At 49.8% G+C, this 70,563-nt stretch overlaps 1 protein-coding gene and 1 long non-coding RNA gene across 3 annotated transcripts in view; both read right to left on the bottom strand.

The window, feature by feature from the left end:
- LOC131925283 (uncharacterized) overlaps nt 1–1,505 on the bottom strand; it is a 10,669-nt gene extending 9,164 nt beyond the window's left edge. Inside the window, exons 1-2 of one of the 2 annotated variants that reach the window (XR_009383208.1) lie at nt 701–1,505; nt 1–244 (exon numbers count right to left, since the gene is read on the bottom strand). The exon at nt 1–244 is cut by the window's left edge and continues 74 nt beyond it. This is a non-coding gene — a long non-coding RNA (uncharacterized LOC131925283). The other variant, XR_009383207.1, reaches the window with a different exon arrangement.
- A 9,880-nt stretch (nt 1,506–11,385) lies between these two features.
- On the bottom strand, nt 11,386–42,129 carry Igfn1 (immunoglobulin like and fibronectin type III domain containing 1). Its single transcript, XM_059280194.1, has 24 exons — nt 42,012–42,129; nt 39,958–40,008; nt 39,424–39,546; nt 37,324–37,463; nt 35,731–35,830; nt 34,407–34,451; nt 34,176–34,221; nt 33,421–33,598; nt 32,422–32,535; nt 30,963–31,131; nt 29,493–29,765; nt 24,122–28,768; nt 23,538–23,662; nt 22,784–22,925; nt 22,153–22,452; nt 21,233–21,532; nt 20,916–21,089; nt 19,603–19,731; nt 17,401–17,703; nt 16,512–16,600; nt 14,417–14,612; nt 13,353–13,652; nt 12,384–12,710; nt 11,386–11,844 (listed from the first exon to the last, which is right to left on the bottom strand). The coding sequence occupies exons 1-24, from the start codon at nt 42,127–42,129 to the stop codon at nt 11,831–11,833; spliced, it is 8,403 nt and encodes a 2,800-aa protein (XP_059136177.1). The 3' UTR covers nt 11,386–11,830.
- Between the last annotated feature and the right edge of the window lie 28,434 nt (nt 42,130–70,563).

Genomic DNA, 70,563 nt, shown 5'->3' with positions numbered 1-70,563 from the left:
TATGTACCCCATATGTCTGTCATGGAGCTGAAACAGCATAGTGTGGTAAGGTGCACCGGAGGCCCCTTTTCTGATTATTGCATTTGCTGATTCTTCCCCATTCCTGGCCCTCTTCAGACTGGGTGCATCTGGGGGCCTGGCACAGCCAGCCTTGCTCCCTGGGCTCCGTTCTTCACTGGCTTTGACGGGCTGTGACTAGCTCCAAGTCCAGCCCAACTTCTTGACCTCTGGTTGTCTGATCATGCTTGCAGGAAATCCAAAAGAAACGGAATGTGAACCATGCATGCAACTTGAAAATTTTCAGTAACTGCATGCAAAAAAAAATTAGCCGGTAAACTTAAACTTAATAATTTATTTAAGTCAATATATCAAAATAATATTTGATAATATTTCAATGTGTGCTTAATTTAAATTACTGTAATATTTTATGTCATTTTCCTCCTATACCGTGTTTGAAATCCAGGCTCTTTGGTTATGTCTGGTACTGTGCAGCACAGATTTTTAATGCAAAGGAACCACGGGTACCATCCCAGGAGGTTGGTGTGGACCAAAGAAGCACAATGAAACATTCATTCATTCGTTCGTTCGTTCGTTTGTTCATTCATAACCATGGGCTCCCCTTGCTTTCTTCCACAGTGGCAGGAGGACACTTGCTCTCTATTTTCCACTTCTTCTGGTCCCCCAAATCAACCATTCTTACCTTCCTCTCCACCCTCTGCTCTTTGGTTCTGCCTGTCCCAATAAGGTGCAGCTGTAGGCCACATAGTGGAAGGAAAGCCAATCACAGGCCTCCTTCCCAACAGCTGTGCTTTCAGCTGGTCCCCTTCCTGGGCCAGGAAGTGGTTAAGAAGGTCAGAGACAAGGCCCGCAGACCTCTGTCTCTGGAAGATTGGGGCACAGGAACAAGCAAAATGCTCTCCCTATGACTCCACTTAACAGGTATGTAGAGTGGTACCCAGTGAAGGGCCCGAGAAGAAAGGCAAGTGGGCCGTAAAATCCCTGGCCTCCCAAGCTTGCTTTTCAGAGGGAACCAACTTTGTTGATGTGCATGAGACCTCACCTGAGTCTAGAAGAGCCTGAGGTCTAGAGACCCCAGAGAACTCAAGGAGTACTTTATCTTTCCTTGTCCAAGAACCTTAAAATATAAACAGATGAGAGTAGGACCCACCCACGTAGAATAAAGCATGTGAAGCCCAGACTCCAGTACCAGGAGCATCGCCTTTTGCCCCCAGTAGCTCCAGGTGGCTTCTATGAGGCCCTTGGATCCCACCCAGGAATCTAGCCACCCACCAATCTTGTGCCATAGGATCCTCACAGGGCTAGGCCTCCATCTTCCCGCCCCTGGACCGCAAGCCAGTCTGCCTCGCCATAGCCTTCCTAAAGGAAGGTTAGTCCCTACAGGCTCCTGTCCTGGGGAGGGGAAAACACAGTAGTTAGGTTTCCTGGCGGTAACAGTCACTGGTCATCGTCTACTCCATGTCGCCATGACACTGCCATCCCACTTCATGTCTGGAATGCTTGCTGAGTGACTGTTCAGTGATGTCACAGTCATTCCGAGCTGAAGCAGCTTCTCCCTCACTGTTAGATCCCTCATCATGAGCACACACTCCTGGGGAGAGCTGGGTTTCTGTTGCTAGCAGCCCTGTCATGCAGGATACATTCTTCTCTGTCCTCTGAGACACTTCATCATCTGTGAAGCATTGTGGGAACACCTGCTCGCAGAGGGTCATGAGAATTGATGAGCGCATGAAGCCAAAGACCTCCGAGACCTTGTGGGCACTCACTGCAGACTTGGTCCCTTTCCCCTTAGCTGCCATTCAAGGGAGAGCGTGTTCCACGCTTTCAGCAAGAGTGGTGTCCAATGTGTGTGTCTTGGAGCTCAAGGGTCCCACTGAAGCCATCACAGGGGCATTCTGGAGAATGAGACCAGGAGCTCCTTGAGGCCAATTCCACCCGAGTGGCCCCACCTTTATGTGCTTTGTTTTAGGTATGAAGATTGTTCGGGGGAAAAAAAGGGAGCCACTTCATTTTTCTCTGCAGGGAGGGGGCAGTGTTTAGAGTCACTCAGAATGCTCCAGCGTTTGACGACTGTCGTACGCTTCCCTACAGGGCAGCCGCTACCAAATCCAGGCTGCCCTGAACCCCTGGCAGGAGAATTGTTTACTGTTACACAAAGAAGGTTGAGGTGCATGTGGTGTATGCCCAGGCAGACTTCGAGGGGTTCTTATGGAGACCTAAAGTCATATGAGATTGTTGAAAACAAAAAAAGCCACACGGGCAGGATCCAGGATAGGCCCATGTGTGTTAAATGTGTTTGTGACAGGATCATACGTGCTTTCCTTTTTGAGGATCAGAAGAAAAAAAAATCATTGTGAATTTGTCAAAGGCACAAACACGGGATCAGAAAGCAAAATAAACACTAAGTTTTAAAATAATAAAAATCAAGGTTTCTTAAAAAAAAAAAAAAAAGACGGAAGCCATTTCTTTTCAACTCTCTCATCCTCTGATTGGAGAAGAAGTGAACGTCTTGCTCCAAACCCTGGTGAGACTGAGATTCGGAACATAACAATGAAGCTAGCCTGTGTGCTGACTGTAGCCCAGGAAGCAAGGACTGCTCACACTCGGGTGTCAGAGCCTCCCGGCTCCCTGGGATGGGCTCAGGCTTGAGCCTGGGCTGTCAGCATCCAGGGCAGGCAGAACCCTCAGCTCCCCACCCTCCTGGATTCTGTGCACTCAGCAGGGCATCTAGGAGGAAGGAAGCAGGAAGCCATGGGACCCCAAAGGAAGGGAGCACCGAGGCCATAGCAGTGGTCCAGCCTAGGCCCTGGGAGCTCAGTGGAGTGGTCAAGCCTGGGCACCCAAAGCCCCTTCTCAGAGTGTGAGGGGCCCCTGTGTACAAGGAAGGCAAGTCAGCTGAGGAAAGCTCTTCCATGCTGATACCCTGTGCTAGATGTTGGAAGGACACAAATGTGGCCACTTCACATGCCTTGGCTACAAGTTACTACCCTGGGGAGACATGTGGTGGGGATATGCCTTGCCTTGGTTTTTGTACGTTTACCAAAACTCATCAGCATGTACACTTCAGGCCTGTGCGTTCTGCTGTAGGAAGAATGTATCTCAATGGCTTTAAGAAGTTATCGGAAGGAGGCAGACTCAGCAGGAGGGAAGTTACGAATGGGGCCACCGGCATGTACGTGCCTCTTTACAAAAGCCTAAGGAGCCAGGATGGCAGCGGCATCGAGAGATGGGTGTGGCTCCCTGGGAGGGACAAGATGGATGCCCCATCTGGAAGGCGAGGCCAGTCACACCCATCCGCGTGTGCACATTTTTGTCAGAATCTCTGCTCGCGCCTCCATACCAATGCCTGCCTCTTAGCTGGTCCTGTCTAATTTTACTCTTGGGTCTTGTCCCTTTCTGTCCTCATTCTTGCCCCACTCAGGGAGACTGAGAGAGAGAGAGAGAGAGAGAGGAGAGAGAGAGATGCCTCTGCCTTCAGCTTCATCTCCCAGTATTTCACCACGACCCTCCCTTCTACAGAGGAACAGGACCTGGAGACGTTGCCCACGGGGGAAGTTGGGAGCAGTCATGGGCCAGTTGTAGAGAGGGGATCTGTGAACACAAAGGGAGGTATAGCCACCCAGATGACAGGGTGTAAGCCGCCAGAGGCTTGGGGAGGCAGGCCGGGAGCCGTGTCTCATCGCTTGGGAAGCCCAGTGCAAGCGGGGACAGCTCCCCTGACGCAGGCAGTGTGTGTGTGTGTGTGTGTATGTGTGTGTGTGTGTGTGTGTGTGTGTGCGCACTCAGGGCGGGGGGGGGGGAGTGTAATGTGGGTGCTGCCAGAGGAACAGCACGCATACCTGGGAACCTGTACCAGCCCCCACTGTGGAACTTCCCCAGGACAGGGGAAGTGGGGTTCTGACAGTGCGTGTGCCATGCACCTGGTACATTTTTCCTGGAGGAGTCCAGGCCCTGTTAGACTCTGGCCTGGCCTCCTTCTGGGCAAGGGGGTAGTCCTTCCTGGCTGTGCCATAGGAGGGTTCCTGGGTGACAACTTCCTGGCAGATGCCAAGTTTCAGGTGGGAGGTCTAGATATAGCCAATAGGAAACAGCCACACCACACCTGCGTTAGCTGGAATGGGCGAGATCTCCCCTACTTTGTCCTCCTGGGCCAAACTCATCTTCTGCCCTCCCTAACCTCTCATAACTGCTGTGATGGGGCATAGCTGGCCCTGCCATCTACCCCCCCCCCTATGAGTCGTCCTGTAACAGTATGGGGCCCAGCCTTCCCAGATCCCGGAAGGAGGCCTCCTTTGCCCGCCTACATGATACAGACCACTAGTAAGGAACCAAAGAGCTCATGGGCCCCCAGCTCTTAGATGGAGGCCAACACTACCCACTTCCACGGTAAGACCCACCAGGGAAGGTACCGAAGGACCCAGAGGGGTTCCCAGCTCCTGGGCTGCCCAGTGAATTAGGCAGTGAATTGGGCAGGGTCTGCGATGCTGCCAACATGAGCAATGGGGACCAGATCCTTGATTACTAAAAGGCAAACACACAGTTCCCAGCAGAGAGCTGAAAAGTGTCAGCTCAGCAGACCTGGGGCTTTTCCTTTGCTGTCACCAGGAAGAACACAATAAGAAATGGAGAGAGACTAGACTGGCCCTCCAGGAGCCATCCTTGTGGGTACACATGCCACCCTCTCCTCTACGGCAGCCTGCCTCTGTCCATCACTGTCCCACATCTCTTTGCCCACAGTCCCCAGCTCAACACACTTTCCTCCAGTTTGGGGACTGTGACTGAGCTGCACCAACTGATGCTGGCACCAGAGGTGGCACAGGACACTGGTGTGAGGGGCACCTGATTACTCTGTGGCTGGGGATCTGCTCCTCAGCCAGAACACACATTGATTTTTCTGTGCTGTAATACAGCTTGGTAATGGCGCTCACATCCTAGAGCATGAAGCATGCCTGTGCCCATGAGAGCTGAAAACTGGAGGCAGGACCTGGCTATTTGTTCCTGGGACTGGGAGCAGAAGACGAGGGACCAGGGGGATGGGGATGGGTTTCCTGGGTTGGGGGAATGGTCCACACAGTCAATAGTGCTCCATTGAGAACTTCCAGGGTGAGGGGTGGGGGCCGCACACTGGATGGTTGGACTTAGCCCTGACTAATGGAGTCTGGGACATTGCCAAGGGAAGACACAGGATGGTAGGCCCAGCTGGAGGGTCTGAGAAGACCACCCTGAGTTGGCATCAGCCTAGCCTATCAGCTGTGGGCCTGCAGCTCCCAGCTCAGCTGCTCCACAAGGACAACTGTAGCAGAGCTGCTCCTGGCCTCTCCCTCAGGCCCCTCCCTCACCAACCTGTGCCCCACATCGCGGGCACCTCACCCAGGACATCGCGTCCTCGGAGTATGACGGAGCTGCCAGCAGCAGAGGCCGCACCCTGAGACATCTCTCTCTGCTCCCGGCCAGCCCCACCAGGTTCCCCAGGCTGAGACGGGCAAGGAGGGAAGGACGAACCTGACTCCATCTTCCAGGGAGAATGTCTTTCCTGGGAGCCCCATGCCAGCTCCTAGCCAGAGCCCCCGGTGAGGCCTGATTTCCCTGTCGCTGTCACCAGCCATGTCCCTTGATTGGACTCTGTGGTCTTGTCCAGGTCATCTGAGCTGAGGTTCTGAGGGAACTCCACTCTTACTGGGCCCCAGGAGGGCCTCTCCCTGGCCCCCAGAGAGACACCCCCCTCCGGCTCTGGGCCTCAAGCAGAGGAGAGGGAGATTACGTGAAAGACGGTCCTCTGTTCTGCTCTCTTCCCACACCCCCAGTGTCCAGCTCGGGCAGAGAAGGAAGTGTGAAATCTGCCTAGGATCCCTGAGGGAAGGGAGCAGAGAGGGGGATTTCAGGGGAGACTTTGGAGGGCCAAGCAGGTGTAGGGGGTGGGAGTGGAGGGACACCAGGAAGAAGGGGCACCAGGCTGTTCAAAGAGCTTGTCCTCTGCCCTGCAGTCAGTCTTATCCAGTGGACGGACATTCAGAACCGAGCTCCAACCTCCAGAAGACCCCAGAATGAGGGGCTGCTCAGGTAGAGGACTCCAGAAGGCAGACAGGAGGGAGACATCTCTTTCCAGGCCAGAAGCAGCCCTCCCGGAGAGCTTGCAGTCCCCCACCCCCACCCCCACCCCCACCCCAGAGAGAGAATTGCCTGTAGAGAATGAGCAGCAGTCCTCTGGCACCCACAGCCCCAGCCTTCCTTCCTCTCCGCTCACCTGCTCCCCTGTCTTCAAGCTGTCCCTGCATCTTTTTTCCCCCACCATAGGCATCAAGGACCTCTCTAGCCCAACTGCAAGGCCTATAGCACCCCCTGGTGGAATATCTGGAACAGCCTGTGGCCGACACCAAGGCACTGGTCCCTCCCCGCTCTGCCCACAGCCCCTGCCCTGCCGCACCCTCCCTCTGTCTGCATGGACCTCATGGTACTGGTGTCCTGGTCTGGCAACCTTACACCAGCTCCAGCTCCGGAAGCTCCTCCGTGGTGGTAGAGAGCAGGGCCGCACTGGCCTCCCCCACCTTCGGGAGTTGGGAGGGCGGGTGGTGTAGGAGATTTAGAAGTAACAATAGTACCTTGACAGAAAGGTGGCATTGATCCTCACGAAACTCTGACAAGGATCTGACAAGGACTTTAATTTCGCAGATGAGGAACTGGGCTCAACAACGTTAACTAACTTATCCAAGGCCATGAGTCCAGTAATGGTGGAGCCAGACTTAGCCAAGGCATCCAGGGAGCCCTGAGCTAGAGATGCCTGTGGAATGCATAACTGCAAATCCAGAACTAGATGGGTGGGTGTGCTCCACCACTAACTCACTGTGGGACCCCAGACAAGGCCCTTTCCCTCTCTGGACTTTCTTTGTTCTCTGAGGGAATCATACTGTTGTTTCCATGAGTGTCCTGAGCTCATGCCTAGATGTGGACTTGGCAGGGTTAGGGACCCCCCAACTGCTGCCCCAGCAACAGGCTAGCTGCATCCCCCATCCTCAGAACCCACAGAGGACTGAATGGACCCCTAAGGTCTTAAGGGGTGATGTTTAAAGTGGGCCATCAGACTCTAGGTCAGTGCTCAGGAAATCAATCTTGTTCCAGCTTCCCCTTCCAGGAAGGACCCATGCCATTTCCCTTAAAGCCTTGACTCTGCTGGAAGCCTTTTCTCGCTCCTGTGGAGCTACAGTTCTTCCTTGGTCACCAGAGGGTGCTCTCACCTATTGCCTCAAGGCTGCCCTCCAGATTTTGGCCAGGACCTGCTTTGCTTCCTGTGTTCCTTGGCCTCATAGCACCAGTCCCTACAGAAGACTTTGGAACTGTCCCCTGCACCCCAGGTGAAGACATTCCTAAGGTAACATAGCCAGATATGGTACCCAACCCACTGAAAGACATCAATCCTTTGAAATCGCCAGATGTCTGCCCTACTGAGAGTTGGCATTCTTCATCCACCATGTCGTTTCATTGACCCAACTGTGGCAAGCGGTGAGGGAGGGAGAGGCTGTCCATTCTTACTTAACAGGAGAAGGCAACTGGGACCCGGAGAGCAGAGACAACTTGGTCATTCATCAGAGTCCATGGGGAACAAGGACAAGAGCAGAACTGTGTTCTCTGAGAACTTGGCTTCCTCCTGGGTCTGGGCTCCTCTGTCTACTTCTCCAGCCCTGACTTTGGGTGGCCCCTTAGCCAGAGACATTCTCCCTCCAGGATGTCTGTCCTCTAAAGAGTCGGGAGACGGGAGCGGAGGAAGCAGGAAGAAATGGGCTGACTCCTCTTGTTTCCAGGGTGGTGAGTCACCCCCACTCAGAAGTGTTCCTCTTCCCCACCAGTGTCCCCTATTTAGAAGGCTCCAGTGGGCTTTGGGGAAAGGTGCCACAGTCAAATGTCAGAGTAGGGAAGCTCTTGGGGGAAGACAGCCCCTTGTAGGGTACAGCAGCAGCAAAAGGGAGGTGACCCACTGTGGAGGCCGGGAGCCACAGAGCACAACAGCCCGAATGTCACTGCGGTACAGAGACTCCCTTTTCGGGATCTTGATCTCCCTGATTAAAGAACCTAAAGCAGCAGTAGAGAAGGGATTTGGGATGGTGCAGGCTTCTGAGAAGACTGGAGGAGTTTGTCTCATGTGTAGGTGGTGGCAGGGGACTGGCAGATCCTTAGACTCAATAACAAGAAGAGACCCAGTCGCCAGTGTGAGGGAGTGTGAGGAATCCCAGAAAGATTGGATATGGGACTAGATATGAAACAGTCATAGGAGGGTGACTTTACCAGAGCAGCCTTTGGATGGTGAGACACTATTCTGAGCCCCTTTGGAATCCAAGACTGGATCCACAGTGAACTTAGTGCCTGAGAGCTCTCCAGCACACGTGGCCTCTCTTCAGGTGCTCAGAAACCAAGGAACAACCACCCAACCGTGTGGGTTTTATTTGCTTTTGCAGTTCTGGGACGTGAACCCCAGTCCTGAACCATGCTCAGCAGGCATTCTATCTTCGATCTGTACCACAACCTTTTATTTAGATGCTGGGTCTTGCCGTACAGCCTAGGCTAATCTCAGATTTGCAGTCTTTCTCTAATTCCGGATGTGTTCCACCACACCAAGCCAGCCCCGGGCTTTTCTTAACAGCCAGGGATGGATGAGCTCAGGACCATGAACAAAGCTAATGTCGAGGGGCTGGTGAGATGACTCGGTAGGTAGCATGCTTGTGACAAGCCAGGTGACTTGAGTGTGATCACGGGGACCCACTCCCCAGAAGTTGTTCTCTGGCCTCCGTGGTAACATTAAGTGTAAGCACCCGTAGTAATAGTACGTGCATCACTTGCACTGACTGCTCAGTGCTACCTCCACCCTGCACTCAACTTGCCGGTCAGCGCACAATGAAACCACAGAGCCCCTCTCGGCTGAGAAGAAATGCATTACTGATGAAGATGGCAACAGCAGAGCAGGAAGCCAAACGAGAGGCCGTGCTAACCCAGGGCTGCGGAGCAGTTACTCACCCCCTCTACCCATCTGAGACGCCACTCACCTCTGTCCACCTCACACTGTCCTCCAGCTATTCACCTCCATCCTAAGCAGGGGCTTCTCAAGACCTTCCAAGAGGAAAGATGCATGCCTAATTTATCTAATGCCACCTTGGGGGTGCATGGTGGCCCTGCTCCAGCTGAGACACTAGTAGTCTGCCCAGAGAGGTTAAAGCAAGGAGCACTAGCTGGCAGAGCTTGGGGCAGAGAACAGATACCGCACGGACAACCTATAGGCCAGACACAGGCTGGAATAATCACCACAAAGGCTGTGCCATTAACTTTGAGTACAAACCTCCTGTGTTCCCATTTTGTAGCGATATTATCATCGTTAATGTCACTCCCACACTCAGCCGTGGATGAGATATTCATTCCCAAAGTGATTATTTATCTTCCTAAGTGGCCCCACCGCCTTTATAATACTAGCTTCCTGTCCACTAATGTAGTGCATCAATTTATTTATACCTTATTTTTTCAGTAAAGTTTTTATTGTTTCTCCGTGTGGATTTTGTTCATCTTTTGCTCTATTTAACCTTGGGTGTTTCATGTATTTTTTGCTACCCAAAGTAGTAATATTTTAAAAGGGATGCTTTCTAGTTGATTTCTGATGATTATGGAAGTACAAACTATTTTTAGTTAGATCCTCTTATCCAGAACTCCTGTAAACTCTCTTAGTAGCCCATGTTATGGAACTGTGTTCTTTGGGCATGGCGTAGCCAAGGCCAGGTTGAAATCAGAACAGCTGTGATTACGTTCATGAGACCCTCTCAAGGTTGGACACTAACATTCTCTCATGGAAGGATGGAAGGGCTCACAAGACTCGTGGGGTGCATAGGCACAAAGGTGCCTGAATCCCCATCCCCAGAAGTTAATGATGGGGGGGAGCGTGAGTCTTCATTAATGTTATGGTCATGCTTCTGTAAGCAACCCTAATTAATTTCTGTTCAGCAAGAGTTGGGCAGAACCATTTCTTTGGCCAGGGGTTGCCCTCTCTATCCCAGATGAATGGAAACAGACTCCTCAGGAAATCCATGCCGTACTTGATGCCTGAGCAGACACCATAGATCTGTGGATAAGTTTGAGAGGTAGAAACAGGCTCCTCAGGAAATGCATGCAATACTTGATGCCTGAGCAGGGACACCAGAGAGCTGGGGATAAGTTTGAGAGGTACAGTGGCATTATCTCTGCTATATGACAAAATATCTAACCAAGGTTTCTCCATCAGAAGGTGGTGTGTCCTTGGGCTATTTCTAGGTTGGCTCTCTATAAAGTATGAAGTGGTGGTATGCCTTTAAGTAAATTTGTTTCCAGGTGCTGTGGAGATGATTTAGTAGATAAAGTGCTTGCTTCATATGCATGGGACCTGAATTCCAATCCCCAGAATTTCCTTCTGTCTTGTTACTGCAATCACAAGGCAGAGGCAGCAGGAGAAATCCCAAGGAAAAGGCAGCTTCCTTGGCAGGGGCAGGAATAGACTACAGCCTGTCTGTACAAAGGCATTCTGGTATCCTTGCCTGTGGGGGACATTCTTAGTGGAACCCTCAACTCAACCACACATTGTCAGTTCAGAGGGAGATGCTTTTGACATCCATCCCCAGACCCTTCATCTATGACTTATATTTCTTATGTCCAAGTCTGCCATGGGTTTGGGTGAAGGGGAGCCCATGATCAGAGGGCGAGCAGAGCAGATTGTGTGCCCACTTGTCAGGGAACCTATCAGACCTGGTTGTAACATCCTGGGAGAAGGTGAGCTTGGCCTTCTCCAGGGCTCGCTCCTTCCTCTGACCCCTGCAAACTGCATAACATGTCTTGGGTGTTCCGAGGTACAGGTACACAGGTATGCCTATAGTTTTTGGTGGTGGTGGGTCACATAGAGATGGACCCATCTTACCTATGACATAGGGCGATGGAGCTATGGAGAAACTGAGGAGGCTTCATGGAGCCTTGTGTGAGAATCAAATCTTCGTGCACTTGATAGTATCCCCCATCTCTGCCGACAGGAGCCCCCAGAGCAGACTGCAGTAGAATTATCCCCAATCCAGGCCATTCCTGGCTCCAGGGAGGGACAAGTGGCTCATAGTCTCCATACACACAACATTTAGGGAGGCTTAGGTGCTGCTGATACCAGAGTTTTTGCAGAACAGTGGCTTGTGGGAGATATGGATCAGGAAAAAGGAGCCTCTGTTTCATAGACCCTCTCACCTAACTTGGCTTTTCTGCCCTGCTGCAGGTGAGTACTATTCTGATCCCCAGGAGCCAGAGCCCACCCATCCTCCACTCAGAGGCCTTCGCTTTGGGTTCCTCCCTCCAACCCACCAGCCCCAAGTTATTCTGCAAAGATTTCACCTTTCTTAGCCTGCTGTTTTAATGAAGTACAGAGATCCCCTACACACATATCCTTAATGCTTTCACCCAGGTCCTCTGCCCTCCATGACTTTCCACTCCTGCGGTCACAGTGGGCTCAGCTTCCACCCCTGTGGATCACTCTCTCTGGAGCTTCATCCAGATGTGGAGAACAAAAACACCCATAGCACCAGGGTCACCTTGAGCCGTGATTCAGCTTAAGACCACATCCTTCACCCTTCTACTTCTTCTTCAACGATTTCAGCCCTTCTAGTCACGTCTCACCAGAGCCCTCTTGTTCCTGTCTCTCAGAGGAACATCCACTGTCATTCTGGGCTGGCTCCCCAGGCCAGTGTGGGCATCAGGGGTAAAGCTTCAGAGAGTTCCCATCCATCTCATGGCTGTGGGGTGGGGCTAGGCTAGGATTCCAGGCCAAGTGGGGCTAGGAGTTGTATTCTGCAAGACATGGAATATTTCAGATGACCCTGAAGGGGCAGTGGGCCCTCCCATACCTGTCCCATTGTGAAGACTGCAACACCAACTGACCCAGTGCCACCAAAGAATTTTCTCATTGGTACATATTTGCCTTGCTCATAGGAGCGTATTTGCCTTGATTAAAGACTCAGCATGGTCTTTTAAACACTCCTATGCAACACAAATATAAAGGGACATGGAGAGCAAATATCTTACGTCCCATCCGGAGGCATGTGCCAGGTCACATAGGGACACTTAGGTGGGTAGTATGGGCCCCTAAAGTAGCCAATGTCTTATTTTACAAATGGGCAAATCAAACCCCAAGAGATTCTGGGAAGGTCAGATTGAATACATAATAGAATACTCCTAGAGGCAGGGAGAACCCCGAGTCTCATGATATACCAGCTGAGTCATCTGGAGAAGACAGGCCCTTGAGGGCCCCTGAAGTCATAGGCTGCTCCTCTGTCTCTCCTTTCTGGTCCCCTGCCCACGTGGTCCCCTGCCAGGGCAGCCATCATTACCTGTCACAATGAGGGTGGCCGTGCTGACAGCCTGACCCAGGGGGTTCTTGGCCACAGCCTTGTACTCGCCGCTGTCCTTAAGGGACACACTGGGGATGACGAGGGAGCACACACTCAGCAAGTCAGTACTGTACAGTGCAGGGTTTCTGTCCAAGCTCTGGTCGTTCTTGAACCAGGTGACCTGGGGCCGGGGTGAGCCCTGCACAGCGCAGGTCATGCGGCACTCGCAGCCCTGGGGCAGAAGGTGGGTCCGCAGACCCACCAGGAAGCGGGGCTTCTGGCTCAGGTTGGGTTCCTGGTATATTGGAGTCTTCACCGCGAACCTCTCTGTGGTGAAATCCGGGGCAGAAGGAAGGATGGTTAGAAAGTCAGAAGCGCCCATGGTCCTGCTGAAGGCCCATCAGCTGAGCCTTCCCCACGTCTCATCTGCACGACCCGACATTATTTTTATCTTTTTCCTAAAATTATGTTTTGATTTTTAAGACTATTTAAAACTTGTAAATTTCTTGTGTACAAACCAGAACGTACCTACAGATGACTGCAACTGACATTTCGGTGTAGAACTTTCTAGACATTTTTGTATTTTAGAGAGGTGAAATGATTCAGCTAGTTCTGTAATCTTATTTTTCTAGTGACCTCTTTAAATATCTACACTTATTTGATTTTTAAAATATACTTATTTTAGAGAAATAATAACTTCCATTTTTAACTTATTGCTCACTGTTCTTTTTGAGAATTCACCCAAGGGCCTCTAGACATTCCAATACCCACAGCCTGACTCTTTCTGCCTATTGAGGTGGGGCCCATCCTGAATCCAGTGCAGTGGGCACCTATACAGGTGGGCACTGAGCAGGCAGTGGGAGGACCCCTACATGTCTGAGTAGACTGAAGTGCTCCCATTCCACACAGCCCACTACCCTAAGCACAGAGGCAGACAGCTAAGCTCCTCCCCCTTCGGAGGATCCTTACCTCTCTGCCTGGGGATACACCAGGGTTGGCTGGTGTCTGAAGGTTTGCTGGGCCCCAGCTCATTCTTGGCCAGCACCCGGAAGTGGTACTCATGGCCAGGGAGGACCCCCAGGAAGGTGAAGTGGTTGGTGTGGACACGGTCAGCCACCTCATGCCAGGATCCATGAGATGAGGAGCGCATCAGCACGGTATAGTGCAAGGGGATGCCCTGAGCCTCGTCCGGGGAGGGTTCCCACTGGACTGTCACTGTCCCAGGCACATTCTCCTGCAGGTAGATGGATCCTGGTGCCTGTGGGCATGCTACCAGAGAGAGCAGAGAAGGCATGCTGCAGAGGAGTCACAGAAATTCTGCTAAGTCTTCTCTGGGCCCCCAAGCTTTCTGGGGGATCCTGCAGAATGCAGTGTTGGCCAGGCAGATGAAGGACCAGAGGGAGCCAGGTCTGGGCATACAATTATCTTTATAAGGTGGAAAATCTCTCTCTTTTTTCCCCTTTTAGGCAGGGTTTCACCCACTGTAACCCAGTCTAGCCTTAACTTTGGATTCTACCTCAGTCTTCCAAGACCAGGAATATAGGTACTCACCATCACAAATGACTTCCATAAAAATACTCATTAACTCACATTTTTTTTAAAAGATAAAATGAGAGGACACAGACCTAAGTTGGAGTTTTCATAAAATCAAATCACAGATGCCTCCTGTTAGGCATTCCTGAATACTCAGCACTGCTGGGAAGTGAGAGTCACTCCAGGGAAGAGACAACCTTAATCTGCACAAGGGTCATGGGTAGTTCTTCCCATGGGGTCGTTCAGCGATACAGTGGTGAGAATCGCATTTGCTCTTGAACTCCAAAAGCAGAGCAGGGAATAAGTGAGGACGGGGTGTCACCAAGTTCACGGGTCAGAACAGTGGGGGCTTTCTGGGACTCTCCTGCTCCGCTTGCTGTGCCCTTCAAGCACATTGGGTCAACAGTGTGGTCACCGTGCCTACTCAGGACAGTGACCTGTGCCCAGGACAGAGGCAGCCTTCACACCTTGGTGAGAGTCCACAGCCCAGCCGGCCTTACCTGCCACACTGATGGAGAAGCTGTAGGAAGCCTCCTTCCCCTGTGGGTGTCTCAGCGTCACGGTGTATCGGCCACGGTCCGAGAGGCTAGCTACAGGAATCAGAAGCTGGGTGAGGCCATCCTTCACGGTGGTCACGCTTCTTTTGGGCAAGGGCAAACCATCCTTCAGCCAGGTCACCTCAGGCATGGGGACAGCCTAAGAAACAAGAGTGAAGACACATTGAGAAGGGGAAGTTTCTTTGTTTTTAAAAGTGTCTGTGCAAATAAATTATTTAGTTAGCATATAAAATAGTAGGTTTCATTGTGACGTTTTATTGCGTATATATCACTACATCTTCCTGATAGAGGCCTCCTCCTGCTTTCAGATCACACATTCTCTCTCTCTCTCTCTCTCTCTCTCTCTCTCTCTCTCTCTCTCTCTCTCACACACACACACACACACACACACACACACGAGAGAGAGAGAGAGAGAGAGAGAGAGAGAGAGAGAGAGAGAGAGAGAGAGAGAGAGAGAATGGTGGTGAAGTGTGGGGTTGCCCAGTAGGTATGGCGGGATGATGGGATAGGAAGGGAGGCGTGGCCGGGAGACTCAGTGATGCTGTGCTGATCCTCAACCCCACAGCCCTGCAGACACATAGATCTCACTCTGAGGGTGCTGCCGCTGTTAGATGTTCCCAGGACAGTACAGCTGGCTCTGGGTTCACATGGGATACTGGGTGGAAGTGAGGAGAGACTAATCGGGAAGGGGTATCCCCTCCCTGGTGCCCAAGGCAAGCTAGGGGATGACTTGGAAATTCCTGCAATAGAGAGAAAGGCTGTAGGAGGTAGATTATGCAGCCTAGCCTGTCAAGGAAAGGAGAGTGGCAGGTTTAGGAAAGGAGCTGACATGAAATTGCCCTTCAGCATGAGCTGAATTAGGAGAGGGACCCTCGCCATCACACGGGTCATGATCAAGGCTTATGGTGGGAAAGCGTTAGGAGGGACGATACCTTATACCAGAGGTAGAGCGGTGAGCCTTGAGGTTGGAGAGCACCAGGGGCATTGTGGGAACATTAGGGGAGACAGCTTAAAGTGAGAGTGGGAGAGGCAGCCACCAAGGTCTGCATGAGGAGCCAGCGCTCTAGAGAATTCCTCCCAGGGAGCTGGCCTACGCTTTCAGTCCTTGGGGGCCAGGCTTGCTTCTCCCTCCCCCTTGAGATCTGCATACTCCTGGCAAGAGCTGCCAGCTCTTTGTCTCAAGGGCCAAACTGCAGGGAGACAAGGCCAGATTTCTCCAGGGTGTCTGTCTGATCTCACAGAGGGATCAGGATCTTACATGTCAGGCCTGTGACCCAAGTCCCTCCAGCTGCAGGATGAGGCTGCTACCAACTGCCTGTGGGGCCCCTGTACTGGGCACTCGGGGAATGCTAATTTATCCACGGGAGTGTTCCGAGGGTTCAGGCCTTAACAACGCATGGAAAACACAGAGAATAGGCCCAGGTTACTTCCTGCTATCACGTTCTCAGCCTTTCGGTCAGCTCAGGGGAGAAATGGGAGAACTCTCAACACCATTTGAGAGACGAGCAAGTTCAAACACAGAGAGGGGAAGATGATGTCCGGAGCCAAACTAGTGACTGATGTTGACACTGGGCAGTCTGTGTTTTTAACCATTACATTAGTTACTGTACATAGAGGCAGGCGGTGTTGATATTGGCTTAGGATCATCCTGAGCGGAAACTCAGATCATGCGCTTGCACAAAAATATATTCTAGAGGCAAAAATGGTTATCCACCCTGTGGGTTCCCTCAGTTCCCAGACGAAGACTAAGAAAACGGGGTGCTCTAACTTGGAGGTGCAATATTAAAAGCTGCCACTAGAGGGTGTGGACCCTGCACAGGAAAGTAGAATGGCGCCCAAGAAGCCAGAGGCCAGCTGTGACTTCAAGAACCATTTTCCTTCCTACCCACTTCACACTGGGCCTGATTTCCAAGGCAAGCCCAAGTCTGTGACTAGGGCTAAAGATGAATGAGGAAGAAAGAATACCCCAAGACTGTCTGGTTTCCTGGTTGCTCTGGGGCCCCCATGCCCCAGCACACACCCTTCCAGGTATACTCACTTCAAAGGAGACCGGAACTCGAATGCTGTCCCCAACCCTGACCATCAGCGAATCCTTTGTGCTGGAGCCCATGAGGAACTTGGGACAGACTAGAACACACAAGACAGCTTGTCACCTCTCTCCACAGTTGGCGTCCAGCCTCAGGTCACCCAACATACAGGTAGAAGGCTGGGCCAGTGTAATGGCGTGATGGAGAGAGCTTGGAAGGGCACACTGGGGAGAATCGCCAGGAGCTGACAGGAACAGTCTTTTGAGAGGGTCAAGGCTGCCAGCAGGGAAGGTGAAGGTTAGTCTAGAGCAAGGATCCCGGGGACAACTACATTTTTGTTTGAGGGTGACAGTACCATTAGCCCGAGTCAGAGTGTGACCTTCCTGCTCCCACCAAGTAAGGGACAGAGCCAGGACAAGAGTCTAAGATTCTGGACTCAGGAGCTCTGTGCTTTTCATTGTAACTGTCTTCTTACTGCCTCTGCGACAGCTAGAGTGAGCTGGTACAGCTCACAAAGACAGGGGATTTGCTTCTAGCAGTTAAGGCCCAAAGGGAAACACAATCCACCCTGCAATAATAAGGAGCTTGGGTGTGTGCTGTCCCAAACTAAGCACTGCCCATGCCTTGGAGTCCCTTGTTTTAAAGGCTAATCTTGTGTCATAATAATGGTGATATCTTGGGCAAAGCGTCTTGGACCTTGGTTTCCATCTCTGTAGATTGGGGATTAAAAGTATGAACTATGTAGGACAGGAGCTGTCACAAGAAAGCATTCCTAAGAGGGGTTCACTTAGCTCAGTCCTTGATGCCATCCCTCGGTTAGGAAGGCAGCTGATGGCCGCAGAGCGGTGCCTCTCGGGAAGGGTCTATAGCACTCAGGGTGGGGAAGGAGGTGACACTCACCGGTAGCAGGCATGGCATGGACCAATGAGTCTAGGGAAGTGGTGGGGCCATGGCCCCCATCATTGACTGCTGTCACCCGCACGAAGTAGCCTTCTTGGGGCCGAAGCCCCTTGGCTGTGAAGGTGGTGCCTGGCACAGTGCCCACGTGGCATGGGCTCCATTGAAGGCTGTCTGAGCCACACAACTCCACAATGAACCCTTGGGCTTCATCATTATCCTCGGTGTCCGGCCTCCTCCAGCTCAGGGTGATGCTGGTGTTAGATGTGTCTGTAACCTGGAGATCCCGAACAGGTCCTGGAGGTCCTGGCCAAGCACCATGGGAATTTCAGGAATGTGTCAGTTTCCCCTGAGGAGTCTGCCAGGGACTTGGGATTTCTTTCACTTTAGGGGTTTCTTCAGAACCTACCTAGAACTGGTATTGTATCCCGCTACGCATGTGAGTCTAGTCACCTCCTCTACTCACCCACCAACTTGCCAAACCCTAACTATCCTCCTGTAATCCTTGAACGCTGGTATTGTCAGTTGATAATCTTTTGTGCTCCATTGTGTCTGGGGACTGGAGTTCTACGTCTGTCAGAATTGTAACTCTTAGTTGGGAACCACTAAGCAAGGATTTCTTGTTCTTCATTTGTTAGATGGGAACAACAGCAGCTCCACCTACTCATGGGGACCCTGGGACAGGCAAACGGCATGGCGTGTGTGGTTTGAATGTAACACTGCAGGGTGGTGGTCTGGCTGTCAAAGCGAGCTGCACATTCAACATTCTGTCTGGAAGATACCAGCCCCAAAGTCTGTTTATTTAATCTGGGGTGCAGCGAAGGCACCAGAATTGGTAAGGGATCGCTGGTATTTCTAAATGTGGTGATGTTTAAAACCACTGGTCTAGGGGAGTGCTTCTCAGCCTTGAATTTGTGCTCAAATCGTTGAGGGACTTCATTAACAACACAGATCTAATTCGGGAGTTCTGAGGTGATGCCTAAGATATTCTTTCTCCCTCCCTCCCTCCCTCCCTCCCTCTCTCTCTCTCTCTCTCTCTCTCTTTCTTTCTTTCTACCGATCTATCTACATATTATGCATGCATCTGTCTGTCTATCTAAAATATGTCTCCTCTTCAGCTCCTTCGTTCTAGACTTGCAGGTGTGCGTCACTACATATGGCCTGAGATTCTGCAAGAAGGTTCCCAAGTGACATTTCTAGTCTACAGGCTTTGCTCACAGCCAGTCTAGAGGATACAGTCACAGTCAACTGCTGTGGCTGCTTCAGACACACTGAACATCCTGCTTCCTCCCTTCCCCATCACTGATGAGAGAGTCGGTGATCAGTAGTGAAGCAGGAAGATTTGGTCTATGTGCAAGGAAAAGACACATAGACCAGCTCCCCCTCCCCCCAATCCCTTATAAACTTGTAGAATTTTCAATTGTTATTGGAGTTGTACGATCAGTCACACAGCTGATTGTACAGGTGCCTCCAGTGTCCTGCTGCCTCGATGGCTTGTCACCAGCAGGCTTGTGGGGGTGCACAGAGTAACATCTTCTAAACTCTATGCCTTGGAGTGAAGCTTTTAATAGGGGTTTCATGAGAAGGGTCTTCTCTACTTGAATCTGAGGGGTTTGAATCAATGTCAGACAAGCGTCTTTCTTGTAAGGCATGGACATGTGAGAGCTCAGGTCATACCTATCTTTAATGCCGGACCTTCTGCTGTTTCTGTTTTCCAGAAAATGTTTCTTGACATCTCTTGCTGCTGAGACCACAGGCAGGTGAATGCTGGCCTAGGCTGTCTGTCTGCCAAAGACAGAGGCTGGGGTGGGGGCACCTAGTTCCTGGGGCAATGCTGGCCCCTTTGCAAGTGATGGACAGTGTGAATTGGGTAGAAAACTAAAGCTACCTGGTCTCCAGGGATGAGACTACTACCTACTAGTGGATGAGTAATACTGCTGGGCTAGCATCGAGACTGACCTTCCCAGAGGCCAAAGAGTGGATAACGTGATCTTGGGAAGTTCTTATGCCTGGCCTCTGGATCCGTTTGACTTCAATTTAGACCCTTTAAGATACATCTCATCCTAGAGGCCTTTCAAGCCTGACTCCCAGCCCTCCTGACCATCTCCTTCTGGACTGCCTCTGACCTGTGAACTTCTGTCCCGCTGTTTCCGAGCTATCTCTTGCACATCCCTTACCCACATCCTGGATTGGTGTCTTACTTACTCATGGGATCTCGAGCAAAGACAGCATCCGATGGAGGCCCAGGCTCTCCAGGGCCTGAGGGAGCCACAGCGATAACCCGGAACTCATACTGGCAACCCTGTCGCAGATCCGCCACGGTGCACCTCCTTTCTGTGAAGACCACATCCCATGTTAGTCTCCCATGGCGGGACCAGGAAATGGGGACATAGCTTAGCACCTCCAAATTCAGAAGAGGACCAAGCCTGGGGTCTAACACAACCCTCCTGCATCGCACCAGCCAGGTGTGACCGAGTTGCTTCCAAGGAGAAAAGAGTGGCCGGCACTCAGGGTGCTTTCGCCCCCATCCCGTCTCTGCCACGACCTTGCTGGATGATCTGGATGTCACTTTGTTGTGTCTGATTCATGCTGCCTCAGAGTTGTAATACATAAATACTAAACGGTGACGTTAGAGATGTGAGGATATGGGCCCCAAGGGGCTTTAACTCCTGAGTGGCATGGCCATTACAGGACTCCGGACGATCTATTCCGAGCTCGGTCTTGGTACGCACAGAGCACAGACATGCACAGTGTCCTGGAAGCTTCCTTCACACCTGTCCCATCCTTAGTCTTTTCTGGGCTCTTTCTTTCTTTTTTTTTTTTTTTTTTTGGTTTTTTTTTTTTTTTTTGGTTTTTTTTTTTTTTTTGTTTTTCGAGACAGGGTTTCTCTGTGTAGCTTTGCGCCTTTCCTGGGACTCACTTGGTAGCCCAGGCTGGCCTCGAACTTACAGAGATCCGCCTGGCTCTGCCTCCTGAGTGCTGGGATTAAAGGCGTGTGCCACCACCACCCGGCTCCAGGCTCTTTCTTATCTCAGGAGGCAGCTAGCTTCTAGGATGCTACCTAGAGGGTCAGGGCATTTCCATGCGTTATCAGTGAGGAAGCCGAGATCTACAGAGAAAGTGGGCTGCCCATGGCCAAGGCCTGAAGTGGAGGGACCAGAGAGGACAGCTTAACCCCTGGCTTCCAGTCTGAGACTCCTACCCCAGGGGTCCTCAAGCTCAGCTCTGTTGATAGACTTTTCTGGACGATCCTCTGGGGTTTGGGGGTAGGATGTTCAGCAGCATCCTTGGCTTCGTCACACAAGTTGTCAGGGACATGTATTCTCCACCCAGCTGCGACCATCATAATTAGGTCCAGACATGGCTAAATATCTCCTATAGGTACAAAACTGCCCCAGCTTAAAAGCAACCACGTTAAACTGATGTGCACTGGCAATGCCAAGGGATCCGGTAGACAGGAGGGGCTCTGAGGCAACTTGGGACGGGGCCGGTGAGAAGCTGCCCTCCAGCCAACTCACCAGACACGGGCTGCTCATTCACAGCCACCCAAGTGTTGCTCCCCTTCTTGCGCTTCTCAACCAGGTAGCCCAAGATGTGGGCACTGCCAGGGCCCCGTGGTGCTACCCATGTCAGAGTGATGCTCTGGCTGGAGGCTGATAAGATGTCTGGGGCAGAAGGGGGCCCTGGGAGATCTGAAGGCAGAGGGCGCCAGTCAGCGGCGGTGGAGGCCTCAAGACCTCCCGCCTCCAAGCACAGCTGGCAACCCCTCAGCCTGAACTCTGGGCACAAGAGAGGGCAGGAGAGTCCTCTATCCAAGTGCCATCTGGCCTCTCACCCTCAGGAGCCACCAACACCTCCTCAGACTCCAGGGCGTCCCCGGCTCCCTCTGAGGTCACCGTCCGCACACGGAAAGCATATTTCCGACCCTGCTCCACGCTGGCATCAGTGAAGCTGGTACTGTCCGGTGGGGGCTCGCCCACCTTCAGCCAAGTGCTCCTTCCAGCCTGTCGCCTTTCCACCACGTAGTGTTGTATGGCCTGGCCCCCATCATCCCTCGGGGGCCGCCAGCGGAGACAGACACTTGCTCTGTGGCAATCCTGCACCTCCAGGGGTCCCTGTGGGGGCTGAGGCTTGTCTGAGGACCCATGGAGAGGAGCAGAAGGAGAAAGTATCAGAGAAGCTGGAGGAGGACATGGTACTATCCCCCCCTCTGCAGTGGGTAAGTCTGCAAAGGGGTTGACGGCCCAGAGATGCACATGGTTCCTGACACAGCCAGAGGCTGAGGTAAGGTGCCAGCTCATGGGGAGGTTCCAAGCATCTCTTGGTGTCCCTAAGTCTCTACCTCCCCAGTCCTGCCCTAGGAGAGACCACAGAACCTCCAGCCTGTAGCCAGCCCCATTCAGTGGCCAGCATGGGCTCCTGCTTAGCTCTCTGGTATATACACCATCTGACTTGGCTGCTACAAGTTGGAGGCCACCATTCCATTGAGCATCTCCCCCCAGAGTCTGGAGCTCACAGAGGCACAACAGGGTCCCTCCACCAGCTTGTGTCTGGCACTGGCTTATCTAAACTCTTCTTCCTGGGTGGTCTGGGGACGGGAAAGTAGGTAAGTAGGGTTTGAATCGTAACTATCGTGCAAATGATAGTTAAGCAGGTTAGTTAGCAAAGTCCATCCCCAGGCCTGTCCCAGCTACCAGGGAGGGCCTGGGACCACAAGCCCTGGGGCCTTAGAGGGAGAACAGACGGGGTTAGCACCTATGACGTGCAGAGTGAATTCAGCCTGCATGCAGCCTCCATCGCTCTTCAGTGTCACGCTGTACTGGCCGCTGTCCTCCCTGCACACGCTGGGGAGGCACAGCCGTGTGTAGCCATCCCCCAGAGCCACCTGGATGTCCCTGTGGTTGCTGCCCACCACCTCCTCCCCATCCTTCCTCCAGACAGCCTGAACAGGGAGGCGGCTCTGGAAAGGGATCTTCAGAGTCACTGGCTTCCCAGCTTTGAACACCAGTGGCTCTCTCAGTGTCTCTGTCACATCTGGAGCAATGGTAGGGGGATCTGGAGAAAAAAAGCAGAGCAAAAGATTCAGCGAGGACTCAGCCCTGGGGCCCTGGGAATCATGGAAAGAGCCTAGAGAAGGAGTTCCCTACCCCACCTCATGAGGACTAGCAAAGGGAATGGGCTGAGTCTGCATCAGGAGGGACCAGGGTCAGACCTCACCAGGAACTTCCTGGTAAAGAAGGAGATGAGATATCAGGTTGGGAAAGGCTTGTGTGGGCTTCATAAAAAATCTGAGGAGACTGCAGACAAGTCGCAAATTCAGGGCTTCCACGGAGGGTCATTGTCACCTGATGCAGAGACTACAGGGCTGGAAAGGGCTGGGCCTCACCCTGCACGGTCAGGCTGGCCTCCGTGTGCTGTCTGCCGGCCACAAAAGTGTATCTCCCAGCCTGGGTCCCCTCCACGTGGGTGAGGATCAGTCTGTGTGTGAGCCCATCTTGCTCAAAGATGACCCCATCATGGGCAGTGAGCTGGGGACAATGATCACCATGGAGACAGCCACTCCCACCCTGTCCAGTTCGGTCCTAATAACTGCCCCATGAACTAGACAGTCATCGCCGCTTGCCACTGAGCCTACCTAGTGCCTCCATTAACTCTCAAAAGAGCCTTTTGAGATCCGTGCTATTATAAGTCCCATTTTATAGATGAGGGACATGTCCGAGGTCACATAACTGGTGACAGCGGAGCAGGGATGGGGAGTCAGATCTCTCTGACATCGCTGTGCTGTACTGCTGGATGTGACAGCTTGACAGGACACAGAGAGGCTGCTCTGGGAGACCAGTGAGCCCAGCTGGTCAGGATGAGACGACACATTTGTGCAAGGCCTTTAAGGGTGAGTGGAATTCTTCTGAGAGGCATTTGGAGGGCAGCTGAGGCTATGTCAAAGTTGGAGTGAGTCACACATTCATAATGTGCTTATTTTGAATACACCACACTCCAGCTGTTTAAACGTCTCCCAGAGTAGAAATACTAGTAACATGAAGAGTGAAAACTTCTGCCTAGTCTTTTCTATTTTTCTGCTTTTCTCACCCCCACCCACATTAGTTAGGAAAGGGAAGGTGTGAGGTGTGGGGCATCAGTACCTTGACTCCATCCTTGAACCAGGTGCCAGGTCCCATGTCACTGGTGAGGGTACAGGAAAGTATGGCAGCTTCCCCCTGCTGCACCTCCGTATCCACCAGACCCCGAGAGAAGTGGTCCATGGAGCCTAGAGAGACACAAAGTCCCCAAAGCCCAGCCTCTTATGCCCTGGCTTGCACTGAATTCTGGGAGGCCTCCATGGTCCTGCCCACAGGACTCAGCCAGAACCAATGCCCAGCTTCCTGTTTTCCTAGGCTGATGTGTAAGGTAGATGAAGAGCATCTCCCCGCCCCCGAGTACCACAGATGGGGATTCTGAGTCACAGAGGCAAGCTAATATGCAAGAACTTTGGACAAGCAGTTTCAAGAGTTAATATCCAGCAGATGTTTGAGTTTCACACAGCTTGCAACCCCGGGGACGGAAAAGGAGAGGCTCCTCCCTGAATTTGCAAGGGATTCTAGAAAACAGAGGCACTGGTAGGGATGAGTTCCCGTGCTAAAGGTAGAAATAGCATGTGGGCACCCCAGTATCCAGCGACCTTACCCTCTGGCTCCACCCTAAGGGAGCCAGCAGCTGGAGTACCTACCTCGGGCCTCCGCAGAAGAGCCAGGGCCAGGCTTGTATCTGGATCTGGGGCTCTGGGTAGCATCTTGTCCCTGGCCACAGACATCTGGCCTTCCCTCTTGGGTATCTCTCCTGCTGTCAAGATGCCTGTGGGGGTCTTGCCTCCCATCTTCACTCCAAGATTCTCTCAGAGACCCTCTGTCCTCACTGCTCGTCCAATGCCCCAGACCTCCGGCCCTCTCTGTAGCCCCTCTCTTGGCGGATCCAACTTCAGTCCCAAACTGTGGCTGATACTTGCTTCCATAGGGACCAGGCTTCCTGCCTGACCAGCCAGGGCCTTTCCTTCCCTGCCCTTCATACTTCTCTGAGGCCCCAGATCCTCGGACTTTGTCAGTCTTAGCCTCCCAGGATCCCCACTCCTGAAGAGACCCTCTTTGATCTCCCTGCCCCGCCTCTAGTTGAAAACCTGGTTCCTGGATTCCTCCCGATACACTTCTGAAGTCCCTTCTGCCTAATGGACTATCTAATTCATCCTGGGGTTCCTGGGGTTTTGAAGTGGCACCATCTCCACGCATAGTGGAATTCCTTCTGCCACGGACACTTGAGTCCTCTGTCAAGCCAGCCCCGCCCCTTCTAAAACCCGAGTCTCTGCTCTCCGAGGAGCATGGACCTTGCCATTCACCGGCAGCCTCTTGGCCTGTCACAGAGCCCCTGCCCTTAGAGGCTCTTTGCCCTTCCTGGGCTTGTCTGAAAATGGCATCATTCTCCCCCATTGAGCTAGAAGCCCTGAAGCCGCCTCGAACCTGGTCTTCCCAGCCTGGAGGCCGAGTGTGGCTCATATCCTGCCCACTGTCCCGTCCTGACATTGACTTGGTCTCTCTCCCTGGTGTAGAACCGCTCTCTGTCACCTGACCAGCTGCTCCTGACAAGCTCCCAGAACCTGCTTCCCTCCTGCCTTTCAGGGAGTCTCCACATTCCTGAGGTGTCCCTTCCCCCTGGCCAGCCACTCTACCCCTGCCTGTTGTCCCCAACCCTGACTGACTAAAGTCCCAATCATTTCCTGACTCCAGAGCAGCTACCCCAGACCCACCCTCACCGCCCGCTGTCCCCCTACCATCAAGAAGCCTGGAAGTCCCCACAGCTCCCGCTTGGTCTACAGATCCTCCCTCCCCACTGGGAGTCCCACTGTCCCTAGGGGACCCTGGGAACCCAGAACCATCTTTCCATTCCCTGATACCTGATTTCCTCACAGAACCCATAGCCCCCAAGGCTTCAGGGATTCCCGAGGGTCCACAGCCCCCAAGACTGTTCTTGACACCCTGGCCACCTGAAAAGATATGTGGCCCTCCTGGTGGCCCCAGCTCCCCGTGGCCCATAGCACGGTCCCTGTGTGCTATACCACCTGTAGGGTCCGGTATCCCAGCCATCCCAGAGCCCACCCCAGACCTTGTCTCAGCTGCAGGCCCCGTTCCTCTGCCATCCTTGGAGCTTGTGTCTACCTCTGCTGCTGCCGGGGATCCTGACCCAAGACCCATGGATTCATGTTCTCTGGGTGCAGCCAGTGACCCTGGTCCTCCTTGCCTTCCTGAACCATCTGCATGGTGCCTTTTACTCTCTGACCCCCTTTTCCCAGGCCCCATTGAGCTTCCCCTATAACCAACCTCCTCATTCCCGGAGTCCATTCGTCCTGTTTCCCCCAAGCCATCCCTGGAACCTGACTCATTCCATGGCAAAATGTCTCCAGAATGCTCTAAACCACCTTGATAACTGGCCTCATCCCTTAATGAAATAATGTCAGAGGCTCCTAAACCATTCTTGTGACCTGCTTTATTCCCTAATTCCCTCACCCTATGGCCCTGGATGTCATTCTTATAACCTGCCTCACTCCCGGATCCCATAACTCCAGAACACCCAATATCATTCCTAGAATCTACCCTGCACCCTGATCCCATGGCCCCAGAGCCCCCAGCTGCATTTGTATAACTTGCCTCACCCTCTGGTCCCATTCCTCTGAGGCCTCCTGAGCCTTCTCTACATACTGTCTCACTATCTGGCCCTGTTCTCTCAGACCCAGGACCCCTTGACCCTGTTCTCTCAGACCCAGGACCCCTTGGCCCTGTTCTCTCAGACCCAGGACCCTTTGACCCTGTTCTCTCAGACCCAGGACCCCTTGACCCTGTTCTCTCAGACCCAGGACCCCTTGACCCTGTTCTCTCAGACCCAGGACCCCTTGGCCCATCTCCATAAGCTGCTTTGTCCCCAATTCCCCGGGGCTCTGGAATTCCAGATCCATCCCTGTAACCTAACGCATGTCCAGATCTGTGAGCCCAGTGGCCTTGGGAACCAGCCTCATCATGAGGAGACAGCGCCTCAGGGTGCCTGGCTTTGTCCAAATTCCCAGTTCCAGCTCCAGAGGTCCTGGCACCAAGGAACCTTTCTCCATCACCTTCCTTGTCCCCTCTCCCCAGAGATCCTGGCCCCATGGGTAATGGAACCCCAGTGCCATCTTCAAAGTCTCCCTCGCTAAAGGCCCCCAGGACTCTGAAGCCCTCATAACCTCCAGTGTGACCCCGAGAACGTATTCTTCCAGAGTTCCCTGGTTCTGTTTCCATATGTCTGTCCCCAACGTTTCCTACTGCTCCAGAGGCCTTCATGCCATCCCCACCCACAGATCCCATCATCTCAGGATTCCCTAAGTCACCATCAGAGTAGTGTTTCCCACCAGGGCCTGTTTGACCCTGGCCTTGAAATACGGCCCAGCGCTGAGCTTCATGAATGGGCATCCCGTGAAGGCCACCTGATCCATTTCTGAGGCTGGTGTCTCTCCCAGACACCTTTCCTGGAGAACCACCCTGACCTTTGCTTCCAGACCACAATCCCCCGGACACCCCGGAGTCATGCCTGTAAGTACCCCATTCCCCAGCATCTGTCTCCACGGGCGCCCCACAGGTGGTTCTGCAACCAGTACCAAGACCCGACCCTGTTCCTTCTGGCACCTCTGAGCCATCATGATAAGTAACTCTATTTCTAGAACCCGTCCCTTCAGAGCACCTGGAACCCTCCTCATACCTAGACTCCACCCACCCTGGACCTCCTAAGCCACCCTTGTAGTCCATTCCTCCTCTGGACCCTTTTTCTCTAGACCTCCCTGACCCATTCCTGAAGTCTGGTTCAGATCCTACCGACCCTGGGTCTCTTAATCCTGCCATATCTCCTAGTGTACCCCCGGAGCCCTGGACACCCAGGCCCGGAGAGGGCACTAGCCTGTTGTTTCTGGCATCTACCCTCTGACTAGACACCATCAGTCTACCTACTTGGGAACCATCCATGCTCCCTTCCTTCCCACCAGACCCAAGCACTCCAGGCACAAATTGGGCCCCAGTGTTTCTGAGATTGGACCACGTGTCATCCTGAGGACCCAAGATTTCACACTCTGTTCTGCCTGGATCTCCTGCTTCCCTTTGCCCCACTGTCCAGCTCTGAGGAAAATGGAGACTTCGAGAGCCGTCCTCCGACCTGCCCAAGGCTCCAGCCTGGCCTTGGCCATCCCTTCCCTGGAGTTCTTCTAGGCCACCTTTCCAGTCCCTGGGATCTTCCAGGCCTTCAGGGACAGTTTCGTAGCCCCTCCCCACAATGCCATGGCTACCTGCCCCTTGCAAAGAGTGCTCAGCTTTGGCCTCAGAACTCCTGCACCCCAGAAGTTTCCTGCCTCCAGATAGCGATGGTTTCTGGGTGTCATTGCTAGTTGATGTCTGTCCTGGATATGCCCCTGCCTCCCAGTACATCCCAGCTTCTCCATGGCCAGCATCTCCACCTGCCTGAGTGCCCCAGCACTCAGGGTCCATGCCTACCTCGAGGCTGTGACCTCTTCCTCTAGGAAACTCGGGGATGCAAGGACTTCCTGCCTCATTGCAGCCTCTGGCTTCCCCCAGGCAGGCCCCATTAGCCCACCCTGTCCCTGCTTCCCTCTCTCTGCTCAGGTCACCCCTTCCTTCCATCTCATCCATAAGATCACCCCACGTTTCTGTCCCTTCATTTTTCAGTTGAAACCCCTCAGCATCAGACTGGGATCCCCACAGCACCCTCTGCCCTGCCCCAGCTCCCAAGCGAGGGTCACGGAGTTGTCCCGGGCCATGTCTGTCCAGTTCACTGCCACGGCCCTCTCTGGGTTCCTTTCCTTCTCTGTGGCTCTCAAGTCTTCCATCCTGATGGTGGCTGGAGCCAGCCTTCCAACCTCCTGCTGCCCCCGCTCTGCTATGACCTTGTCTTTCCACAAAGCCCAAATCTGATTCTGTGTCCCCTCCCTGGAGCTGAGGTCTCCCAGGAAGGCTCCCACCACAGTCTCCCTCTCTGTGGGCCTGGCTGTCTCCCGGAAGCGTGACCCTGCCTTGCTCTCCTCCCAGAAAGCCCTTTTTGTTCTGCCTGGGGCCCCAGGCTGAATTAGCTGATCCTTCACCCCCCACCACGGAATAGCCATGCTCGTCAAAGGCACCCCTGTCTGGGCCTGCTGTGAGCTGCGCCCCTCTGGTCTCCTTGAGGGAGCCCTGCTCTCTGGATTGCCCTCCCTTGCCGCTGATGCCCCAGGAGTCTTCTGCTTCTGAGGCCAGGGCTTCTGGAGTTTGTAGTCGGTGCTCAGTATCTGTGGTCTGAGGAACTTTATCCTTCCCGTCTTCGGCAAGGCGTTAATTACACCGAGGTCATTAGCCCATAGAGAGACAAGAGAAAAGACCTTGTTAAAGGAGAGCAAGGCAGCTGTCTAACATGGCTGCCTTGCCTAGCCCTCCCCCTCCCCAGCGGAGAAGCTGCCCATTGGAGGAAGAAACAAGGACGCCCCGGCACATTGGTAGGTAACATCCCATCACCTCCTCCCCCAGGCCTGTATCTACAGGCCACCCTCTCCTGCCACATGGGTCGTGTGGTTTTGACACATACACTCATGTGTCAAAGTTATGAACTTATCAAGCTGTTGTGGGTTTTAGAAGACCCACTTGTCTGCCTCACCCATGAACAATTCACAGTTTCCTGGATCGTGTTGCTCCTGGATGCCAATGCTTGGGAGGATTAGAGTATTTCCCGGTCCAGCCCAGGGGTTCCTCATTCACATCAAAATTGGATCACTGTCACAAGCCCTACCCCAAGTCTTGGGGGTGCTCCTGGACCTGAGGCCCCAGAGTAACCATAAGAGATCTAACGGTGTACACACAGAGCTGGGCTTGGCTGGCCGCAAAGAGGCTGTATTGCACTAGCTCAAGAATTAATCTAAGGAGCCATCCTCATTCTGTCTAGTGAGAAAAGCATATAGAAGCAAATGATGAAGCAGAGGAGGCTCCCTATCTGCACTCTGAGACCTTGTCTTGGGAAAGGCAGGGGGATTCAGAAGTGTGGCCACCCACCTTCAACCACCAGCCAGGCACTGGAGGCATGGAGTCCAGCGTTCAGGGAGTAGAGGCCCATATCTGAGCAACTGGCCCCCTTCACAACCAGCCGGTGGGTCAGCCCATCAGGGGACACAGAAACTTCGTATCTGTCACCGAGCCTCAGTGTTCGGTGCTGGAAATGCCAGGTAGCATTAGGACAAGGATTGGAGAGTGTGCATTCAAAGACTGCGTCCCCCTGTTCCTCACAGCGGGTCTCTGCCAACGGGACCACCACTCTGGGGGGGATGGCTGCCGTGGAAACAGGAAAGGGAGACATCAACTTTGCAGCATGACACAGAGAGGTCTGAGCACCAGCGCTAGGAATTAAGAAACCTAGTTCACCCCAGTTTGCCACAGTCTTCCTGTCACCTCGGCTGGGCTACCCCTTACCCCAGCTTCTGAAACCACCACCAGGTCCTTACTGAAGGCATCAGTACCCCCCCCACACCCTCATACACACATAAAATGTGGGGTCGTGATCGTATTATTGTCACTGAGTGATCTTAAATTCCCTTTTTACAAATGAGGAGACTGAGGCTTAAGACATTTATCAACCTAGGTTAGTCACTAATAGAGTGTTATTCACTGATAATCCCAGCCACTAGGGAAGCTGAGGCAGAAGAACTACCAGTTCAAGGCCAGCCTGTAGCGTAGTGGGTTTGTGACTAGCCTGGACAGCTTGAGAGAGATCCTGTCTCAAAATAGAATGAAGATCTGAGGGACTGGCATTTGCCTAGAATGAGCTAGGCCCCCAAAATAAAAAAAAAATGACTTGTCCCATCCTGGCAGCTAAGAGGTGACTGCTCCCAAGCCCATGCTCTTCTACCTGTGGCACATTGTTACTGGGCTTTTGAAGCCCATCCTAACACCCCAGACCTGCTGGATGCCCTTCTCTTATTCTTCAGCCTGGGTTCAGCCCTGTTCTTTGTGTCCTGCCCAGAGCTTCCTCCTCAGGCCTCCCCTTGTCTTTCCAAGAGGCTCCTGGTCAGGTGCTCTATAAATGATGGAAACACAGGACCTCCTGGGCACAGGGTGGAGTTTAAGGAGGGACACTCTCAGGTGGGGGAAGGAACGCAAGAAGCAGGAATGGAAGAGGCCTGAGCTGCACAGGCCTGGCGAGCCCAGGTGGAAATCCTTGCTCGGGAGTTGTGGGAGAGGAGGACATTTATCGTAAGGGGTAATGTTATCACAAAAGGCCATGGTCTGGGTCGGATTTGAAAATATTCAGCTGCGACGGAAGGTCTATGGGCAGGAGAATGTCGTGTAAGCCTGTATCCTTGACACATTCTGTCAAGCCCAGCCGGGTACCAAAGCAGACATATCTGGGTGCATCTCTCTTTCCAGTTGCCCTAGCAATGCAGCCATGTCATATGTATCCCCTTCCATAGCACCAGCATGGACCTTCTCCTCTCCTCTATGCAAATTTCTGTGGCAAATAACACTCACTGCTGGCCTCCAGCTCTGTGGAGAAGACCACAGCATCCTCCACCATGACCTGGTAAAGGCCAGCATCCTCGGGCCGCAGGTCCTGGATCAGGAAGTGGTAGCGTTTCCCCAGCCGTCTCAGACAGTGCTTGGTCTGGTTATCAAAGCCATAGGGGATCATCTCACCATCCTGAAGCCAGAAAAGGATGGTTCAGGGCATCCGTGGGTCCAAAGAGCCTCGTAGCCTAGCCTCACTCTGGCTACCGCCAACAGTTTTCTCTACTGGCTCAGGGTCAAAGACAACATGGTCCTAGAACCATGTGGGGGTTGTGGGATCAGGGCAGAGAGCAGAGCCTGGATATAGGTGCATGGGTCATGAGGTAGGTAGACATGTATGTTCTAAGAATGTCCAGACCTCTTTCTACGAGGGGAAAAAAAAATCTATGCAGTTTATGCAAGACATCTAAGATGGCTAATCCAGATTGCTGGGAAGAGAGTTGCTCTACAGCCCTGTGTGTTAGCAGGAGAGGTGACCCTATGACCTGGGACCAGCTCTTTCATCCACCAAGGGGAGTGTTTGGAGAATGTCCTCCGGGCTGCACAAAACATAGCCAGTTTATACGTACGCTCATCCTTGCTAAGCCATACATAGATTTCCTACTAGCTGATAATTAACAATAGCTAACACTTTTAACGCTCTGTGCCAGGCATTATTTCAGGTACTTGAGACATTACAATAAAAGGAACAAAGACTCCCACCGATGGGAGAGGAAGACAAGTAGTGAGCACCATAAATAAGTGATTTGTATCTGGAAAAACAGAACTAAGAGACAAAGCAGGAAGGGGCTCAGAAGCACCAGGGAGGACCTGGGAGCACAGCAGATGCACTCGGGGGGATGAGGGGACTAACCACACGGATGTCAGAGGTGAGTGCGCTAGGCACAGCTGGTGGCGACAGAGAAGGAGCAGGAACAAGGCCAAGGAGCAGGGACAGAGCAGCAAGGAGGAGGAGAGACAGGTGGGGGGTGCCAGGCCACGGACAGACAAGCATGCACAGTGTCATTTAGGCATTGCAGTATTCTATGAGGTAGCTCTTCTGATCCTTCACTTCATAGATGAGGAGACTGAGGCTCAGGAAAGATGCCTGGTCTGAGGTGATGGAGCCAGGGTGAATTTGGCTGCAGAAGAAGTATATGCTTTGCCGGCCCCAGTCCCACATACCTGTCATGGCCTCACATGGAGGGCATGCATTCAGAACTCTGTTCTGATCCTGCTCTGCATCAGACGCTATATAGAGTAACAGACCCAGCTCAAGGAGAGGTGAGAGGTGTCTGGAGACTGCCCACCACAGGGTGTGACCTAACTCCAACTGGGAACCCCATGGGTGAGTGCTTACCACCTGGGTGTTCTAGATAGTTCCATGGGGTCCATCATTTTCCCCCCCAGGACCCACAGCCCCCATCAGGTCCTCTGGCCTCACCTTGTACAGGTAAATCTTGCTCTCAAGGTCCTTGAGATCCAGCTCCAGGTCAAACGTGGCGACCCCTTCCTTGGTGACCCTGATGTGTCTCAAGTTGTCAATGGCGTTGACGTACTAGAGGGCAGACAAACCCATGAGAGGGACCCCAAAGCAGTTTCTCTGGGGCACTCCAAATCTTTGCAGGATCTGGTCTCAGCCCTGCAATGTACCTGAAGAACAGGGGTTTATGGGGTTCTCAAGTGAGGATACTTAAACCCTCAAGAAAGAAAATTCAAAGATAAAAAAGTCAGGTGATGAAGGACAAAAAGAGAGGGCTCTGGGTGTCCATTCATCTGTCCCACCTGCTGATGAACATTAGGTGAACATCTCTAGGCAAAGCTGTGTGCTAGGCCACGTGTTGATATGGGTAAGAATGATTGAAAGAAAAGCCCTAGCTGGGAGGCCGGAGAAGCTACCTTCAAAATGCCACTTTCAGACTAATGAAAATAGGTTGTTTTCCAATCCCAGAAGGAAAAGGCAGACTTATGTCAAGTTAGACACAAGAAGGAACTTCCCGTGTAGTTTTTAAGATGCTGGAATCAGAGTATTAGAATCCCCAAGGAATCAGGCCCCAAGTCTAACAATAATGACGTTGACAGAGATGACAGGGGACAGTCACTAGACCTTACTATGTGTTAGGCTAATTGCTGTAAGCACATCCTCTTATTTATCCTCTCAACCCTACAAAGTAGATTTTGCTATAAACCTGTTATACATATGAGGACATCAAGACACTGGAGCCCTAATTTTCTGAAGTCCAGAGTTCAGTAAGATTCAGGCCCAGGTATTAAAACCCAGAGCAAGCTCAGAAGGCTGGATCCTTAGCAGAACCTCTCAGCGGGGCTAGATGGAGGTAGACTGTCCACCATATTGGGTTTTCCAAAGCCAGCTCTGGGTAGGTATGTGGGGCCCCTCCAGGCCTTGTGCTCCAACTAGGGGGTGGGAGCAGGGCCAGAATACCTGTGCCATTCTGTCCTCCTGTTCCTTCTTCATCTCCTGCAGCTTGCGCAGCATGCCCCGGAAGTCGACGATGCCATACTGCATACAGATCTTCTCATAGTCCTTACGGTCCGCAGTCATGAGCAGCTGCCACACCTGTGCAGACTCCATCTTTTTATCAGGGGCGGGAGGTGGGGTCCTGGGGATCAAGGTTGGTCGGTCAGAGGCCAGAGGAGTCCCATGTATGGACCAGCTGACCCTGGTGGTCTAGGGAAGCTGTCCTATGCGTACTGGAAGAGCAGGCACAGAGGCTGAGATCTCTGGGGTGGACCATGATCTCAAGTGGAAGGACCTAGACATTGGATGAGGCAAGCCTTACCCTGTGGCTTCGGCTTGGAGGAGACTCGGGCCTCCTAACAACTAGTGATATTGATTTCTGAGTAGGATGTCTTTGGGTGGCAGTAAAGTTAGGACTGAAGTGTTCTGTTGCTTTAATGCATATTTTTAAATCACTGGGTAAGCGGGCTCTCCCATTTTGCAAACAGGACTGGGGGGAAAGAAGACTGACTCGGGTATAAAGCTTTGAAGTGGCCAGATCCGGATGTCCAGTTCATCCGGGATGCCCAGTTCTGTGCTCTTCAGTCCTCCCTTCTACTAGCGGCAGTCTGGCTCCTTCCTTTTATCAGAAGTGGAGGGTGAGCCCAGTTTGTTTACGGAAGGAGCAGAGGTGAGCACCATGTGAGCTTCCAAAATCCTCCAGACAGTCCCAGACCCACCTCTTTTTCAGCATCTTCCGAAAGTCCTTCAGCTCTGTCCTGAGGTCTAGAAAACAAGGAGTAAGTCTTGAATCCCCGGTAGGGTCTGAAGCAAGGCTACATGGTCCAGGGCTGCTGATGCGAGTTTTCATTTTTCCATAAATTAATAATGCCCACAAGGTGTGCATGGTTATACTAGGCAGGGAGCAACATGCAAAGGCCCCAGAGGGGTGTTCTGACCAATCTACATACCCTCCTGAGGTTCCTTTTGCCTTTTTCGGTTCTTCCGAAAACCCACTGGACCATCCAAGGAGGAGAGGAGAGAGGTGGTGTGCACAGACAGGGAAAGAAGCAAGATACTTGGATGGTCCTCTGGGAACTGGACCAAGTCCCAGAGCCCTGGCCTTCCCACCTGTTCTATCCTTTAAGACACAACATCCAAGCGAAAGGCGGAGATGAGTGGGAGGGTCTTCCATGAGCTTTGATACCTCAAAGCTTTACCATGAGCATCATTGCATGATGGGGAGACTCACTCACATGTCTACAGGGAAGTGGCAGGGATAAGGGAAGTGGCCACTGACAACCATAGCAAACTCAAGGGCATCCAAAGAGCATCTGACAGTTGCCAGTTCAGATGATGGGGCCCGAACTGCCAAACACATCAGATTCTGCTTTTTGATTATTCCCTCAGTCATTCATAATCCTCTTCTTTGTCATGTGCTTCCAATGGAGAGTCTGGGGAAACTCAATACACACACACTTCCTCCCTCTAGCAAATAGCAGCTATCACGTGACATAGTGCTAGCCAATGGCACGCACACAAAAGCTCCCAGGTTTTAGGAGTTTTCAGCTTTTGCTTCTTTGATGAGAGAGGCAGGTGTCTCCCCGGGGGCTCCCCTTTCCCTCTCCTCTCGCTCCAGTGTGGATTAAGTTTGCCTCTGCAGTGACCAGCCAGCCTGCTGAGACCAGAAGAGCTTGCTCTCCTGTGACAGCCAGAGCTGTAGAATGAGCCCTGGACTTTCATCTCAGAATTTCCTACTATGTGAAGTAATTCGGTATCTTTATTTCTTGGACTTCTCTTAGGATTTTCTGGCACTTAGAGGCGAGATGAATGTGTCAGCTTACTTGAGAGACTAGGTTTGCTTCCTCGAGAGGTATCAACCTTCCAATCATTACAGACTAAAAATGTGAAGATCTTCAAACACTGTGCAAACCGGAAAAAAAAAAAAAAAAAAAAAAAAAAAAAAAAAGTCTAATGTAAACCTGTACAAAATATCTGTTGTAGAGTGGGTAAACTGAGACCCGGGAGGGAAAAGAAAACGACTTAGCCGAAGACTAGAAACCAACACCTGGAGCCTGGGCCCATTTAGAGCAACAGCCACAGGGTGTGGCTGAAGTGTGCCTTACCGGGCACAGGCAAACTGAGCACCACTGGGTGGAGCCAGGGCCCCTGCAAGAGACGGAAGTACAGCCTCTGGGTCCTCCCTCCCCTCCTGCCGCCCTGTGGGTCCTCTGAGGGTGTTCTCTACAGAAAGCCGATGCCCTGTGCACTGATGGGCTCACGGGACAAGCCCACCTTCGATGACAGTGAGCCTCACTGAGCACGTGGCTTCCCCGAAGGCATTCACTGCAGTGCAGCGGTACAGATCCGAGTCCTCTCCAGTCAGCTTGTTGATCTGTGGAGAAGCCAAGGGCAGGGAAACAGGGCTAACACTCCCTTCTTCCATGCACTACACACAGTTGTGGGTTGGAAGTATGACGAGGCACAGGCATGGGCTCTTTCCCCATGAAGCTCACAGTCTTTATCAAGAAATGCAGACATCAGAACAAATTCTGGATCGGAGCAGAAGATGGATGTTCTTGCCACTGGAGGCTATATGGGTCTCAGAAAGAGCTTACTCTGGGTGGGGAGGGGTCAGATGAACCTGGCACTGGAGACCATCTCTGCCATGCATTACTAGCTACGGGACCTTGGGCAAGTTCCCTGACCCCTATAAATTTTAATTTCTTGGCTTATGAGATGGGGATAATAATAATAACTCAAAAAGCAGTGAATGGTCAGGATTAACTCATGTCCTCTGTAATAAATGTTTGGTCCAGGACCTGACACTTGTAAGTGTTCCACGGTTAGTGTCTACAACATTACTAATATTAACCCTAATTGATTGAGAAGGCAGGTATTGTTTGTCTGGTGACATGACAGATATATTCCAGTACACCTCCTGTAAGCTGAAAATATTATCAATTGAAAATTCGTTTAGTACTGTGAACCTACGAGATTTTGTCCTAACCTTGCCTGCCTTAATGTGAGACAGCATTTCCACGAGCCTGCTCTTGGGTAAGATGATTAAGCCCATTTTATAAAAGGGAGTTCAATGCCTCATGTAATTCGGGAATACCATATGCTATAGAATACAGTTATCCGGCCGGGCAGTGATGGTGCACGCCTTTAATCCCAGCACTTGGGAGGCAGAGTCAGGAGGATCTCTGTGAGTTCGAGGCCAGCCTGGTCTTCAGAGTGAGATCCAGAATAGGAACCAAAACTACACAGAGAAACTCTGTCTCGAAAAACCAAAACAATAATAATATAATAATAATAATAATAATAATACAGTTATCCTCTGACCGACGTAGGCTGCAGGCTGCTGCCATTGCTCAGGGTGAGTGACTCACACCTACATATTTCTCACCCATGAAAAGATCAGACTGAAAAATTAATTTGGTTTCTGTGGTTTCTGCACATTGCTTTTCCACCAAGGATCAAAACTTGCAAGTGGGACTATGATAAGTCAAGGGCTGTCTGTGCTCAGTTCAAGGTTGGGACACTTCATATGAACATTTAATTTTTAATACTCCATAGAGCATGTACTCTAATTATGCTATTCCATAGGTGAGGAAATAGAGGTAGAAAGAGACAAGTAAGTAGCTTTCTGAAGCCAAGGTGATGGGCCTGGGACTGTGACCCAGCAGTGGTCCAGGTATGTTCACAAAGGTTTCATCAAACCTACCAGGGCATCTCCTGGCTCAGGAGACCTTGAACCACGGATTGAAGCTGAATAGACCCAACTGTGGAACTATCTCTTCCTCCCCTGGGGACTGATGACCTTAAGAATTTAAGGGACTAAGAAGAGACCCATGAGCCCCAGGGAGAAATGGCAACAACGCTCACCTGCAGCACATGCTCCTTGCTGCCAGGAGCAGAGGAGATCTGGTACTTGCTGGAGCTGCTGAGGTCTCCTTTGGTGCTCTGCCAGTACACTTCGGGTCTGGGCTCCCCACAGACCACCGCCCGAAAGATGGCATTCTTTCCTGTGGCAGGAAGAAGGAGCTTGGGGGTAGAGTGGCAATAGATGTCATTTAGATTTAAACTTACATCATCATCCCTGGGGTAGGCATCCCGGCTCTCTCTCCCAAAAGAAGTACCTGACTTTGAGCCCCTTGACTTGGGACTCATCATGTCAGGTGGAAAGTTTCCAGGTACCCAGAAGCAGTGCTGGCCTGAGGTCAACCATGCAGGGGCATGGTGTCCCCAGGAGAAAGATGTGGTGTGCCATCTGTGGTTGTGGAGGTAAGCAGGGTAGGAGTCGGAGGCAGATTTCTCTGAGAGTGGGTGCATTAGGAGGCTAAGGTCTCTCCCAAACCAAGGAAGTGTGTGACAATTTGTGACTTCAGTTCCTCTCATCTAGGGAGATCTTGGAAAGCAATGGCTGCTGGTACTTAAAGGAACTGGTCCTGAGACATAGGACTCCAGCCTCAGAGAAGACCCGCAGTTCCATGCAGGGCATGATGGCGTGGGAGCTACTTGACCCTCACAGAGCCCACCTGCCTCCTGCCAGGGACATCTCAGCAGAAGAATCTGAAGGTCCCAGGGCTTTCCCTTGTGTCTCATGACCTTGTTTCATATTTAGAAAAGTAAAACATCATACCATTGTTTTTCTTATACCAGAATGTTAACTAAAATTTATGGCAGGGATCATTTCCAGGGGAGGAACACCACTTCCCTGGGGGCTCCTGTGTGTGGTTTTTAAAACGGCACTCCTGAGCTAGCCTGTGAGCCACTAAACATGTGGCTCTTTAGGGCAAGATTGGAAGAAAAGGTAGGAGTGTGTGTGTGTGTGTGTGTGTGTGTGTGTGTGTGTGTGTGTATGCAGGCACACTCATGTGTATGTACATATGTATGTGTGTCTAGAGACCAGAAGTCGGGTATCTTCTTTGTTCACACTCCACATTTTTTTTTTTATGTTTTTCCTTCACTTTTATGGGCATGGGTGCTTTGCCTTCATGCATGTCTGTGCAACACTTTTGTGTGATGCCCTCAAAGGCCAGAAGAAGGTGTCAGATCTCCTAGAACTGGAGACAGATATGTGAGTACTGAGAATCAAACCTCGGTCCTCTAGAAGAGCAGCCAGTAGTCTTAACTGCTGAGCCAACTCTCCAGCCCTCCTACCTAATTTTTGAGACAGGGTCTCAAGACCTGAAACTCATCAATTGGACAGATTGGCTGCCCAACAAGTCCCTGGAATCCTGCTAATTCTTTCTCCCCAGTGTGGGGACTACAGGCACACTTGTGTGCACCCCTGTGTCCAGCCTTTTTCTTTCTTCCTTCCTTCCTTCCTTCCTTCCTTCCTTCCTTCCTTCCTTCCTTCCTTCCTTTCTTTCTTTCTTTCTTTCTTTCTTTCTTTCTTTCTTTCTTTCTTTCTTTCTTTCTTTCTCTCCAGACAAGGTTTCTCTATGTAACAGCCCTGGCTGCCCTGGAAGTTACTTTGTAGACTAGGCTGGCCTCCACCTCCCAAGTACTGGGATTAAAGGTATGCACCACCACTGCCCAGTTCAGTGTCCAGCTTTTTATGTGGGTACTAGGAATCCAAACTTAGGTGCCTGTGCTTGTATAGCAGGCATTTTACTGATGGCCATCCTCTCCACCCTGGGAGAAGAGATATTTAAATAGCCTCTTCCTGTAGAAGACCTTGAGGCAGGGAAAGCAGAGGAAAGAACCTGGGGAACTGCTTCCCTGTTTAGTGTTGGCCAGTCCGTGTTCCCCTGCATAGTGTGAACTCTCTTCTCTCCCTTTCCCACAGTCTCCTCAGCTCCTGTCCCTGCTAGGGATCCAGGCAGACAGACACCACTTGAATATAGGAAGGATGGATACACAGGTCATGGACATAGGAAGGACAGAAAGGTTTGGTGGCCAAGCCTTCTCCCTTGCGCTTTCTGGGGAGTGGGAGAGCAGGAGCCATGACTCCCTCAGCAGTATCCACTAGGGTCTCACCCTCTGGTAGAGCCAAGGTGACAGGCTTCTGCTTGAAATCTGGTGTACTGCAGCCTTCGGGGATCTCGTCCACCAGCTGCAGGATGCTCACTCCGGGGATGGAGGACTTCTTAGGGGTTTTTCCTGGAGAGGATAGGAGGAGTACATCTTGATCTTCCTTCCATTCCATCAGGGAACGAGGCCCCTCATTTCTCTAGCTATCAAGGCAGGCTTGTCCTGCCCACCTGCCCTTTCTCTCTAAAGGATGCCTGTAAGCTTTCTAGTGGGAATCTGGTGATTCCTCTCCGGTTGTGTGCCATGGGATGACTCTGGATGTATCACTAAAGAAAAACCAGGAGGGTAGGAAAGGGCCACTCTTCAGGAAGCAGAAGTTCAGTTCATGTGGAGATTCAATAAAGCACAGCAAGCTTCAAAGGCCACACCGGAAGAGCAGAGATGGTGCATTCCCCAAGAACGCTGGGTTCGACCCCCTCCCTGCCTTCTGCCCACGTGAGCAGCAGCAGGGAGGGGCGGAGGGGCAGCCAGCTCTCTTACCTGCCATAGCTCCAGCCTCTTCTTGCTCCTCTGAGGGTGGAAACTGATCTCCTGAGGGCAGCAGATGAATTCCTCATGAGAGGCCGAGTTAACGTGTCAGCCCACCTCTCCCATACCACCAGGGGTCCCAGCCAAATCTAAGATGGATGTTGGGGGCAAATGGTGCCCCTAAGAGCTTGTCTAACCCCGCAAATGAAAATGATTAGTTTATTGCCATTCCCTAGAACAGCTCCACTAGACCAATTTCCAGGAAAGAAGTAGGTGCTACCCGGGGATCCTGAGAAAAGAAAAGCATGGTGTCGGGACTGTATGACCTGGCCTCCTGGCAGGACCCAAGCTCTTTACCATTCAGAGAGTAAGACCAAACTCATGCAGGAGACTTGTTCAACAGCCGTGACCTCTCAACTTTGGAATGCAAATTCCCTAGCAATCTCTTGGATTTTCTACTGGAGCCCGGGTGCCTTCTACCTCCTATCTTAACCAAAGTGGAATCCTTCAGATCTCAAGGTCTGTGGGGATGACTCTGGAGCTCTTCTCTCCCCAAGCCAATAAGATCAGCAGAAACCCACCCACTTCCCTCTGAACTACAATGTCAGATGACCAGGAGTGTGTCTGCTTCTTCCGAGAACCTCCACCATCCTCTCCCCTCAACTTCTTTTTACTGCACCCATGTTAGTGCCCATATAGGAGAAGGAGTAGGGTTGGCTCTGGGAAAGGATGAGAGCTGTGAATGAGTTAAAGGGAGACTTACAAGAGTCCTCCAGCAGTCCTACCTCTGAGAGGTTGATGCACGGCCAAATGGTTCTGTTTGGGGGACAGTATTTCCTGCCCAAAGAACCCAGCCATCAATACAGAGTCCCACCTGACAGAGCAAATTCCATACTCCAACTAATATGCTTTCTTGCACAACTGCCCGCTCACTGGCACCTCTGACCCCCTCTACAGCCCAGCCCTGGCCCCCCTGTGTGCAGGAATGCCACAGTGTGCCAACGGCGTTCTGTAGCGGTCACAAGCAACACAGAAGCCACAGCCACTGCACTGAAAGGAGTCACAAGGTGCACAGGAGAGAGGACAACTTGGTCGAGCAGGCTCAGCTGAGCAGACATCCTAAGATTTCCCTCAGGTCAATATCTGATAAGGGGAAACACTGGCCCCCAGCCACACTGGAGGTCGAACTTGACACAGCATAGTCACCACCCTTACCACCATCACCATTAGCTCTAGTAGATTGTGTGGCTACTTGTCACACATACATCAAGAATAATCCAGATATCAGCCCCTTACCTCTGCCTCCTGTGGGTCCAGTTAAAGAATCAAAGAAGTAGGAGCCTGTGGTGGTCAAGGGTCCAGTATCATGCTACTTCAAGAATAATCTAGAAGAAGTGCAAACTCAATGACGAATCAGTGAGAGACGCATTTGTCTAGAGAACAGAGGGATGTGGGCTTCTTTAGTGGGGATGGGGAAGGGGATTAATTCTTTCCTTCATGATTTATTCCCACATTTGGGGAGACTCCTTACTCTTATCCACAAATGCACCCATTTCAGCCTATCCCAACCAGACGCTGAGTTCGGGACCGGGCTGTGTCTCCCTTAACTCTTCCCAGGACATAGCATCCTCACCTGCTGCCCCAGAACCTGTTCCGTTCTACCAGCCTAGGTCCCTGCTTCCCCCAACTTCTCAACAGAAAGGAGGAACCAAATAGAGTTCTTCTCAACTGCTTTGGCCTTGAGGTCGCTACTCTGAACTGCTAGTAAGATTTTTTTTTTAACTTAGTTGTCATATATATTCTCCATCAGGCAGTGCCTGGAAAATCAGAGCCAGGGCAGAACCACTCAGACAGAACCCGCTGAAATTCCCTCCTCCAGGGATACCGGGGTCCCCTAAGAGGTGTTAGAAATGCACCCCAGTCTGTGGTCAGCCAGCCAGATATCTGTGGGGCTTGTCTGATGACGACAGTCTGCTCTTTCCTGCACAGAAAGGCTAGAGCACAGCATAGCATCTCCCTACCCTTCCCGGACCAGGTGGACAACCAGGTACACAGTGCCCACTCACCTGAATGGCCCACCAGCCTCCTCACACTCCTTCCTCCCTGCTTCCAGCTGCTGCTGGCTACCAGGGAGTCTGAGCCATCTGGCGGTGGACAGGCAGAGCAGGAACAGATGTAGGTCATAGCCACGCCTTGCTTGCTCTTCTGCCCCTCCCACTCACCCCATCTCCTCCCCCTCTGGCTCAGGCTTGGCAGGGCAAGGCCCCCCGGGGCAAAGGGACCAACTTGGGAGGAGGCCAGAGATGGAAGGGTCCTGTGGCATCTACTGGTCCCGCTCATGTTTTGCAGAGTCTTAAGCTGGGTCAGCCGAGGGTGCATTTGCTCCAGGATGCCTCATTTATCTGATCCCTTTGAGTGGGGGCGTTTTCATCAAGCTCAGCCTCAAATTGTCAGTTAAGCTCATCCCAGGGGACCCTTGACACAGTAAGTCACACTGATACGTAAAGCCACTGTCCTTTTGATAATTGTATCCCATAGTGGTACCAAACAGTCAACAAACTTTGAGAGTGAGTCACAAGACCCAGAGAGACTGAAGTGTGGAACTCAAAGGCTAAGCCCCAGACTCAGGTACTGTTAGGCCCTGGGTATACAAGTTTAAGCAAACATCGAGTCTTCCTCTCATGAAGTCTAATAGGACAGAAAGATGTCGACCAGCCAATTGCGAACTGTGAACAAGTTTCAAGAGCAAGCCAAGTACGCCCGAGGGTAGAAGGCTAGGGAAGGGCAGCCCCAGCTGAGTTTGGACACGTAGGGTCTAGAAGCCACTGTAGGATTCTGACTTATCTGGAGAAGGCTGTTGAGTGAAGACAGAATCCAGCTTGTGTTGTAAAAACGCTTACCCTGGCTGATGGAGAAGGAACTGGAGGAAGATAGAAAGCAGATGCAGAGTCTTAGCTCCCAGAACGCAGTCCCAGAGCCTCCAAGCCTTCCAGCTTATGGTAGAAGGTGGGAGAGAGGCTATGAACATGGCCCACTAGGGAACCCTTAGCTGCTGGTCCTCAGGGAGATGATGCCCTCTTCTCTGGGGCCCAGAGATGGTCATGAGTTGGTTTTCACTAAGACTAACCTGTACCTCCCGTGTTTTAAGAGGGGCCATGCTAATGGTGTTTCTGCCCTACGCACTATGTCACACTTAGATCCCTCTCATCGCAGTAAAAAGGGAAGTCTGAGCCTCCAAGAAACAACATGAGTCAAGTCATTTCCCTGACCTCATAGCCTAGTCTCAAATATGATACTCGGTAACATTTAGTAAGCCATGTGAAAGTGAGAACCTCCAACTGTGCAGGATGCCCTGTGCAAGATATGGATAGTTTTCCCTGTTGCTGGCAGCCAGGAAGGAAAGGATGTAGTAACCAGCCCCTCCCAGGAATCTCCCAGTTAGCACTCAAGCCAACAGATCTAGTGTTGACCTTTTCTTTCCCAGTGGCTTTTCTATACACAGATGTCAGTGGTGAAATTTTGTTGTGGAATATTATTTTAAGGTGTGTTACATTTGTTTGTGCTGTGGAACATTTCTTTTAATGATGCAAAAAACGTGTTGCAATCTTTTATGTTGCATTTGTTTAACTCTGTGAAGCTGTGTTACTGTGCCTGTCTAAAACACCCGATGGTCTAATAGAGAGCTGAATGGCCAATAGCAAGGCAGGAGAGAGAAATAGGTGAGGCTAGCAGGCAGAGAGAATAAATAGAAGGGGAAATCTGAGAGAAAACAAGAAAGAAGGAAAAGCAAGAGAACAAGGACAGAAGGATGCTAGGGGCCAGCCACACAGCCACACAGCCACACAACCACACAGCTAGCCACAGAATAAGAGTGAAAGTAAGATTACAGAAGTAAGAAAAGGAAAAAGCCCAGAGGCAAAAGGTAGATGGGATAATTTAAAGTTAAGGAAGGCTGGCTAGAAACAAGCCATGCTAAGGCTGGGCATTTATAAGTAAGAATAAGCCTCCGTGTGATTTATTTGGGAGCTGGAAGGCAGACCCCCAAAGAGCAAAGACAAAAACAGCCAACAACAACATTTCCCCACTACCTTTGCTGGTGGCCACTACCTCCTGGACTTCTCTTTTTTGGTGTAAAACCCAAGTCTTGCTGGGCGGTGGTGGCGCATGCCTATAATCCCAGCACTCAGGAGGCAGAGGCAGGTGGATCTCTGTGAGTTTGAGGCCAGCCTGGTCTACAGAGGTAGTCCAGGACAGGCTCCAAAGCTACAGAGAAACCCTGTCTCGAAAAACCAAAAAACAAAACAAAAAAAAAAAACAAAAAAAAAACAAAACAAAACAAAACAAAAAATAAGTCTTTGCCTTTATCGACTAGAGAATAAGGTAGAGGAGCTGTATATGCTCTCTACTCTTCCTCCACACCAAAGCTCTCCTGTCTCCACAAGAGAGAAACTCAGTATATGGCAAGCAACAAGAGGCCCAGGCACCATGAAGGCTCCCCTCTGGGGCCTTCTAACCTCCATGCAGCATAGAATTGATGATAGGATCTCTGACATGCCAGTGTCAACATCCAATAGTCCTGCGATTTGCTGGGTGAGTCCCCCAGACTTGAAAAGCAGGTGATTCCATGTAACTTGGAGAGTTTGAATTGATTCATAGGTTACCATTGCTCTATGCTGTGGTGTAAAATGTCTTTGCTCAGCTGAATGAGCCAACCAAGGATGCTCCATATCCTCCTTTATGGGTCCAAGGAGATGGGTTTTAAAGCAAAGTTCTCGCTGGGCAGCGGTGGCGCACGCCTTTAATCCCAGCACTCGAGAGGCAGAGCCAGGCGTATCTTTGTGAGTTCAAGGCCAGCCTGGTCTACAGAGCAAGATCCAGGACAGGCACCAAAACTACACAGGGAAACCCTGTCTCAAAAAAGCAAACAAAAAAAAAGTTCTCAATAAAGGCCTGGAAGAACATACCCCATACATGACACAATGACTCTCTCTCTCTCTCTCTCTCTCTCTCTCTCTCTCTCTCTCTCTCTCTCCTCTGTGTGTGTGTGTGTGTGTGTGTGTGCGTGTGCGTGTGTGTGTGTGTGTGTGTGCGCATGTGTGTGTGTGTGTGTGTGTGTGTGTGAGAGAGAGAGAGAGAGAGAGAGAGAGAGAGAGAGAGAGAGGCTGTATTCTCATGAGAAGTAGAAAACCATGTGTTCCCTGTGCAGATGACCTCAAGGGATGGGACCCAAAGGCTGATGAAGACAACATCCTTCTTGGTGCCTCACACCTGTTTTCCCTGGGTCATTGTTGGAGATGCTTTTGGGGCTACCACTTCCCTAGAACCATCTACCCTTCCCAGTCTCCCAGCTCCATCTCAGGACATCATGCCTCCCCTGTCTCAGTCAGGCCCACAGGTCATCATCAACCTATGTCTTTCTCACCCAACCTCAGTGTAATGAATCCCATGTGGCCTCAAAGGAATGAGGACCTTGGAGACCCCAAGGTCACTTTCATTCATGCAAGCTGCTTTCAGCCATAGAGAAACCAGAAAGGCCTTGCCAAGCAAGTCCAGCTGGCCCCAGGGCTGCAAATGGGAACTCTCTTTACTCCCAAAAAGGGGAGGCTGGGGCAGGGTCCCTGCTCTAGTTTGTAGGAGGGGTGAAGCCACTATAGGTAGAGTTTATTAGATCAGTGTAGATCCTCACAGGTCAGAGCAGGACAGGACCTCAGAGGGCATCTAACACAATAAAAGGACAGTATTTGACCTGCATAGAACTCTTGCTGCATGCCAGACTGGTTTTTAAGTCTTTAAACATATTATCTAGGGGCTGGAGAAATGGGCTCAGTGGTTAAGAGTGCTTGCTGTTCTTGAAGAGGATCAGAGTTCGAATCCCAGCACCCACACCTGATGGATCACAACTGCCTGTAACTCCAGCTCTAAGGGACCCAATGCCCTTTTCTGGCCTCTGTGGTCACCCCCTTCACATAAATATACAGACACACAACACATATATACATAAATACAAATACAGTCTTAAAAATCATATTAACTAATTTAATTCTTCACAACAAATATGTAAGGTAAAATAATTACTAGCTCCATTTTACATGAGGGGAAGCTAAGACACACAGATCACACAGCCAGTGAGTGGGTCTGGACCTCAGCCAACTGCACTCTTGAGTGGTATTCTGTGGATCCAATGCAGCCTCCTCCTTTTCTGAGGCGGGTACCAGGACCTGGCAGGGAGAAGTGCTAAGCATCCAGGTTTGTCTTGCTGGCTGGGAAGAAGCACCAAGTCACTCTGGAAACCTGCTCCCTCAGTCTCCATCAGTCTAACGAGGTAGCTGGCCCCATCCTGCTGCACAGGACTAGCCAACTCTGCTGAATACCATCGCTGATGTTGTACAGTCGGTCATTTTAGGAGACCCCTGCCCATTCCTATAAATGGCAGGTGGACCTCTGTGAGTTCGAGGTTGGCCTGATCTACAAAGGGGTTCCAGGACAAGTCACAGCATACGGCAGTGCTTGCTATGTCCCCAAGTGTGTGTGACATTCATTACATTGGTTACTTCATGCAGCACACATGAAATAGAAATGTATTATCTCCAGTCTACAGTGAAGGAAGCATTGAGGGTGAGTGATTAAAGCATGTCCCTGCTGTCAAACAGCCAGGAACAGGAATTACACAGCTAGGTTCCTCTACTTTTGCCCCTGGGCCAGGTATTCAGAACCTTGGAAAGTTGATAAAAAGATAAAGGGCTTCATTTTGCAGCTTCCATGTCTTTGGTACTGGACCTGTCTCTAAACAAGTCTCCTAAAATAGACTAGAAACGCAGCTCAGTGGTGAAGAGTTTGCCTAGCATGTATAGGGCCCTGGATTCCATCCTTAATTTAAAAAAAAATGGGGAGGGGGGGCGCAGAGACTCCACCAGGAACTCTCAGCACTTGAGGAGGCCCTGGTCACTGCGATTTTTAAGCTTTCTTTACAAATGGACAACAACCGTTAAGTATTTCCATCTAACCAGCTGATACTTTTAACACACAGGTGCAAAACACCTCACCACGTCATTGTGCCGTTCGTGGACTGTGGCAGGATTTATTTGGGGGTTAATTCTTTGGTCCCTGTTTTGTGGAGTGATACAGGGACGCTGGTGACAGGGGAGTGAACATCCTCTCCTCTCACTTCCCTCACTGAGGATGGTGCTGGGGGCTCCTGGGGAGCACAGCCACTGCAATACCAGAAGAGGCTCCACCAGGGCAGGGGGCAGAAGGGTGGGGCTCCAGGGGTCCTGGGGAGGCATATTTCTCTTCTCTATGCCCAAACCATCAACACAGGCCCAGTTCACCATGACCATCATGCAAGAGGATCAAGCCTATTGGGAAGATGCCCTCGACCCATCTCTCCCCAGAACTGTAATGAGGGTGGAACCCACTCTGACCTCACGGCAACCATGCGACACACTCAGGACAACCGCGTTGCTGTCCCTTCTGGAAGCATCAGCCTCCCAGAAAGAGGGTTTGAGGGACAGGAGATGGAGGAGGAGGCCACTTGGAGACACTGCTAGAGAGGATCCTGGAATCCTCACCCAGGTCTTACCAAATCACACCCTAAGCAACCTCAAAAACCTAAAGCCCCACACCGCTGTTCTTTTGGTCTTTCCGGATGAGCTTGGGATGCTGAGTAAGAAGCAGTGAGGCCATTTTGAAGGAACTGGGAGAACCTTAAGTGAACCCTGAGGCAGATAAGATAGGTGTTGGGCGTGGTGGTGCACGCCTTTGATCCCAGCACTTGGGAGTCAGAGACAGGTGGACCTCTGTGAGTTCGAGGCTGGCCTGATCTACAAAGGAGTTCTAAGACAGTCAGAGTTAGTGAGACACTGTCTAATAAATAAATAAATAGATAGATAGATAAATAAATAAATAATAAAGCAAACAAACAAAAACAAAAAGAGTGGGCAGCTAGTAACCTTGATCCCTGGAACTGGCCCGGCAGGCCAGCTTGACTGAGACGGTAAGAAACCAACTCCATCTGGGCTAGGTTTGCAGTGGGATCTCTTCCTGGCTCTCCCGCCCACACAAGGCGCCTGTGTACAAGTAATATAAGCTTTTTATAGCATTCAAAGCCTTTCTGCCCACTGACTCTCTTCACCTGACTTGTTCTCTAACTCGACAAGCTGACCTCTCTCCTGACTTGTCTCCCTCCTGCCTGAAATGCTAACTGTCCTTGCCCCGTGGCCCCCAGATCCAGTGGCATTTCCACATGACTGCAATGGGTCACTTCAGTTTCGTGTCTCAGGACCGTCCTAGAGGCACGCTCTGTCTCCCTCAGTCCTGGGAATTTCCCAAGGGACAGAAAGGACCTCTCCTTCCTGGACACTTTTCCCTGTCCAACAGTGCCTCAGGACAGGACTCTACCCCCAGGGTGTCTTCAGTTACAGAGCCTTTCCCCAGGCTAGAGCCCCAGTGATGTGGAGATGAGGGGATGCTGTCTAGCCTTTCCCCTTCTCACTCTGCACAGAGGAGCTAGCTCCCTTTATGAAGAGAGTTCTGGTCAACCACTCGCTTAGCAGATATCATACAGGGGCCTCAAGCCCCCCTCCTCTCCCACCCCCCGTTCCTTGACAAAGTAGCAGAGAGCCCGACAAAAGCCCCCATCCTGTGGGAATCATGAGCAAGGCTGTGAAGTGTCCTCTGTACCTCACTGTGGCGTTTGGTATTCATTGGAGAAGGGCTGGGGAGCTATGGGAAGTGTGTGAGCAGCGAGATAAAATACACTGCTCTAGAAGGAGCTCCCAGGTGTTTCCCTGTCTCCACCCACTAGCTCGACACTCCTGAAGGTAGGAGCAGTGTCTTCTACATCAGAATGGGGCCACCAAGGGTAAGGTCAAGGACTCTCAAACCCCCTGCTTCAGCCTGGATGCACACTCAGGGATGGTTGGAAGCTGGTGGCCTGACGGAGCTGAGGTGGAAATTGAGGACAGAGGGGACATGAGTTGTCCTAGGGAGTCTTCACTCTGCTGACCAGGTGGGACCCAGGACTATGGAGGAGAGACCCTGTGCCCCAGGCCCCTGCCTCTAACATGGCTTCTTCCTTAGGATCAGCTGTTCTCCATCTGGCACCAACTGCCTAGATTCCCAGCAGCCTGGCCGAATGCGGCTGGTCGTAAAGATCACAATGAAACCCTATCCCTGACCAGCGGCTTGGCCCTGGAGCTCTGGCTAGTGTTGGGTACCCAAGACACAGCTAGGCTGAGGACTCGGCAGGGAGCTGGCTAGGAAGGACCGGGCATCTGAAGTTCTTGGGAAGCTATGCCATTGGGAGGAAAATCCCCTGACTAAGAAATTCATGGATCGGACCCTCCCCCTAGAGCTGGAAGACAGGAGGACCCTTCCCTGATAGGGGACACAGCCCCTAATTCCCATGTGTGATGGCTGAGACAGACAACTGCTGTCTGTGGAGCCACGATCCCACTGTCAGGTCACCAGTGGGTGGCGTCTGTCACTGCTGTGGTCCACTCTGACAGCGACTCTCTGAAGCCAAGATGGAAACCCGCATGCATTAAACATGGGTAGTGTGTAGTGGTGCAAGGTGTTTGGTATTATGTTCGCCTGCTGGAGCCTCCGTTAATTGTTCTCTTTCCAGCATGGGTCAGAGGGGAAGATGCTTGCACCTTGTCTCTGCCTCGCCCGCTCATTTTCAGACCCTCAGTGTGGACTTTGATGGTCAATGCTAAGTGACAATGTCGTTCAAGCCGTCTTGTCCATGGAAGAGAATCACCCGAGGTCTCATGCTGACTGCTTCTCTCTCACTTCAAAGTGAAAGCCCAGGAAAGAGGGAGCTGCCCTCGTTCACTGAGTTGAAAATAGTTCCTGGTATTCATTTTTTTTTTCTCATTTGTTTCTTTGTTTTGTTTTTTGAATGATTGGCACCTAAGAGCCTTTCTGTCTTAGTTAGGTTTCTCCTGCTGTGTTGATTTCCTGACCAAAAACACCATGGAGGAACAAAGGGTTTATTTGGCTTAAAAGTCGCAGTCTGTTCTGCAGGGAAGTCAGGGCAGGAGCTCAAGACAGGAACCAGGAGGCAGGAACTGAAGCAGAGACCATGGAGGAGTGCTGCTTCCTGGCTTGTTCTCCATGGCTTGTTCTCCATGGCCTGCTTAGCTTGCTTTTGTTAATTTTGTGAAAAGGAGGACAGCGGCATGGCACAGTGGAATTACTCACACGGCAGGCGTGACATCTGCTGGCAAGTTTTATTATTAAAGGGAGAGAGGAGAGGGGGGAGGGGGACAGAGAGGGAGAGAGAAAGAGGGAGGTGCATGCCACCTCTGGTAAGAGAGTGAAGGAAGAGTTTTTCTAAAGGGAAGGTAGGATGGTATCAGGACACTGGGCGGGTCCCCAAGGGGCGGGGCAGAATGCTAACAGCTTTCTTACAGAACCTAGGACCACCAGCCCAGGGATGGCCACACCCACAGTGGGCTGACCTTCCTATATCAATCATTAATGAAGAAAATGCCCCACAGGTACACCCACAGGCCAACCTGATGAAGGCAATTCCTCAATTGACTTCCTCTTACCAGATGGCTCTGTTTTGTGTTGAATTAAAACAAAAAAAAGAAAGAAAAGAAAGAAAGAAAGAAAGAGAGAGAGAGAGAAAGAAAGAAAGAAAGAAAGAAAGAAAGAAAGAAAGAAAGAAAGGAGAAAGTTAACAAACACAGTCTCTGTGTGGCATACCTGATTTTAACTTGACATGAAAGCATAGTTTCTGCATGGCAATTTTATGATTGTTGTGTCTGGAGACCCTTAGAGACCTGCCTGTAACTGTGATGTTCAAGGGGAAAAGGTGCTTGTTATGTGTAACAAGACTGTGTGTGTGTGTGTGTGTGTGTGTGTGTGTGTGTGTGTGTGTGTGGTTAATTACCCTACTGGAATTTGAGAGGCAAAATAATTAAATTCTGTCAAATATTTAAATATCCCCAACACAAATACAAGAATGAGAATGTGGGGCTGGCTTGGTGATATACAAGGCCTTTGATTCTGAAGGTGGAAGAGCCAGCTCTGGGAGATCTTACTATTTAAATTCTCATGTTTTCTTTAGTTCTTTGTGGTGGTATTTTACTTGTACTGAAATGTGATTTTAATTGTATGTTAATAAATAAAGTTGCCTGGGGGTCAGAGTTATAGAGCCATAGCAAAAGCCAGGCAGTGGTGGCGCCCAACGTGGGGACCCTAATTTTATGTCGAACAGCAGCCTTGAATGCATGGGACAGAGTTGAGGAACCAGGAAAAAAAACTGAGTCATTTACAAAGGTTGTACAAGGCCCAAAAGAATCTTTCACAGATTTTTTACAAAGACTGGCTTCAGCAGTAAAGAGAATGGTCCCGGATTCAGAAGCTAGTAAGATAATAATTGAATCTTTGGCCTTTGAGAAAGCGAATGCAGCATGCAAAACAATAATCAGGCCGTTAAAGGCAAGATCTGCACCTTTGGAAGATTGGATTAGAGATACGGTTAATGTTGAAGCTCATGAGCATGATGATACGTGGGTAGGAGAAGCAATTTCAAAAGGTTTGAGGAATGTTAGATGTTTCGGATGTGGAAAGCAAGGACATTTGAAAAGGGACTGTAAACAGGTCATTCCTAGAAACAATGTTTCTTCAAGGAACAATGGCAACAGAAAGCCCCTTCCTTCTGGAGTATGCAGAAGGTGTGGTAAGGGAAAACACTGGACCAACGAATGTAGATCAACAAGGGACAGACAGGGTAATCCTTTGCCTCAGTCTTCGGGAAACTTCCAGAGGGGCCTCATGCAGGCCCCAATAGCAAATCCAGTTCAAACCTTTCCTGCAGTCGTAGAGGAAACCCCTACCCAGAGCAATTAAATAACCAAATGCCTATTGGAATAAGTCATGCTGGTCAGGATGATGAAACAGACAGAATAGAAAATTCAGGAGCAAATATAAAGAAAATTTTTTGGCAAACTTTTATTAATGAACAAAGACCAAAATTATCGATAAAAATAAATGGTGTTTTGTTGTCTGGTCTGGTAGACACAGGTGCAGACATTACCATAATTGCACCAGAATTTTGGCATCCAACTTGGCCTCTCCAGGAGGTAAATGTTCAACTGTTAGGAATTGGGACATTATCTCAGGTGAAACAGAGTGCAAGATGGCTCGAGTGTATAGGTCCAGAAGGACAGAGAGGAAAATTGAAACCATATGTAGCTAACATAGCTATGAACTTGTGGGGTCGAGACTTGTTTTTTTTTTTTTTTTTTTTTGGTTTTTCGAGACAGGGTTTCTCTGTGTAGCTTTGCGCCTTTTCCTGGAACTCACTTGGTAGCCCAGGCTGGCCTCGAACTCACAGAGATCCGCCTGGCTCTGCCTCCCGAGTGCTGGGATTAAAGGCGTGCGCCACCACCGCCCGGCATGGGGTCGAGACTTGTTGCAACAATGGAATACTCAGATTAACATCCCTCCAATCTCAGAAACAAATCATAAATTAGCACATGTTTCTGAGAGAAATATTAGAAGGCATTATTCTGAGTGGTCACCAGCCATCCATATTATACAAGAACAGGGCACAACAACTGATGATCTTCCAAAGACACCAACAGCTCTACCTTTAAAATGGTTAACAGACAAGCCTGTATGGGTCCAGCAATGGCCTTTAACAGTTCTTAGCATATGTTTCACCATAACTGATCCCCACCTATTTAATTTCTCAATAAAGACTCAAAATAAATAAACACGTGTGATTGGAAGTGCCCCGAGTGCCAGAGTCACACAACTGTGGCGCATCCCCCGTGAGGCGGCATTCTTATCCCCATTTTACAGGTAGGGAGTTGAGAATGAGCAGGAGTACAGGTAGGATGAGCACCAACTGATGATGCAGGATCATTGAGAGCAGAGCCAGGCAGACAACCTGCTCCCCTCCAGACGGGGCCTTGACCATGTACAAAATGAGAGAGAGAGAGAGAGAGAGAGAGAGAGAGAGAGAGAGAGAGAGAGAGAGAGAGAGAGAGAGAGAGTCTCATGAGCAGAGGACCATTGCTAATATCAGTTGTCAAAGGCAGGAAGTCCTTATTTCGCTCTGACATCCTTTGCTCCTGCACTGTCCAGCTGCCCAGCCTGCACTGGCTCATTCAGGCTCCCACAGCATGCACCCCTCTCAGGTCCCTTGCCCTGAAACTCTCCTGCCTCCCACCTCCCAGCATTTAATTCTGCAAAGTGCCCAGGGAGTTCCCCAACTAACTTAGAGTGGGCCTCGGGGACCACCTGTCACCCTGCTTTGTGAGACGCCTGTCCCTAGGGGACTGACAGGAGCCAGCTGAGTCTCATTAATGCCCGGGACGGAAAAGGACTTTGGTGCCTGGTGACTGATCTGTGCCCCTGTTCAGGACTCACTTGACATCGTGTCGGCATGGTGGCTTCACAGAACTGAGAGCTTGAAGAACTGAAGAACATTCTGGAAGAACTAAGAACGTGTATCTTCTTTTCTGTCAGGCATCACTTTCCAAAGCTTGCTAAAGGTCCATCTCTATTAGAAACCCTTGGGTCAGCTCCCCCTGGCTGGGCTCCCTCTCCAGTCCACCTCCAACCACCCTCGCATCATGAGCACAGACCAAGCACAGGGCTGTGTGCACATCTCGACGTCCACGTACACTCATCACAGTCCCCGTGAGAGCCTCAAGGAAAGGACGAGGTCTCCTTCTCCCTGCTGGCTGTGCCTCAGCCTGGGTGCTGCCCAGGAATTAATCAGCCTGGAGGATTGTGCCAAGAGACGGGATCCTTAAGGGTGGAGATCCGAGCACACTAAGCATATCACGTGTTTACCAGATGACAGACAGCCCTGGGGAACAGCGAGGGTGGGCAGGGTAGTAAGCATGGACACCCCAGGACTGCGGGTGCTGGGGCTCAGCTCACTGCTCAGCACAGCTGATCTCAGACCTTGAGACAGACCTTCCCTCCTGACCAGCCTGCAGCAGTTGCCTTGGACCAGCTACAGATTTAGCACCTCTTACTCCGGCCATGAATGAGCTGTCTGGGTGCTGAGGTGATGGCTCAGCTTTTCTGCTAGGGATGACCTGTAAGGAGAGGAGAAAGAAGAAGCTGGAATCGGCAGGGATTGGGTGTGTGTGTGGCGGGTGTGTGTGTGTGTGTGTGTGTGTGTGTGTGTGTGTGTGTGTGTGTGTGATGGGGGGATTGTCCTTCCATGGTATGGAGTTGTGGAGACCCTGGAGACAAAGGAAACCTGGAAAAATCAAAATCAAGACACTGTCTCAAGGGCGTCTCAAGGAGGCAGAGGTCTAGGGGTAGAAAGAGAATGATGCACTTGTTTGCGATCTATTTTAATATCCCATAAACATGCTTTGATTGTAACCAAGGCTTGCTTTGCTCATAACCATAGTCTGGCTGGGCTGCCAGGACAGTTCATTCCGGTTGTCCCCAAGAATACCTCATAGGTCATCTCATCAAAGGCCACAACTCCTGGGAACAAGCCTGGTGTGGCACAAGGGATGCACTTGTGGGCATTTATGGTGGACCTCAAAAAGAAGGGTAAAGACATCAGAGCTGGTACCCAAAGGGATGAGAGCCGGGCTTGGTGAAAGGTGGTCAGAGCAGACTGGAGACACATCTCTCCTTCACGCCCCCCCATTCCCCTCATAAGTGGTCATTAACATGATGGGGCACTAAGTCCTTGATGTCGCCTTCAACCTATGTCCCTGGCTTTACAACAGTCATCTCTGTCGTTCCCCACCCACCCCCATTCTGGGAGCACTGGAAGTTTGTACAGCAGTATCTGGACAGTTCCTCCTGCAATGTGGGAGACAGTTGTTATGCCCCAGGGGCATCACCAGAACTTCTAGAAGACAAGCTTGGCAGGAGGTATGGCCAGAGGCTTTTTTAAGTTGCTGAAGCATGAAACTTTTAACCTTAAGTACAACTGGAGCTAGCTGGAGGACACAGCTAGAGGAAGCTCTAACCCACCCAGAGAAAACCAGAAGCTCTTTCCAATGCTAAAAGGGAAAGTCTGGCTCGATTACAGGGAAGGGCCTCTGCTCCCTCACACTTCTTAGAGAGGTCATAGGGAACGTAACAGATTGCTCTATGATCGTTATGGGTCAGTTATTCACCCAGTGACACCGGTTTAATAAACATTTGCTGAGCATATGCTGCGTGTTGCGCTAAGGGCTGGTGTCCTTGTCTACACGTGGTCTAGGGGTCTAATTTACTCTTCTGGAGAGTATTCAGAGGAGACAGTGATTCCAAGGGAGGGTAACAATGGCAGTGGTGGAGGACTAGGAAGTTATGATGGGAACAGATACAGTGACCCCAGCCAAGACTTCAGAAAGGGAGCAATCTGGGAAAGCTTCCTGGAGGAGCTGGATGGTAAAGATGGAAGAGACCGGGATGTAGATGCTTCAGTGTAGAAGAAAGAAGGTGGGGGGAAAGCTGGGGGGTGGGAAGAGGGGGGACAGGGGAATTCGTGGCTGATATGTAAAATTAAATTAATTATAAAATAAAAATATAAAAAATAAAATCCATCTTAGAAGAAGAAGAAGAACAGGAGGAGGAGGAGGAGGAGGAGGAGGAGGAGGAGGAGGAGGAGGAGGAGGAGAAGAAGAAGAAGAAGAAGAAGAAGAAGAAGAAGAAGAAGAAGAAGAAGAAGAAGAAGAAGGAAGGTATCTCAAAGGAATCAAATAAATCCAGCACATCTGAAATGATTCCTCAAGGCCCCTCTCCAGCAAGGACATCCTAAATGCTGCTGAGCACCAGACCCCAGACAACGAGCCCCTCACAGCCACACACAACCTAGTGAGGCCTTGCTTTGGACTTTCTTCCTGAGTGCATCAGAAAAGGGTGTAGTGAGGGTGTGAGCTCCAACATGGAGCATAAGGTGTCTGTCAGCTGTCTGAGCAGGTCAGTGGTGAACATAGCCTAAACACCTACAGGGAGTCTTTCTCTTGAGACAGCATCCCATCCATCCGTTTCTGTCCACTCATGGTCTCTAGTGTAGCAGAGGCCAGGTCCCCTGTTGGTACAATTTCAGGGTGCATGTTCTCTAGTTAGCATCATGCACAGAAATTGCTGGCACACCCCTTCAGTTGCTGGAGTGCTCACAACAGTTCCCATCCCTAAGTACCTTCTCTCAGGGGCCAGCAAACTATGGCTCACAGACCAACCATGCCATTTTCACATCATCTACGGCTGCCTTCTGTGTAATGTGCATTATAGTCATAAATTGTTATTTGATCTCACTGAGAAGCTCATTCTGGAAACAGGAATGCCCTGCTCCCCTGCCTCACTTCACACCCAAGTCTAAGGATGCCCCTCAAACTGTGACAGGGAGGGAGAGAACGGTCCAATAGTCCAATAGTAAAAGCATTGTGCCCTTTGAGGCACCTGGAATGTAAACTATTTCCACAGAGGTTTCTATTGTTTATCCCGTAACAAAAGTGCCTGCACGCAGGAAAGAAGGTGGTGCAGGCCAGTTAAGTTCATCTGTGGAGAGAAAGCTCAGTCAGGAACTCCAGCTGACTGCCTCAACTTTCCCAGTCGGCTTCTGCTGGAAGTCGCAAGTGCCGAATCTGATGATGTCATCTCTAGCTGTTGCTAATTGTTCTTTTCTTTGGAAGCCTCATCTCAGGGGACACTGTACTGCCTGGGAATTCCAGCCAGCTGCCTTAGAGGGATTTCCCTTGTAGATTTCAGCTGGATGTTTTGAGTGACTTGATGAAGTTTTGCTGTCTATCTATCATCTATCTATCTATCTATCTATCTATCTATCTATCTATCTATCTATCTATCTATCTATCTATCTACCTACTTACCTGTGTATCATATATATATATACACATACATACATATATATAAAATCTATCCATCTATTATTAATTCTTTAATTAATACTTTGTTTTCTATATGCTTTCTAAACTTACTCATTGAAAACTAGAAGTATGGCTATTGTAACTCGTTCTCCGACTGTACAGAACGTTCAGTTGCAATTGCAAAACCCAGTGTGCTCTGCATACAGTATTCACTCTCTGACACTTCATGGGAGAAGTTTGCAGAACTCTGGGCTAGACAAACAGTGTACTTGAAATCCTTGTATGCACCCCCAACAAATCCCTGAAAACCTGCCTCAGAAACTCCATCCTACCAAATGTCCTGGCCTCATAAACTGTCAACCCCGAAATACATGAACAAGAAACATGAGGAACCTTCTGTGGAGATTTATGTTGTGTGCCCATGCATGTGCCAGAGGCTGGTGTTAGGAGTTTTCTTCAGTTGGTATCCACATTATTTTTTTTGAAATAGGATCTCTCACTGAATCTGGAGCTCACCGATTTAGCTAGACTGGCTGACCAGCAAGTCCCACCGATCCTCCTGCCTCCCCGCTTCTCCATCACTGGGATTACAGGTGGGAGCCAATATACTTGGCTGCTTTACATGGCTACTGGGGATCGAACTCACATGATCATAACAGTGCAGCAAGCATCTTACAGCCTGTGCCATATCCCCTTTATAGAAAGATATCACCTGGGCATGCAGCGGGGCATTCTGAAGAACAGTAAGAACTGCTCTTAACTCCCAGGCTCTCTGTGAGCTGACCCTGGACAATGCAAGGGTAAATTTAAAGGTCTCCCCAAAGATTATGAACATGTAGCAGCTAAGCAAGAAGAGTCAGGTGGCAAGAAGAAGGGCTGGGCGACAGGAAGGCCAGCAAGAGGACTCCACATTCTGTGACCTGTGAAGCAGAGAGGCCCTGTCAAATGACCCTTTTTTTTTCCCTGATAGCTACCTTATCAGCATTCCTTATCCTACCAGGTTGGTGCAGGTCTCTCCTGGAGCAACAGAATTCAGTCAGGAAGCGTGGGCCAGATCGTTAGATGGTACAGAAAGAGAAACAAGTGGAGTTGGAGGTGAACTCCTCCAAGGAGACGATGCGTGCATGGGATTAGTGCAAGGGCCTCTCTAGAGTAGACAATCCCAGGCCCACTCTTTCTAAGTGGCTCAGAGAACGGACCCTGGAATCTGGATTGAAAAACCCAGCTCTGACACCTACTTGCTCTATGACTTTGGCCAAGCAATTTAACTTCTTGGCACATCTCTTCATCTATATGTGATGGTTCATATTGCTTATGAATTTGACAGGGGGTAGAATTGCCAAAGAGGCCACCTCCAGGCATGCTATGAGAGATGATCTTGACCGAGCTAATGGAGGTGGGAAGGCCTGTCTAAAAGTGTGTGGCTCTCAAGACTAGGCTTGAGTCTTGGACTGCATCAAAAGGGGAATGCTAGCTGGGAATTCATTGCTCTCTCCCTACTGACTACAGGTACCATGTGACCATCTGTGACACACTGCTGTCATGACTTCCCCGCCATGATGGACAGAATCCTTGAGGTGTGAACCAAAATAAACCCTTCCTACCTTAAGTTGATTTTGTTATTTTATCATAGCAATGGGAAGAGTAACCAATACAGGACATACAGTATGCTATCTATAAAAGATGTATATATAAAAACATGTATCTCATGGGTTTGGGGGATTCTAAATGGGTGAATGTTTTTATAATCCATAAAGGAGAGACTGGTAGCTGGTAAGCTCTACACAGTGACTACTAAACACATCCTGTCTCCTGACTTATACTCACTTGCCCTTGCTCTAGGGTCAAGAGTAAATAAATGCTCAGTGACAGAATGCTTGTCTGGTGTGCAAAGGAGCCTGGGTTCAAGCCCTGGCACTACACAAACAGCAGAAAAGAAAGATAACTGGTGAGCAAAAGCAACACCATTCCCTGGGACTTCCAGCAAGTGGTAGATGCTGACAGCTCGATGTTTGGCCAAAGAGTCCAACCTGACTGTGGATGGTAGAATACCCTGAGATTTCAGGACTTCTCCTACCGTCTCCTTGACACCAGGCTATTGTATTAGTTTTCTCTCTGCTGTGAGAAAATCCTTGACAGAAGCAATTTAAGGAAGGAACTGTTTATTTTTGTCTCACAGTATGAGGGGATAGTCCATCATGGCAGGGAAATCATGGCAGCCGAAGTGTGCCGCAGCTTTACATCTGCAGTAATTACATCTGCGTTACATCTGCAGTCAGAAGGCATTGGTGAACAGTGATACTTAGCTTGCTTCCTTCTTTTTATATACTCAAGGATCCTACTCCGTAAAATGTGCCACTCATAGCATTTTGAAGAGCACAAGGGTGGCTCTTCAAACCTCATGTAACCTAATCTAGACACTCTCACAGACATGCCCAGAGACGATTCTAGATTCTGTCAAGCTGGTGATCAATAACCACAAGTCCACTCCTATTCAACTTGACATCAAAGTATCACTTTTAAGTGATAATCTTCCACCCCTTGTCTCCACAGGCTCATGGCCGTCTTGTCATGCCAAGTCTATCCAGCCCAACTTCACAAACACTCACAGTCCTTTTGTGAGAGTTATTTTTTAGATGTGCTTGTATATGTCAATACGAACGTGAGCCATTTGTGTGCAGGAGCCTGCCACAGCCAAAGTGGGTGCTGGATCTCCCAGAGCTAGAGTTACAGGTAGTCATGGGTCACCCAACATGGGTGCTAGGTAAAAACATGGATCCTCTGAAATAGCAACAAGTGCTCTTATCATCCCTCCAGCCCTATCCGTCCCCATTGTTTTTAACAGTTCTAATATTGTTCAAATGTGTAAGTGAAGAATCATTTTTAAGACTCAGGTAATCTCTTAACGATGATCCTCTATAACATTAAAAACAAGTTACACACTTTGGGGGGGAGGGGGTTGGGAGAATTTTCAAGACAGAGTTTCTCTGTGTAGTTTTGTGGCCTGTTCTGGGTCTCTCTCTCTGTAGACCAGGCTGGCCTAGAACTCACAGAGATCTGCCTGGCTCTGCCTCCCGAGTGCTGGGATTAAAGGTGTGCGCCACCACCACCTGGCCAAGTTACACACTTCTAATATATAATGACACACAGTAAAATTCTCATTCCTAAAGGGAGGAATGGAGAACAACAAGAAATATCAGAACAAAGGAAAAAAACAAAACTCAGCAAGGCAAACATGAAATTTTGCTCATTATCTGGGACTCCTGATGAAATAATTGTTGTGTGATATTTTGATCACATTCTGACAATAAAGCTTGCTTTGAATCAGAGGGTGGAGCTAGCCACTGGCTGACCAAAATTAACCATAGAGGTTTTGAAGGACTAATGAAAGAGAGAGACAGGAAGTAGTAAGACAGGGCTTAGAGAGGCTGGAGGAACTGAAGAGATAGGAAGTTACTGGTCACTTCTCCACTGCTTCTCTGACCATTCAGATTCTTACCCCTATATTTGACTCCCAATTCTTTTATTGATAAAGAATGATTAGATAAACTTATCAAATAATCATCTAGATTCCAAAAGACCAGGCATAGTGATGGACACCTTTAATCCCAGCATTCAGGAGGCAGAGGCAGATGGAGCTCTGTGAGTTCAAGGGCACCCTAGTCTACATAGTAAATTCCAGGACAGCCAGGGCTATAAAGTGAGACCTTGGATAGCCCTACCCTTTCAACTCTCCTTCCAAACTCCCATTAGAATGGCTCGTTAAGTTCAGCTTATGGCATTCTAGGGCTTTTCTAGCTCCAAGTTCCAAACTTTTTCGCATTCTTCCCATAAACCAGTTTGAACAGGGTCAAATTTATCCCAGCAACAACTTTGCTCCTGTTATTAGCTACTTTTCTTGTTGCTGTAGCAGAACATCTGACAGAGGCAACTTCAGGGAGGAAGGGCTTACGTTGGCTCACAGTTTGAGGGTGCACATCCATCATGGCAGGGAGCCACCACATCAGGAGTGACATAGCTAGTCACATTGCAGCATCTGCAGCCTGGAAGCAGAAAGACCTGAAGGCCAATGATCAGCTTGCTCTCTCCTGGACTCTGGGCTACAGAATAGTGCTACCCACAGTTACCATGGTTTTCCCCACCTCAGTTAATTTAGAAAATCTCCCAAAGACATGTTGAAGGTTTGTTTCCTGTGATTCCAGATCCTGTCAAGTTGACAATCAATATTAACCACCCCAGCTATCTAAAAGTCTTTGGAGTATTAGAAACCAGACCACCTAATCTGGACCCTAATAGATCCAAGAGGGGTCTAGGATCTCCAGTGGTGGGTGCAATGAATGTATAAGGTGTTGTGGAATATTTAACTATGTAAAGATGTGTTACACTTGTTTATTATGCTGCAGAATACTACTTTAACTGTGTAAAGGTGGGTTACATTTGTTGATGCTGCATTTAATTGTGTAAAGATGTGTGGCATTTGTTTCACCTTGCCTGCCTAAGGCACCTGATTGGGCTAATAAAAAGCTGATCAGCCAATAGCTAGACAGGAAAGGGATAGGCGGGGCTGGCAGGCAGAGAGAATAAATAGGAGGAGAGAATGAGAGAAGGAAAGAAGAGAATGAGGAGGATATGCCAGGGGCCAGAAGCCAAGCAGCTGCCAGCCAGTCAGCCAGCCATAGAGACAGCAAGAAAGTAAGATTTACAGACAGAAAGAAAGGTAAAAGGTCCAGAGGCAAAACATAGACAAAGAGAAACAGATTAAAATATGAGCTAAGATAAGGCTGAGCATTTATAACTGATAAGAAATCTCCGTGTCACGATTTGGGAGCTGGCTGGTGGCCCAAAAGAAAGCCTGGTACAGTAAGGCTTGGAAAAGTATAGACACCATCAGAGGCCACGGGAAGAGAAGCATGCTCTTGGACATGAACCTGACAGCTTGATCCCAGTGACCTGGCTGCTTATCCCACAACCCTTCCCTTACCAGGAAAAACCTGAGTGCCCAATGACAGCTTGTACTGATATAGGAGACTAGCCATCAGGCTTCCTCCATGTACCTAGCAACTAAGATCAGTGAACTCTCCCCACAGCCCCTCGATATTTAGGGTAGGGCCCTCCAAATTCTAGCCTCTATCTGTTTTATTTTTAAAAAGAATCCCATTCTTATTTTTTAACTATATGTATAGGAAGGCACATGTGCGCATGAGTGTAGATATCCATGGAGACCAGAAGCGCTGGATCTCCTGGAACTGGAGTACCTGTTATGGATGCTGGAAATCAGACTCGAGTCCTCAGCAAGAGCAGTGTGCAGTTCTAACTGTTGTACCACCTCTCCAGCCCCCAGGCTCTATTGGTTAATTTGCAGTGGTAGGGATCAAACCTAGGGCCTCACTCATCTAGACTAAGCTTTGTCACGGAAGCTACAGTGCAGCCCAGTCTCTTCTTAGAGGTATCCATGAAATAAGTGTCTTTTAAAAACAAAGAAAAATAAAGGTGACCATTAAGCACCTAATGTCTAGCAGACACCAATTATATGTACATGTACCATCATGTCATGTGTCTTCTGGGACTCATTTTCATGTGTCAGGGTAACTGTAGGAAGCCTTCCCTCCATATTCCCTCCTGCCCATCCTCCCAAAGATGGCAGGCTGGCTCCTTATCCCGGGCTGAGCCAGCTGCAGTTGGTTATGATTAATGGCCTCTATTAACAGCAAGTTGTAAACCGATCAGGTACCCAGTGCCCATGAAGATCTCACCTCCCCAAATCCCTTACCACCTAGTGATGACTCTTTAACTCCCAAGGCCCCTGCCTCTCTCAATTTGAGAAACATGGTCTAGGGAATGGCTTTACTAGAGAAATTCAAAATGGTTTAGAAGTAGGAAATAAATCTATGGGGGAAAGTCCAAAATCCTAAAGTTGGTTTCAGTGGGGGTAGCACTTTAGGGAGCCAGAATGGAGGTCCAGGTCAGGGAAGCCGATCTGTAACAACCTCAAGAAAAAAAAAAAAAAGTCAGGGCAGCCTCTGGCCACCAGCTGCCTGGACTTGGCAAATCACCTCCCATCTCCGGGCTCCATTTTCCCTATTAAGTGAGTTGCTCAAGACAGTTCCCAAACTCTTGCTGTAATCAGCACAGTCAACAATGGTTCTGTTCACAGGGATCCTTATGAAAATGACTATTAAGGCCTCACTCTGTCCCTGCCTGTGAGCAGGGATTCCACCTGATCACTCACCCCACCCTTCCAACTTGCTACCAGCATCTGCCCGAGCAATTAGTCCGGTCCCCTTCTGGTCAATTATAACCGATTTTAAAAACCAAACCACAATTTCTTGGGGGAGCATCCAGAGGAGGATGTGAAACCCTCAGTCCAGAGAAACCCGTAACTTTCTAAAGACCGCCCCCTCCCCCTTATCCCACAGAGTAAGGTGATACCTAGGCGGCAGTTTAACCCATGTGAACAGATGAGAAAACAGCCCCACAAAGACACCTTGGAGAGTGAGTGGCAGCTTGGAGAGATCAGGATTAGTGAATCTGGGTGGGCCTCTGGTCTCCCAATGCTCCCCAGAACGCGAACTGAAAGCCTTTAAAGCCAAGAGACCTAGCCAGCTATGAATGCAATCTGAGGTAGGTAATCTCTGCGTGTGAAGTGATTATGTGTAAAAACAGCGGATTAGTGTGTCCGTGCTGCTATGTCTCCTGGGATCAGCAGGACCCATCCTCCTACCCTGTCCCAGGACACAGAGCGGTGACCTCGGGGTTGCCAGCGCACTGGGCTGTAGGTCCCCAGCCGACTTTCCGCAGCGACCACAGCCTTTTGCCTTCTGGGCAGGGACACTGAGGGCTGAGGTCCTGACCTGGGGGCCCTCGCACCCCTACAGCAGGAAAACACAGAAGCTCTGCCCCCGGATCCCTTCTCAGAAATCCTTCCAGGCTCTGGGAAAGGCCAGGACCAGTGGGCAGCCGGCTGCAGGGCAGACGCCTGGGAGATGTGTCACATTTTTCTCCGGGTTAATTACCTCAGCCTGGGAATCTGAGCCGTATCTGTCTCGGGCACAACAAGCCTTGTCGCCTGGTGGGAGAATCTTAATCTTTCTCAGGTGACAGCTGCTGGCTTGGGACAGCAATGTCCTTAATTCTGGGGGCGCCACCTGTCCCACAAGGCTGCAAACGTCTAGATCTGAGGCGGAGCCTCGCGGAATATGGTGACTGGGATTGGACAGATGGAATGTCAAGTCACCTGTAGGCGGGGCTAGGGTGGGACTTGGCCTGAACGCAATTCCCCCCAGGAGAGCCCCACCCTCGCTAGCCCTGAAGCACACACAGCACTTGCCCTTTGAGTCTACTTGGGCAAATATTTAACCTTTCCATTTTTGCAGTGGCTTGTGAATCTGGGTGTCTAGCAGAGTTTGACACATAAGAGGCACCCGATACCTGTTTGTTGAATGTGTAAGTCCATCAGCTTGTCTGTCTCCTAGGGAAGTGCTGTTCCCAGACTAGTAGGTATTTCATCACACAGTTATGACATGTCATGTGTGCTGCTAAGCATCCAGATGGATGTGTTTATCACTTTTAAAGATAAGTTAGAAGAGATCGACATTATTTCTAACCAGCATAGTAACTTGAGCTGGTATAGTGGTAGAGCCTACAGTACCAGCTAGTTGGAATTTTGAGATAGTAAGATTGTTTGAACCCAGGATTTTGGAGCTAGCCTGGGCAACATAGTGAGACTCATCTCTTAAAAAACAAACCCAAGCCGGTGGGGGGGGCGGGGGGCGGCGCACGCCTTTAATCCCAACACTCGGGAGGCAGAGCCAGGTGGATCTTTGTGAGTTCGAGGCCAGCCTGGTCTACAGAGGAAGATCCAGGAAAAGGCTCAAAGCTACACAGAGAAATTCTGTCTCGGGGGAAAAAAAAAAAAACAAATACAACAACTGTCTTCCAAGTGGGAGAGAAGAAGGTGGAGACTAGGGGGGGACACTGATTGTTTGTTTCTTCTGCTGCTAAAAACAGTTTCTGATGTCAACTTGAGAGATGACCTTGGGCCTATCAAGGTGCCCTGACCTTCCTGCGAACCAACAGGCATGAGGCCAAGTCCAGTGTATACAACCGCCTCTCTCCTAGACTTTACGTTCTTAGTAGGGGTGGGGAAGCAACCATCACTGCCGATATACCCCCGTGGAACGCCGTGAGAGAGTGCTCTCATCTGCCCTCTTCATGCCTAGTTCCTTGGCCATTTCTTAGACTATATGAATTTCACTTCCTTTCTGAGTTTAACTATTCAGTTTACTGTTGCATAGCACCGAAGCATCCTGACTGTGGGAGTCACAGCCACTCATCCCTGCTTTAGACAACCTGGTAAACATCCTTCCTGGTACTAAACTGAAAGAATTCTGTGTGTGTCTCCTTTAGGCACCAGGTACTACAAATCCTATCCCTCTTCCATTGAACATCCCTTCAGATGGGATGTATTCTCTAAGAACAGACTTAAGCATCCAAGGCCAAACAAAATAACACCTGTCTCCTAGGTCAGGAGGATAGCTTTATTTCTTGTGCAATTTAGGGTGAGACCCTCCTATTGGCCTCCTCGGTTACCACTCCCCTTTTGGGTTGTAAAAGAAAGCCTGGTGGTCACTGCCTGAGGAAAATTCTTACCTGCCTTTATGACCCTTGCTCTGTGAGAGGATTGCTATTGCTTGGGTTTATATCTGGATTCCTGAGAGACTTAGGGAGAACTGAGAGAATACAGAGAACTGAGAGGTAGAAGGAGAGAGAGAAGGATTTTTGAAGAGAACTTGAAGACAAGACAGAGAAGAGAAAAGAGAACAGAAGAACTAGATGGGTAAGAACTGGAAAGGAATGAACTAGATGGGAAGAACTAGATTGAAGAGCTAAAAGAGAGGACTAGAGGAATGAGATGGGAGATGAGGAAGAGCCAGATGGGGAAGAACAAGATGAGGAAGAGCAAGATGAGAGAGAGGGAGATGGGGGAGGAGCTGATATGGGAAAGAACTAGATGGATGAGGACCTAGATGGGGCAGAACTAAGATAAAGGAATTAAGATAGAACTTAGAGGAACAGCAGATAAATGTAGAGAGAAATCAGGTAAGAAAGGAGCTAGGCATGAGAGCAGAATAGAAGCTGTGTAGAGAGAGAGAACTGACTCAGAAGAATGAAGTGTATGGACTAAGGAGTTTTGTGTACATAGATTAATTTTTTCATCAAGATTAAATTATCAGCTGGTTGTAGATTCTTCCCGGACCCTGGGAGAGGACTATCGAGGGGCTGGACCCCTTTAGTCCCCAATAGGGTCTCAACTCATGTGTTGAAAATCCCTGATCTGGATTAAATAATACACCCATATAACTGGGTGTTGTGTTCCATTTAGGGACACATGCCATGAAAAACACTTACAAGAATGCACTTATACAACACTGGCCAGTGCAATGAGAACCTTGAACCCTGTATGAGAATCTGGGGGAATGACAGCCATCTTGAACCATCTGAAGGATGGACCTGGCTGGATGCTGCCAATGATGATAATTACAGGGAGGCTTGAACTGGGGTTCTGGCTGTGCATAGCTGTCAGCACAGAAGGTTATCTGAATATTCCTTTAGTAGAGGGGAAATGGTGCCCAATAAATGATGGAAAAGCTACAATAGCACACAAGAAACTCATAGCAGGAAATGATAATCAAAAGCCAAATATCACCAAGGCTCCTTGAGCCTCAGCTTGACCTCTGGAAGGCCCTTGGCTTCTTCCAGGTATTAGCTTTGTCGTAAGCTCCTGAAATCCTACTTTATATATTTCTGTGGCTTGTAGCAAGACCTCTTTGCTGAAGGGGTCGAGCAATTCTTTCACAGGGGTCACCCAAGACCATTGGAAAACACAGATGTTTACATTTCGACTCATAATGGTAGCAAAATTACAGTTAGGAAGTAGCAATGAAAATAATGTTGTGGTTGGGGCTCACTACATCATGAGGAACTGTATTAAAGGGTCGCAGTATTAGGAAGGTTGAGAACCACTGCGCTAGACAGAATGTATTTTAATTTAAAGTAGAGTTATTAGGCTCTAGGCTTTGTTAGGTAACCCCAAGGTCAAATGAGCTCGTTCACTTGCTCAGTCACATTACACTGTACTATCCATTAATACATCCCCAATTACTCATCTCTCATCGCTTGGATTTATCTAAACAGGAAACAGACTCAGCCTCATTTCAACCATGCAGGAAGTTCTTTGGATCCAATGTTCCTTTTTTCTGTATTCTTCTTCTTTTTCTTTCTTTCTTTCTTTCTTTCTTTCTTTCTTTCTTTCTTTCTTTCTTTCTTTCTTTTTTTCAAGGCAGGGTTTTTCTGTGTAACTTTAGAGTCTGTCCTGGAACTCTCTCTGTAGACCAGCCTGGCCTTGAGTTTGCAGAGAACCTCCTGCTTCTGGCTGGGCAGTGGTGGCGTGCATGCCTTTAAACCCAGCACTCAGGAGGCAGAGCCAGGCGAATCTCTGTGAGTTCAAGGCCAGCCTGGTCTACAGAGGGAGATCCAGGATGGGCACCAAAACTACACAGAGAAACCCTGTCTCACAAAAAAAAAAAAAAAAAAAAAAAGCTAAAGGAAAAACAAACTATGTGACATGACTCGGTTTTCTGTGAAGTCTTCATTCAATAACTAAGCAGTAAAGAGTCAGAGTGGTGAATGCATATACTTTCACATCACTTCCACATCCATTTAAATATAAGCTGGATGTTCACACACCAGGGGCAGGGCTCAGTGAGAGACTGTAGACACAGTTTCTAGTTTACTTCAAACCCCAGTTCCTCGGGGTTCCATCCAGATACTGCCTTGTACCACCACCTACTGGTGACCACTTCCCTAGGGAACACCTACAAAGGATCTACTGGCTTACTTTGATGGCCATGGGACCCTACATGGACTGTGCAAACACAACACAGTGACTGCCTCCCAGTCACCGATGTCCTTCTTGAATTCCTATCCTCTTGCTTCTAAACTGTAAGTTAAAACTCTGTGGAAAACATATTTGGATCCTGGACTGAAGGTGTTGGCCACAGCACACTCGTGCCCCACCCCCTCCCTGCTTGCCTATGCTTCCTACTTTCTCTGTGTGTGTGCGCGCGCGCGTGCGTGCGTGCGTGCGTGTGTGTGTGTGTGTGTGTGTGTGTGTGTGTGTGTGTAAGGGGTATCTCTAGAAACATTACCTTATATTCCCTTCCACCTGTAAGGAGTAAAAAGTCTGAAAGATTCCGCATCTGGCCTCTGAGAGTAGGTTGTCCTGAGGTGGACCCCCTGCTGGGTTTCTTTGTTTACTCCTTTGGTGGCTACTATCAGCTAAGTTCAAAAAATTCAAAGAATTTGATTCCAAACAAGACATAGCTAATATAAGAGACATTAGTCATCTGCCCATACAAATTGTATTTTTATAAGACATGCTGGTGGCCTCCAGCTGTCTGAACAGCCAATCCCCCCTATTAAATCATGGGGTAGTTGATCCCTGTTGACACTGTGCACCTGTGATCTCCCAACAGCAAGGATCCAGTTAGAGTTCACATGTAAACACATCAAGACTAAGTTAAAATAAAATAAAATAAAAATTACATTAGAAGTCAAGCATAGTGGCTCATGCCTTTGATCCATGCCTTTAATCTCAGCACTCAACCGCAGAGGTAGGCAGACCTCTGTGAGTTCGAGGGCAGCCTGATCTACATAGTGAGTTCCAGGACAGCCAGGGCTATATAGTGAGAGTCTGTCTCAAAAAATGAAAACAAACAAAAAACTAGGAAAGAAATATATGCATGCATGCATGCATACATACATACATACAGTTAACAAAAAAAAACTACAGGCAAACACTATTATATAATAATACAGCTTAAGAAATTTATAATGTGCTCATCACACTGAAGTATCTAAAAAGTCTTAAAGCAAATATGTATGTGTGTTGAATTTACTTTAAGGGTTCCCACATTAATTTATTCATAGGATGCACATTTTCCCACACAGGCTGCATCCAACCTACAGTAAGACTCCTTGATAATATTAGGAGCGTGTTTTCTAAAATGTATTTTGAAAACTGCTATCATATAGTAGTCTCAGAAAATCCAATAGATCGTCATCTTCTAAAGAAACTTTATAGTCTTCTCAGCCAGCAGCCTGGGGACTTTTGTGAGTCTCTAGAGACTTTTAGGGAAATCACAGGTTGAAATTTTTTTCCCCTAGAAGCACTAAGAAGGGATTTGCCCTTTTCTGTCTTATTTCCCTCCAAGCATACAATGGAGCTTTTCTAGGTTTAGATACATCACAGAGGATTAAATGCAGAAGCAGATGTGAGAAGCTAGCTCTCACACATTCAACCAGAGGTCACAGGGGTAACAACAACAACAAAATGTAAACCAATGCTACTCTGTCCCTCTGGTTCAGAAGGTGCCTATGTGTGCAATTTCGGAGAAATGCTGTGATTTCTGTTTTAATTTTGATAGTGACATATAACTAGAACCTTCGTAAGCAGTCTTTGGAGTGCTAAATAATTTTAAAAGAGTGTAAGAGGATGTGAGTCTAGGATGTTTAAGAGCTGCTGTTCTCAACAACTCTCCACAGAGGGAAACTGAGCCCCTGTGGGTGGTGCTCCAGCAGGAGTCTCTTCAAGTAGAAACAGACTTTGTGAATTTGATTCCATGGACTTAGCATAATAGCACTCTTGCCTGCTACTGTGAGCTGAAACACCAACCAAAACCCCAAAATATTGGGTAAGAAAATTGGGGCCCCAAAGTAAGCTGTTATCTCAGACTTACGTAGTCTACACCCAGAAGCACATGCGCAGAGGCAGGGACTGAGCCAAGAAAAATAGGACAGTGGGCAAGGAAACACTGACCTAAGGCCATAGCATCCTGGTGCCTGGTGAGTGGTTGCTAGGAGAGCACACAGCTGAAATGTAAGAGTGTGTGTGTCCGTGTGTGTGTGCGTGTGCGTGCGCGTGCGTGTGCGTGTGCATGCGTGTGTGTGTGTGTGTGTGTGTGTGTGTGTGTTACATATGACTCCATGTATGCATACACAATAGACTGGAGGGTCTATACTATTTATTAACAATTGGCCAGAACTTATTACAAGATTTGCACAATTAGGATGATTATTTCTTTGGTAAAGATCACTGTGGTGAGATGCTGTTCAGAGTGAAGTGTGTCTGTGAGGCACTGAGAGAGGAAGCCTGAACAGCAGAACACTATGGCCGAAGAAGCTCCATGTATGTTAGTCATCCATCTTGGTACCCACCAGACATTGGTCGCTGACTCCAGTCCCTGGAATATAAGTTCCCAGTAACCCTGACTCGGTGGCCACCCAAAAATGTACAGCTGTGCCATGACTGACCACTTGTTATTTTATGACTAACTGCTTTTTTTTTTTTTTTTTTGCTTCTGTAAGTTGCTTGTGCAGATACCGAAGATTGTTTTGAGTTGCCCTAACTGCTTAACTTGGCAGAACAGAACAGTTTTTACTTGCTTGTATAGATATTGAAGGTCTCTGTGTGGTTTTCCCCTTTAAAAGTCCTTCCCCAAATCCCTCCTCCATGGCAATCTCAAATACGGCTCAGAGAGTGTTTGTCCTGCTAGCCGTTAATCAATAAATATTTAATTATAATTAGATTGAGTTTATGGTCTTTTTCCAAGGGTCACAAACTTCATAACAACACCTCTGCCCTGATATCAGTACCCCAGTTTCTCTGATGCTTGATAAATCCTACTTTGACCAGAGACAATACATTTACTTAGGATATCTGAGGATGGTGCACAATCCATTTCAA

The sequence above is a fragment of the Peromyscus eremicus genome, chromosome 15 (assembly GCF_949786415.1).
Source record: "Peromyscus eremicus chromosome 15, PerEre_H2_v1, whole genome shotgun sequence".
In the NCBI taxonomy this organism is placed as follows: domain Eukaryota; kingdom Metazoa; phylum Chordata; class Mammalia; order Rodentia; family Cricetidae; genus Peromyscus; species Peromyscus eremicus.
This window is presented reverse-complemented; position numbering and strand designations above follow the sequence as displayed.

What these genes read in the sequence shown, in the direction of transcription:
- Igfn1 (XM_059280194.1), bottom strand. Translation starts at nt 42,129, where the DNA reads ATGACCTACATCTGTTCCTGCTCTGCCTGTCCACCGCCAGATGGCTCA. An exon ending in GAGGCTGGTGGGCCATTCAG is followed by an intron (nt 40,009 to 42,011) that starts GTGAGTGGGCAC and finishes TGCTGCCCTCAG; the next exon opens with GAGATCAGTTTCCACCCTCA. An exon ending in GGTGTTGGTGGCTCCTGAGG is followed by an intron (nt 21,090 to 21,232) that starts GTGAGAGGCCAG and finishes CTCTGCCTTCAG; the next exon opens with ATCTCCCAGGGCCCCCTTCT.